General features: G+C 28.9%; 1 protein-coding gene across 1 annotated transcript; it reads left to right on the top strand.

Annotated features, from left to right (window-relative positions):
* Window positions 1–40894: 40894 nt before the first annotated feature.
* Window positions 40895–52378, top strand: LOC129965550 (PWWP domain-containing protein 2A-like). Its single transcript, XM_056079542.1, has 2 exons — window positions 40895–41306; window positions 46810–52378. Exons 1-2 carry the CDS (start codon window positions 41131–41133, stop codon window positions 48626–48628), a joined length of 1995 nt encoding a protein of 664 aa, XP_055935517.1. The 5' UTR covers window positions 40895–41130; the 3' UTR covers window positions 48629–52378.
* Window positions 52379–72089: the final 19711 nt, after the last annotated feature.

Below are 72089 nucleotides of genomic sequence, written 5' to 3'. Positions count from 1 at the left end.
TCGCCAAAGCTGATAAGCTTTCTATAAATTTGTATTCTTAATAAACCAATCGTATTAGATATAGCTAGTATTGGTCATTTTCATAAAGCCATCATCTATATTTGTATCCATTTTTATCCATTTGTATTATAAAAAAATTAGAAGGTGTAATTTATTTTTATATTTATGGCAATTTCTCTTAATATCTCATTCATTGAATCGTTCTTTTTTCTTTCCTCGTAAAATCGGATTCTACTGATGTCCATGATAAAACGGTAATTCGTTTTCTATGCATTTTATTGCCCTCAATATTGATTACCTGGATCCTCTTGTGTAACCTAGAAAATAAACCGTGTCCTTGGTCTTTAATCCGTAATGTTCACTCCAACGAAAAACGTGCACTTACGTCCATTACTGACCTATTCTTTTCAATTCTGCGGAGGGTCCTGTCTGGAAGTCTCCTCCTTCTGCGGAGGACAGTAACGACAATTTATTTCATTGTTCCTGGGTTCACCCTGTCCATTCTAGGTGGTTCTGAGTTTATTTTATTAAGCTAATAGAAAAATGTGGAAAAAGGTTTTTTTTTTTTTTTTTTAAATTTCTGCTTACTTATGAAAAATACCAACAAAAGTACTAATAAATGTTTTCTGAGCGTTCTAAAAGACAGTTAAAATTGACAACCCGGGTATACCACTTGCCTTGTGAAAAATTGTGAAAGTGTAAAATTGACTCCCCAATATAAAAAATATGGATATATAAACCTGAAACAAAAACTATCTGGAGTGGTTTCATCAAAAAATTCTCTCATACTCTCTAATAAAATTGACAGAGAGTGCCTTGCATGATATTTGCGTACAATAGTTAAGAAATATTAACTTTTGGCATGAATTTAGTATTTTTACTGAATTTATGCTGTCATCCTTGACTAGTTTTTTGGCGATTCATTTGGCTGGCTTTCTTTAATAGTACCCAAAAATCTAATTGGTGTTTTAGACGTGTTTTCCTCAATCGATTGACACAAAAATTTGACACAAAACTGCACTTGTAGTTACAAATTCCCATATTAAATTTGATATATTTAAATCACTGCTTGTTTGAACTATCACTTTTACTTTTTTCTGAAATTACAGACCGATATACAATCAACCAATAGTTAAAGATTGGATTTGACAGTTGTCTACACTACACTATAGACGACAATTCTGTGAACCGAATTTTATCTATCTAGCTCTCTTCGTATTGTAATTACTATGTTATCTTATATTCGAGCAGATGGACTTCTTCTGAACAGATTTTACTCAAAATTTGACAGAAATATGCAAATTTTGTATAAAAACCGTATAGCAAATTTCAACAGTCGAGTTCAAGTACTTTTGAGTTATCTTTGTCACTACAGACAGACACTAATTCAACAGTCTAGCTCAAAGCGTTTTTGAGTTATTTTTGTCACAGACAGACAGACGGACATTTCGCAAAAATATATTTTTCGAACTCAGAGAGGTTTAAAATGTGGAGATTCGTCAAAATCTCGAGGTAGATTTTTTTTTTTTTAATGATTACTATACTTTCTCTATATTACATATACGAGAAAGTAATAATAAAATTTAAAGCAGAATATATTCGAATTTCATGTGAGAAAAAAAATCAATAATGCAATATTTTCTTTTTTCTTTTTTTAATTTTCTCTTATTTATTTATTCACTGAATTTTGTCCTGTAGACCTGTCAGGGAATTTCGGAAAATCAGCCCGAATTCAATTGTGCCCCAGATTGAAATTCAGAACATTTGGTCATTTTAGAATTAAGCCATTCATCTATAATATAGTCACCTTAAACTTACTACCAAATTCTGTTATCACATAGAAAATTTATTGAGATTTTGTTTTTCTGCAAAATATCGCTTGATATAAATTTAAATGCAGTGTTATTAAAAGACGATGTAATTTGTTTGAGAAATGACTTTATATTTAAATTATACTCCTAATTGATCTAGCTATGCTAACGATTTAAGATTTTGTATTTTTAAATTGAGATAAAATGTTATTATGGTACATGTTTTCTCACGTTCTCCGTTTTAAATTTATCTTTTGCACGCTTCATCTGTTTTTAAAACTTTTGGCATCTTTTGAAATTATCGTCTGATGTATATTTGAATAGTTAAATTTTGCTTTGAATGCTAATCAGATCATGAATAAATTGTCTGATCTTTCTAGATCTATAAAAGAGTAATTTATCGACTCGAATGCAGAGAGCGAATTTTTCTGAAATTGGATATCGTAACCAAAGAGAAAAATTTACCCTAGCATTTTTATACATGGAAAATATTCTTTACAAGGGAAGCGAATACAAGTAGAATTTTTCAAGAATAAAGCATTTTATTTTCATGTTTGTTAGGAATAAAAAAAAAAATTCAGAAAATAAAATAAAAACTAAATTAGGGTTAAGTGTGCTCAGAAGAACATACTCAGAATAGTTTCGAACAATCAGTGTATAAAATATGCAAGACGAAAAAGAACATTCGTGCTAACTAAATTACTTGTAAGAGGTATTAAGAAAGAATAAAAAATATAAATAATAAGATGGTGGATATGTCTATCCATCTGGTCTATCCAGAACTAATTTTTTTCGTCAGAAAATCATCCTTTAATCATTCTTCGTCTTTCGTCTCAATTATTTTGCTCTGTCTTGATGCTGTGTAATAGGAAAGGAATTCTATTAGCTTTGCATTCTATATATTTCATAAATTGATTTCCGACATCTTTCTGGATACATTTTTCTATGTATGCATCCTATTCTTATTCAAATCACTTCTTCCAACAAGATTTTATTCTTAGAAAGAGTGACTTTTTTTTTTGTGATAAATTTTTCTTGTATTCGTTTGATTTTTTTTTTTTTTTTTGTCATAAACAATATTTTCCATGTTTAAGAATTAATATATTAGAAATATTTCTTCTATTACCATGCCAAGTTTCAGAAAAAAAAAAAAAAACTCACATGATTTGTATTAAAGGCATGAATTCAACTTTTCAATGTTGAAATTAGTCATTTTGAGGCCCTAAGCAGTATGCAATGTAAAACCATTTATTTATTTTTTTTAAATGTACATTTTAGTTTCATGCTTCAACAACAATTTTTAAAAACTAGTATCGGGCTAATGACTTATCTTATAATTATTTTTTTTTATTTTAGTAAATTAAGAGATGCATACGCTTTTATTTATTTATGATGACTTATTTAATGCGCATCGTTCACTTTTATATTGGGGCCGCGGTGGCCTGGTGGTAAGGTCCCGGCTTCGGAACCGGAGGGTTTCAGGTTCGTGATCCGATTTCACCGAAGAACCGTCGTGTAAGGAGGTCCGTTGCACGTTAAATCCGTCATGACCAAACGTCCTCCCGCTGGTGTGGTGTGGTGTGGTGTGGTGTGGAGAGGGGGTGCCAGCTCAGGTGTCGTCTTCGTCATCTGACCGCGGTTCAAAATTACGAGGTCCGTCTCAAAATAGCCCTAGTGTTGCTTTAAAACGAGACGTTAATATAACTAATACAAACCATCACTTTTATACTGTTGTTTAAGCAGATATTTTATACTATTGTTTAACACTATAATCCGTAATTATAATAAAGATAAATGAGTGTGTATGTGTTTTGGTGCTCTACAGGCTAGACTGTTCGATATGCAGCAACCAAACTTAACTCATATCTACAAATTTGGAGGGTAGAATGTGCACCTAGATTCGATTTCTTTGGGATTTTAATTAGAATTTTAATTAATCTAATTGTTACATGCAATTAATATCGTTAACGTGATGTTATCAAATATTTAATAACGTGATTTTCTCCCATTGTTGAAATCTAAGGAAGATTTTTTTAAAACTTTATATGAGGAATATATATAAAAAGTTACAGTAATCCACATATTAGAAGATAATGAATCAATATTATATTTTATAGCACTATGATGTCAGTTAACTCTATTCCGTTCGAAGAAATTACCTACACAATTACCTACAGTCATAAAACAGTATAAGACTATTAAAGTAACATGATTTTAATATCAAAATCAATTTACTAAAAAAAATGTTAACAGAATCATGAACTGGAAATTATATACAAGAGATTTATTTGAAAGTAAATCCAATCAATATTCCTGGGGAACCAGTTGCTTGCCAAAGGCAACTAGCACTAAATGAACGCGATGAAACAGGATAATATCAACACTTAGTTAAACATAATAGACCAACACCTAATATTTGATAATTCATAGAGTCTGTAGTATCCACAAAATTTCTTACTCCACAACAAGGCTAATAGCATCTTTCCAATTCATCTGCTTTAGACCTCCTTCTGAAAAGCGATCCTAGGCCTATCTGCCTAATCGAAAATATGCAAAAAGATACTTTTCCAAAAGTTAAGATGTGTTTATACAGATTCAATAAGCAAAATAAAATTTATTTGCCCAAGTTAATAATCCAAAATTTAATTATTTAAGTATCCAAGTAATTATCCATCAGATGATAATTCGACACGATGCAAAAGTTTTAAAAGTTGTAGATGCATGCGGAGGATAAATTAAAAGTGGAGAAAGAGAGAAAACATATGATATTTACCTAAGCTAAAAACAGAATAAGACTGTTACAAATTTATTTTGTTTTTAGACTCAGATAAACATAACTAAAATCATTAACACAAATGCTAAATCATTAACGCAGGTGCTACATCATTAACACAAATGCAAAATCATTAACGCAGGTGCTACATCATTAACACAAATAAAATCAGGTGCGTAATTCGAATATAAAAATAATTCTTAAACAAATCCTTTTTTAAAAAAATAATACTGTCTTTCTTAAATTTAGTAAACAATAGTTTCTTTTTTTATATTTTTTTATAAAAACAGAAGAGTGACATTTTCTGTTTGTTTATTATGCACTATTATGTAGTGATTCTCAATTTGAAGTAATGTGGATTTGCAATTAAATTCTGAAAATATGTAAAACTAGCGATAAAAAATATGAACTATTCCAGAGAAATAAATATTGAGAATATAATAGCGAATGAGTTTTAAAAAAACGGCTTTGATATACTGTCATTTTCGCCAAAAAATAATAATAATAATAGTTTATCGCCAAATTTTAGAGAAATGGCCGAATGTGGCTCGAACAGCAGCAATAGCGTAACAGCAGCAAAAGCACCACAGAAAAATTGCCAACCTCGCATGGTGCCAAATGACTGTATTGTTACGAGCGCCTTTGGCTAAAAACTAATTTTAACTTTAATCATACTAGAGCTATAACTTGCTTTTACAACTCTAAAATCAGAATTAACTGCGCGCGAAACCAATGTATGTTTTTGTATATGGCAACTAAATATAAATATAGCATGTAAATAGAATTGTAATTTAGATAGATAATAAAATGGAGTCAGATTAATAACGAGTGGATTATTTCACATTACGATCCCACATCTTTGAATCTTATTAGCGGAGAAACGACTGAATGAAATGAAATTCAGGTAGAGTCTCAACATTGTGGTGAACCCGGACGTGATTGCTAAAAATACGGTACGTCTGTTTTTATTTGCAATAAGAATTAAGTAGTGAAATAAAAATGGAGATGTCCGTTAAGAAGCGAATACCTATTAGATCTAACTTTACGAAAACGTATAATGTTTTAATTGAAAGATTAAAGGTCGATGAACCTCAGGAAAAAGAGATTAAATCACTTTTCGGCAATTTGGAACGAATTTATTCGGATTTGGCCAAATTAGATAATGAAATATGTAGTTTTCTTCTGGAAAATTCTGATACCGAAAAGTATGAAGATGAGTATATGAAAATCGAAGAATACAGCACAAAAATGATTGAAGCGAAAGTAAATGTGGACATATATTTGACTAAACTTTCTTACGCTGAAAAGGAAAGCGTTGGTTCTGTTTCTCCTAGAATTAAACGAAAACTTAAGTTACCTAAAATAGAACTCGTTAAATTTAACGGTGAAATTAAGAATTGGCTGGCTTTCTGGAGTCAATTTAAGCGTATTCATGATGATGATAAATTAGAAAATGAAGACAAATTTCAATATTTGATCCAATGTGTAAGTGAAGGAACTAGAGCTCGGGAAATTATAGACAGTTATCCTCCAACAAATGCGAATTATTGCAAGGCAATAGAAAGTTTAAAATCGCGTTTCGGAAAGGATGAGTTGCTTATTGAATACTACGTTCGTGAGCTACTAAAATTAGTTATAATAAATGCTTCAGAAGCTAAAAGGAAATTAAGCACGTCGCAAATTTATGATAAATTAGAAACTTACTTAAGAGCTCTAGAATCAATTGGTTTAACATCAGACAAGTATTCAGCAATGCTTTTCCCCCTGGTGGAATCCTGCATACCTGAAGATATATTCAGGGTATGGCTGCGTAATCCAATTATAATAGCAAATCATGACCCGGAAAGCAATGCTTATTCAGAAAAACTGAAAAACTTATTACTCTTTCTGAAAACAGAAATAGAAGGTGAGGAAAGAATTCGCTTAGCGAGATCAGGATTTGCGCCTAAGGTGTGTAAGGAGAGGAATTCTGATTCTGTGGCTACTGCTACAGATTTGTTTTCAGGAGGTACAGAAAAAAGAAAACATAATACCATCTGCGTTTTTTGTGAAAACCCTCACGAAAGCAAAGAATGTTACAATGCCAAAAAATTTGATTTTGAAAAGAAACAAAAGATTTTGAAAAATAAAAAATGCTGCTTCACTTGTTTAAAGCCTGGCCATAGGTCAAGAATTTGCAAGTCAAATGTACAGTGCCTGCTTTGTAATAAGAGGCATTGGACTTTGATGTGTCCAGATCTGCCAACAAACAAACCAAAAGTCAAAACACCTGAGGTGGAAGAGAATCTAAATGTCAATTTATCCAATCAGTGTGCTGCTGAAGAAGTTCTCCTTCAAACATTGCAAGTTAATATTAAAGCAGAAGGAAAAACACGCAGAGTACGAGCTCTTATTGACAGTGGTTCGCAGCGATCATACTTATTAGAGAAAACAATTAAAGAAATGAATCTGAGGCCCATTGAAATTAAAAATATCATACATTCGGTATTTGGTGGATCTACGTTAGAAAAACAAGATCATGGACTATATGAAATAACCCTTCAGAATTTGAATACGGGATTCACTTACGATATGCAAGTCCTCGATCAACCAATTATATGCGGAAAAATACCTCGGATCCACAAAGGAAATTGGCAAAAGGAGTTGAAGAAAAAGAATATAATACTCTCTGATCAAGGCAAAGATTGTCCGGACATTGAATTGCTGATAGGAGCTGACTTTTGCGGACAGTTATTCTCAGGAAATATATATGCTCTGAAATGTGGATTAGTAGCATATGAAACAAAATTAGGCTGGCTGATCATGGGTAAAGTTTTTGGAGGAAAAGAGGAAAATACTTCCGCTCAACTGGTGACTTCAATGCTAATACAAAATAGCTCTATCTCTGATCTTTGGAAATTAGAAACTTTAGGTATTATGGATCCAGTTGAAACTAAATCTAAAGAAGAAATGAAAAGAAACGCAATGGATCATTTTATGAAAGCAGTGGATAGAGATGAAAATGGCAGATACATAGTTAAGCTACCTTGGATAGAAGCAAAAGAAATTCTACAAGACAATAGATCCACAGCTGAACAACGTTGTATCCGTACTTCACAAAAGTTAAAAGATGAAAAGAAATATGCAGAATATGAGGCTGTTTTTGAAGAATGGCTTGAGGAAAATATAATAGAGAAAGTGCCCAAAATGGAGGAGGGAAATCCAAGTTATTATTTGCCGCACCGAGGTGTTTTTAAGGAAAACTCATCAACCAAAGTACGTCCAGTGTTTGACGCTTCTTGTCGAGTTAAGAAAGTTCCGTCCTTAAATGACTGTCTGGAAAAGGGACCAAATTTAATAGAGCAAATTCCACCCATTTTAAGAAAATTCAGACAAAATAACATTGGGGTAATTTCTGATATTAAAAAAGCCTTTCTTCAAATCTCAATTGCAAAAGAGGATCAAGATGTTTTGCGATTTCTTTGGTGGAAAGATTACGAAACAAGAAAATTTGAGATACTTCGTCACCGCCGTCTTGTTTTTGGCCTCACTTGTAGTCCTTTCCTCTTGGCAGCGGTTTTGATGAATCATCTAGAGGAAAGTAAAGAGTGCTTTCCTGAAACCTCCGAAATATTGAAGAATTCCTTTTATGTAGATAACTGTGTGACATCCGTGCGCAATGAAGATGATCTTACCCGATTCATTCAAGAAGCAAAGCTGTTGCTTTCCAAGGCTTGTTTTGATCTTCGAGGTTGGGAATATACAAGGGACCTAAGTCGGGACGAGCCAACTGTTCCAACCTCAGTACTTGGACTGTTATGGAATACAAATGAAGATTTCCTTTTCTGTGATTTACAAAATACAGAATTTAATTTTGATGTTTGCAGTAAAAGAAATATTCTGTCAACGTCTCAAAAGATATTTGATCCACTTGGATTTTTATGTCCTGTGACAATATGTTTAAAACTCTTAGTGCAAAATATTTGGAAAAGAAACTTAGGGTGGGATGAAATTCTACCAGATGACATTCAGAAAAAATTCAAAACTTTGATTGTTGATTTGAAATTGCTGTCTGAAGTTAAGATCCCTAGGTGTGTAAAGATCAATGGCTGCACAGAAGGACTAAGTCTTCATACCTTTTGTGATGCCAGCAAAGTTGCATACAGTACTGTCGTATTTTTGAGAAATACCTTGGGAGAGGAAGTCAAAATATATTTTATAGAGGCAAAAAGTAGAGTAGCACCTTTAAAGGTTATTACAATACCTCGTCTAGAATTACTAGCATGCTGCATTGGAGCTAGGTTAACTTCAGATATTAAAAATTCTATGTCTTTGAGAGACGTACCTACTTTTTATTGGACAGATTCTTCTGTTGCTCTTCATTGGATTCAAAAAGAAGATCATTGGGGTACGTTCGTGAATAACAGAGTAGAAGAAATAAGAAGTCTTTCTTCAAAGGATGCTTGGAAGCATCTCCCAGGCACTTGCAATCCTGCTGATCTCCCTTCCCGTGGTTGTTCAATCCAAGGATTTTTGAAATCGAGATGGTGGGAGGGCCCACAGTGGTTGAAACTTCCAGAAGAAGAATGGCCAGCGACAGACTCTGAATACAATTTTGAAGAGGTTTTCCGGGAAAGGAAAAAGAGGGTCGTAACTTTAGTCAACTCTACAGATCTGAATAAATCCTGGTATTTGTACAAGTTCTCAAGATATTCCAAAATTGTGCGAATGATAGCATGGATGCTACGATTTGTACAAAATTGCCGAAATCCAATTAACAAGATGAAAGATCTTTTAACTGTTGCAGAACTAGATGCCGCCGAAAGAAAGGTGATACAAATCGTGCAACAAGAAACCTTTAATAACGAAGATGCAAGATCAAAACTTAAATCACTCTGTGTGTTTAATGATTCTGATGGACTAATTAGATTGAAAACTAAAATTACTAGACGAGATGATGAAGAAAATTTTAGATACCCTCTAGTATTGCCTTGTAAGCACCCATTAGTGGAGAGATTGATTTTCGAACATCATTTGATCTCTTCCCATGCTGGAGTTCAAGTTGTCCTAACAGATATCCGTCAAAAATTTTGGATTCTGCAGGGCCGAAAAACTGTCCAGAAAGTGCTCTCAAGGTGTATAAGATGCAAAAGATATACGAGCAAGAAAATTGAATCAATTCCTGCGCCACTACCGGAAGATCGTGTACGGGAAGCCTTGATATTCGAAGTCACTGGAGTGGATTTAGCAGGGCCGCTTCATTTAAAGGATGGGAAAAAGGCCTGGATCTTGCTTTTTACTTGCGCTGTATATAGGGCCATTCATTTGGAATTAATACAGAGTCTTTCAACTAATGGATTCCTTCTAGGTTTTAGAAGATTCGTCGCAAGACGAGGGCGACCTAGGACTATATACAGCGATAACGGAACAAATTTTACTGGAACAAATAATTTGATGGGTTCTCTTGATTGGGACAAGATTGTCAATGAAGCCTCCGTCTTAAGAATTCAGTGGAAATTTAACCCCCCAACAGCTGCTTGGTGGGGCGGATTTTTTGAGAGCATGATTAAGATGGTGAAGAAGCTTTTAAGAAGAGTTTTAGGAAAGGCATCGCTTCATTACGAAGAAATGTTCACTATTCTTTGTGACGTAGAAGCCAACATCAATTCTAGACCTTTGAATTATCTATCGGAAGATCCGAATGATTTAATTCCACTGACTCCCTCAATGTTCATTCAAGAGACTACAAAGGTAGGAGTTCCCGATTTGGATACTTTGGATAAAGTAAATATCTCCAAACGATATCAGTATCAACAAAAATTACGAGAGGACTTGAGGAAAAGATTTCGAAAAGAATATCTAAGCTTGTTAATCCAGAAGAAGCCAAAAGGAAAGGAATCTAGACAAGTGCAAGTGGGAGATATTGTTATAATTGAAAGTGATATCAAAAAGCGACTAGACTGGCCTTTGGGATTGGTAATCGAAGTGTTTCCTGGGAAAGATGGCTGCATCCGAGTAGTGAAGCTAAAAACAGCGAGTGGGGAACTTGTGCGTCCAGTGCAACGTTTATACCCCTTGGAATTAGACCATGACGATCCTGTGGGTGCGAGAAAAAACGAACCGGTTGCTTCGTATGAAGAAATCGAAATCCCGAGCTCGGAAAATAACGACTATGAAACAAAAACTAGAAGTGGAAGAAGAGTGGTTAAACCTTCACGTTTTAACTAACTTTTAAACTTTATTATGTACTTTTCAAATATGTGCATTTCATGTTTTGATTTCTAAATATTTTGAATGCAATATTTTGTTAATTTTGATTTTGTAACCTCCTAATTTAAAAATCAAAAGGTGGGAGGATGTTACGAGCGCCTTTGGCTAAAAACTAATTTTAACTTTAATCATACTAGAGCTATAACTTGCTTTTACAACTCTAAAATCAGAATTAACTGCGCGCGAAACCAATGTATGTTTTTGTATATGGCAACTAAATATAAATATAGCATGTAAATAGAATTGTAATTTAGATAGATAATAAAATGGAGTCAGATTAATAACGAGTGGATTATTTCACATTACGATCCCACATCTTTGAATCTTATTAGCGGAGAAACGACTGAATGAAATGAAATTCAGGTAGAGTCTCAACATGTATGTTTAGTTAGAGGAAATAATATATCATATTATTTCCTCTAACTAAATTAACAATTGGGAAAGTATATTCATAAAAATTAGAAAGTGAACTGTGAATAGCATTTTATTAGGCATTGGAAAAAAAAGTTGTGATACTGATAAATTAATAATAGTTATTGATAGCCAAAGATCGTACTACGAGGATTTTTAATTAACAAGTTGATAATTTAAATCTTTTTGCAATGTGAAATAAAGTTGACCAATTATGAGAGACTTCAGAATATGCATTGCTTGATGTAGCAAAATGCCTAAATTTCCCTCTAAAGAAAGACATATTTTATTCCAAAAATATTTTTTTAAGTTACGAGAGTTAAAATTTGAAGATTTATCAATATCTCGAAGTCGATTTTTTTTAAAAATTTAGCAATGAATTTCTATGCTTTATATACGCGGAAACAAAAAGTATACATTTATAAAAATTATTATCATACACATGCTTTAAAGAAAAAATAAGCAAATATAATTCTAATTAGAGTTTTATACAACTAAAGAATGTAGTTTTTTGACAGATATTACAATGGCGAATTTTCTAGAAGAGGTTATCTAAACTCTGAATGCGCAAACAATATATCAAACCAACATTTGTTCAACAACTCGTTTCAATTTGACAACTCGTATTATTTTTCAGGCATCGATTGACAAATAATATCAAAGAAATATTTCCCCTTCAGCATATAAAACGGCATTCAGTTCTATCGAAAATTATTAAGAAAACAACTGATGCAATTTAATTGGATCATAAAATTCTTTTTAAGCAAATAATTTTTAACGGTATGTTTCATCACCAAACAAATATCATAAATACAGAAACATCTGCTCAAAAGATCGAGCAAGAAAGTCTGAAACATAAATGGAAAATATTGAATTTCGATAAACTAAAGCAAACGATAACAACAACATTGATTTATTCTGTGTAGCAATTTGGGTTACTTTTCCTTTATTTGCCTTTAATTTAAATGTGAATTCAAAATGCAGTCACAAAGTGAAAAGGATCGATAATTTTTATCAAAAATTTTTCTTAAAAAATTTGGTTGCATTGTGCATTTTATTTTATTTATTTATTTACTGGATTCGGGTTCGGTTTTTTTTCTTACTTTTTTATTTTGATATCAAAGAGTCTAGATTGTGATGTCTCGCCATAACTATTGCACAGCCTAAGCCAATGAGGAAAAACTAGACCCGTTGCTACAGATACTATTCGATCTGTCACAAATTTTAAAATAGTAACATAATCAGTAAATCTAAATTCGAACTTTTGGGCATACAGACACAACTCCATTCATTGCTTTAGTATTAAGGAAGTTTTAAAATAATATTTATTTGGTGATTTTATTGAATTTTGTAGTTAATGTTTATTACTATATGCATTTTACAATAAATTATATTGGACCACCAACTTTTTGATTTACACCTAAAAAAAGATTTGCACATCACAGATCTAAACAAGACTATTCTTTACGGCATTTACAATTATACTTTATCCATTAATGAATATGATGGCAAGTTTAAATATATTCTTCAAAAGATTTGACACTGAAACACTCTATTAAAAAGATTTTGGAAAGTATAGAAATATGAAAATAATTTATAATTTATAATGAATTTAAAATTTATATTGAATTAAAAATAATTTAAAATGTATACTATTACAGATGCAGCTATAGATTCTCCATTGAGAATGAATACTATAACTTAAAACTTCTAATAAACTTCTAATTGAGAATAAATACTTTAAAATTAAAACTTCTGGAAAACTAGAGGCTGAATGGATTAACTATTTAACATGCGAATTTATCTACTTTCTTCCCTCTATATTAGACGGCACATATTCTAGTTGGGGCATTTACAGTTATTTTAATTTTTTTAAGGACGCTTGTAAAACTTAAACATGTCCTAATATTTTTTGTCCTTTCATTAACCTGTTAACCGAGTATGACGAAATATTTGAAAATGAAACGAGTTGCATATAACTTAATTATCCGTTCACAGGTTAATTACAGATTAAAAGTGAAGATTTACTGTGAAAGTTTTGTTCTTTAATATATTAGTCAGAGAACATCACTGTATGCGAATGAAAAATAATGTGTTTGACTCGGACATAAACATTTAAACCTCCGTATTTAATGCTATAAAAATGCAGAAAGTATAAAATTTACCGAAGAATGTAATATATTTTATATTAATAAAAGTTCAAAGAAAAGTTTTGCAAAACTACTAGATTCTGAGTTGATTACCTGCAATAAAAATAGCGAAAATAAAAACCTTTTTTTTTATTTGTTTGGTTTGAAAAAGAATTTCTATATATGGTTGTTACTGTCTGCCTTTTACAAATAGTTTCCAAGTAGGAGTAAAAACACTCGAAAATTTCCATCTTAGAAAATACTTACCGGTGCGAGCAAATATTTGCTCCTACAAAAGAAAACAAATATATAGCTTTCGAAATTGTTGGCGTTCTCTTGATATAAATTTTTAAAGAATTCTATTGCAAATAAGATTTCCCCTAAAATAGATGTCAAGGAGCTGCTATTAATCTTGCCGGTATATTTGTTTTTTTTTTCGTTTTGCATTTTTCGAAATATATTGATATTTTTTTAAAGTATTTTTCATACCACTTGCACAGTTTTAAACATTGTTTATACTGACATCTTAACTTGCTTACTCCATACGATATATTTTTTAAAAACCATTGTTTTTTGTTTTTTTCTTTTGACATTTTAACATGCTTACGCCATATGATATTTATTTATTTATTTATTTTGTACATGGTTTAAAAATGAAAATTTTGATTTTTGATTTTTTCGTCTCCAATTTCATTCTTCTTACCTGTAATGTTTTTAATATCCTAGAGCACCACATATTGGAATTTGTGGAATGTGGAGAACATGAAAGATTTTTCCTCCTTTTTCCTCTTCTAGAGGGGGAATCGATCCCTCAGCAGCATGAGACAATGCCATAGCAACAGCGGAAGTGCGTAACAACCAATGTACGCCAGTGTCAAGGGAAAAAAGAGAGAAATTTTCTTCAGCATTTTGGGTTTTTTTTTCTTTTAAAAAAAAAAGAAGAAGAAGAAGAAACACATATAATAGGAGAGAACTTAAATGGAAGATGCTGTATGTAACATTAAGTCCTTAAAAGACTTTTCCACTTTCTAAACCGCCAACCAAATAAAAAGAGAACTGAATTGTCTGCGTAAAATACTCTTCTGATTGAGTTAGGAGTAACATCTGTTTTGGGGGCATTTTATCAATTTTTTTTCCTTTTCTTTTAGGTTTGCACTATAATAATATTCCGGATACTCGATATGGATTAATACAATGAGCAGTTAAAATAACAACTAGTTGAGTTGAAAATTGATAATCCAACAATGATAAAAATTTTACGTGTTTAAAAATTTTTTTACACAAAAAAGTATTTAAACAAGGGGGGGGGAGCATCACAAAATTTTTTCGCATACTCTCTAATAAACTTGTCATGATAGAGAACACTTACATAGCATTAGCGTATGATTATTACAAAATGTTAACTTTTGACGTGAATTTAGCATTTTTAATAAATAAATGGTGTCATCCTTGGCGAGTTATTTGGCGATTTATCTCTAGCGCGCGTTAATAGTATCAAAAAATTGATATTTTGTTTTAAATAAGTTTTTCTCAACTGATTGAAATAAAAATTTGATACAAAACTATACTCGTAGAGAAAATATTCCATACAAAATTTGATAAATTTGAGTCTTTGTGTTTCTGAATTATCGCATTTATTTGTTTCTGAAATTACAGATCGACAGACAGTCAACCACTCGTTAGATTTATCTCAAAATTTGAAAAGTGTCTACACTATAAATGTCAAATAAATGTCAATAAAAATGTCAAACTATAACTGTCATATAAATGTCAATGTGCACCGAATTTTATCCATCTAGCTCTTTTCGTTTTGTAATTATCGGTTGTTATATTCGAACAGCCGGACAGGCGGATTGCCTTTGAACAGATTTTACACAAAATTTAATAGAAATTTCTAAATTTGGCATAAAGACCGTATATTAAATTTCAACCGTATAGTGTAAAGCGTTTTTGAGTTATCTTTGTCATAGACAAATAGATGGAGATTTTTCAAAAATGTGCCTTTCGAACTCAGGGAGAGGAAACGTGGAGATTCGTCAAAATGTCGAATACGAATTTTTTTGACGATTACTATACTTTGTACTGCATATGCGAGAAATATAAAAGAATGTCAAAGAATGAAGAAGTAAAAAAGAATGAAGAATGTAAAAATGAAAAATAAAATTAAAAATTTCAATTATCCATCAAAATTTTGCTTTTATATGTCTTTTAATGATAACTGTAAAGATTAATGAAAATATGATACACATGTTTAAATTACATAATACTGAGCCATAAAAATAAAAAAAATCAACTTTTCTATTCGGTTAAATGCAGAACACAATTAGCTATTTCCCAGAAAAATATCCATTTTGTAAATTTTTAAATTTACTAAAATTATTGTGGGCCTGCATAGTCTAGTTTTATATGAGTTATAGCAAAAAAGGAATGATTTTGCAAGTAAATGAATGAATTTATTTTGAAAAGAACATTTCATTGATCAAATTTTCTCACTAAAATTCTCAATTCACCTATAAAAAAACGCTTTAATTTTAATCTACTAACTAAATTTTTACAATTCCTATTTATTAATTCTTTTATACCAATTTAGTCTTATTGGCAAATATTCTGATGAAAGCACTACTTACGCCTATAAAATTAAAACTGACGGTGAAGAAAAGTATTTAAAAAATTCAGACTTGGATCTGAAATAATATAAGCAACATTCGGAATTTTGAAGCTTATGGAAAACAGCATGTTTTGGTGAAAGGTATTTAAAATAAAGAATTCGAAGATTCTTCATTCCTTCTCCTATTAATATAATTACAGATTTTCCAAATTTTTTTATTCCTTTTCAATAATCGAATGCAAAACTGTGAAAGGCAAAAACGGATAATAAAATATTCCACGCTTAAAAATGTCGTGTACTCGTTTCAGCTCGAGTAAAGCTAATGTAGAAATAATCCGGATTTTACAACCCAATCAAAGGTAGCAGCACATTCAGAATCATAAATTTCTTATCTTTCAATTAGTATAAAATATATTCTCCTCTAAAAATTAATACGCAACACATTTTCTTGGTCTAACTTGGAAACAAATTTATATACTAACAATTAAAATTTGGATAAATATTTATCTTTTAATTCAAAAACTAATGAAGGAAATACGTAATAATAGGAAGTAAATATAATTGCCACTGATAAAGAAAGAAATGAAATGAAAAACTTTATTGCGCAAAAGGCTGAATAAATGCTTTTAGTAAAGAATATGACAACCTTTAATTGAAACGCACCTTTTGCATTGTGTTTTTTAAATTAGATTTGTATGTCTCTTGAATAAGAAAAATCCGTACCTCAGGCTCATGTACAATTCCAATTTGAGAATTATAAACTTCCAACAACTTTCTTAGGTACTGAGGAATGCCCCCGATTATCTGCTTTCTTATAGTGCTTGACGTGGCTGGATCTAAGCACTGAACAAACTATCCGAATTTATCAAGACGCTTTTCCTCTAGACCAGTGTTTCCCAAACTTTTGACATATGTGTACCTCATTTATAATTTTCGTAACGCTGAGTACCGCTCGTCAAAAAAAAAAAAAAAAAAAAAATGGATGTATTTTAATAACAATCAAAAATATATTTATTTTTTCTTATTTTGTGACACACAAAATAATAAGAAAAAAGAAATAAAACTATTCATCTATACTTATAATAAAGCTCAATGTGTGTGTGTGTGTTGGCGCTCTACAGGCCAGACCGTTTGACATACAGCTACCAAATTTGGTACATGTATACCCTGGAGGTTGGGAATGTGCACCTGGGGTTTCTTTTTTCGAATTTTTAATTAGAATTTTAATTATTAATTAAAAACTAACTTTCCCGCCAAAAAATCTTCCATTTTCCCCACCGCCAACTTTTCCGCCAAAAAAATCTTCCATTATCCCCAGCGCCAAACGAGAAAGGCTTCAGTTTTTTTTTCTCCCAACAGTAATGAGGCTAGGGTTAAAATTTTTCGGCGGATTATTTCAATCGGTTCTGTTTATTTTCTTAATGTTTGATGCATTTAAAATTAAACATTGTTAATGAATCAATCTTTCAGATTCATTCTGAAGTACTTTTGAATTAAAATAAAACAGAATAAAGGAAATTAAAAATTTCTAATCCGCATAGCGTTACCCCAACTGGCGTAGAAAAAATCACGTATTTGCGTTACGTAACCGGAGAAGAAAATTCACGCATGCGCATTCTGTTCTGATTGTTGCCATGACAACGTTATCAATGGATGATTTAAATTATTTTTGGGTTAGTTGCATGCTTTTGTAAGTAAATTGTATTTATGTTAGTTATATATTTTTTGTATATGCTTATAGTTTTAAGTACATCGTTTTTTAAGTAGTTTTTTTAAAACCTGTTTTCAACCGTTTATTTTAAACGATTCGTTTTATTTTCTTAGTGTTTGATGCATTTAAATTTATTGTTAATTAATCTATCTGCTCATAATGAATCTAAGAAAATTTTGTTGACCAACTCTTGAGATATTACATAAATTAAAAAAGATATTCTTTAGTGCCCATAAAGTTTAAACGCTGAGTGACTCTATTTTCAGTAATCAGATTATAAAAAAATGCTTTGTTTCAGTAAAAAATATTATTATATTAATTGAAGATAAATTCTTTCCACTTTAATTTAAAGCATAAATTCTACGGGTGCTAACAGAAAATGAGAGAGATACATATTACGTTATGACTGAAGGCCTTTATAATATTATGAATGAATTATATGATAATCAAAATTTGAAGTTTTAAAATATTTTGATGAAGAAGCTATTAAAGTAGAAATTGCATAAAATATTTAATTATTAAAATTTTAACGAACATTAAGATTGGCGAACCGGCTGGTCGCCAAAGGCGGCTAGTAATAAAATATAAACAAAAGTTATATTGTAAGTAACATTTATTTGGATCAATGAGAAGGATGAAATTGTTTGTGCTGAGATGACAGATCGTCATACTTTGGTTCTTTGTTTGTTAATTTTAATCTCAGATGCGATTCCACATCCAATAGTCTGTTCCTTTTTCTCAACTTAATCTCTACAAATGCTGAAAAAGCAACTTCACATAAATATGAAGTTGTGAAAAGGTAAGATGTATTTCATAACTTTTTCTGTTAAGACCGGATACACATGTTGTATTTGTAACCAGAATAATGTTAAGGTACTCTCCCTGTGTTTAATTTTCAAAAATCCGTCTGAAGCCAATTCCAACAATTTCTCTTCTTCTGCATGCGTTAAATCTTCTGGCATGGATGTTGTGTCAATGTTAAACGGATCTCTTATCCATTCAATATTTTTGTTTAAATCAGGGAAATAGTCTTCCAAACCCACTTGCAAACTCTCCAAATGCTGTGTTATGCATTTCAGAGTATCAGCATCAATTTTAGCAGTCGAACTTCCATTCAAGCACTGCTGTAAGTACGTAAGCTAAAGCGACGAGGGGTTCTTAACCCCGTCCGCGGTAAAAATCAAAGGTTTCTCCTATTTCGATCACGTGGGGAGGGACAGTGGACCACAGATGATTGGGCTTTCTTTCATTTTGGACAGAGTCACGTGATTTTCCGGGGGTTGACTTTCGCCTCAGTTGTACCCTCATCAAACTCTTATTGTACCCCTGGAGGTACGCGTACCACACTTTGGGAAACACTGCTCTAGACAATAGTTGATAAATAGAGTAATATAATGAGGAGCATTATTATGCATAAACATGAAAGCATTACCAGTCAAAAGTACAGCGACAGAAGAAAGGTGCAAAGCAGGGTTGGCCATATCGGCGGGGGGGGGGGAGGTGCGGTTAGTACGATGCACCTAACCCACAACTACGGGAATTTCCATGGCCATCAAGAACAAAATGCTCAATTTTGATTTCTTCCTTTTTCTTTTTTTGACATTTTCAATTAACGAAATATTATATAATACGAGTTTATTTACCGACGTTCTCGAAAGTTTACTGACTTGTAATTCAATTTCAAGTTCGGAAAAAGGATGTAAGATAATGCTATTCCAAATGGATCCAATAAGAGCATAATTGTAATCTGATGATCTTCACATATTGACAATATTATTGGTAACTCGTAGCGGCGATAATTGATAACCTTTTATGTCGCTTCCTTCAAACACCTGGGAATGACCATGCTGAATTGTTATTCCATATCGTGGATGTGAGAAAATTTTTGAGAACCCTACAGTAGAAAAAAATTAGAGGCATGTCTGAAGACAGACTACCCCCTTCAATGTTTTTCAAAAGCCTTAAAAGCACTTAATTATTAAACTTTATAATTATCAGGATGTCCAACAATAATAATCCAATATGAACTAATCGTATAAAAATAAATATGTTTTTCGTCAAATTTATTTAATTTTTTTCTTCCTCCCACCCCCTAAAACTTTTTTTACACCTAGATGATTTTATCGTGATGCCTGGTCCTGGACAGATAACAGGTCATCAGTCTTAAGGGATACCATGGTGACAAAATAATAGTAGACTAGTTTATAATACTTTTTAATGTTAAATACAATGGAGTGAAGGAAAAAAACTACGTCTTGAGAAATGACGTCTGTGACAAAATAATCATATTATTCCTTGGACATCAATTATCTTTGCTATGCTACTGTTAGCAGTAGCATTTGTATATATGTGATCAAGAATCTCATTTTGAAATCCAGATCCAATTAAAGTTCCTTCCTGGAGCTCATAGAAATCAATGTCGCCAACTAAGAAATTTCCAACAAGATTAAATGGTATTTCGAAAGGTATTTTCCACAGGTTAAATGGTATTCGAAATTAGAGGATTGAAAATCCTTCTTCAGCCTACAGCTTCTGAACAACTACATCTATCGAAAAAGCTTCAATACACTTTTTTTTCTTTTCTGATAAGCGATAATTCTTCTAGTTTGAATTATCTTCCTACAATCATGTGTAAGAGAGTTATAGAGAAATGACAATTATAACCTCCAACCATTCTTATTTACACACTCTTTGAAATGGATGAATCTATGAATCTCTACAAGATAACTTGGTGTTTCTTACAATTATTAGTCAATTAATGATATAATCTATCCACGTTTTTGATATTTTTTATGAGAATGGAAAAACAAGTTATTCCTTAATTTCTGAAATGAATAGCTTGTATTGGGAACAACATTAAGGACAAATTAGTCATTAGATATGGATCAGTAATTAGCACAATACATTTAAAAAGCAATTCATTTAAGTTATATTTTGATTTTCCCATAGAAGTATTTTTATTTGAGGATGAATTTAATATAGTAATAAAAAACAGCTCTATAATATATATCGAAAGTTCTCTCACACAATACATATCGAAAATAAAACTGATATTAAAGTTACAGCTTTAATCTGAATATTCAATTGAACACGATATTCCTTAACACATTGACTGCCGCCCTGAATTTCTCACAATGTAATTCATATGGCCCCGCCGGTCAACAGTGACCCCCACGGCAGTCAACTGTTATACATTTTATGGAAATTCCGTAAATTAAATGCCTTTTGCCTTTGAATTATTTAATAGGGAATAACGAAGCATTCATTAATTCTCTTCCAGCTCCCTCTTTTACATAGTTAATTGTGTTTAATCTCTATTTAATGTAGCATATAAAGTTATATAAGTTGAATCAACTCAAATATTAACATTCGTCACTAATAGTTGCGTATTAAAGGTCAATTTATTCAAATGCTTTCTTGTATTTTAAACGCTTCTATTCCTTGCATAAAACCAGTACCAAACTTAAAAATTTTATATAGAATCCAATGGATGAAAAATTTATTGAATAGTTCAATAATTTCCTTCTTAATTAAAATAATGTTTCATAATACATTTATCTTCTTTTTTATGTCTTTTATCCTAAATAACAGTGAAGATTAATGCTAAGAATTAAGTTGGTTGATGTATTGCTGGTATTCATAAATTTAAGTTACGGTTTTGAAAATCTAAGCTTATCTTTTTTAAATTTCTTTTAATATTAATTATTTTATATTTCCCAATATTGATACAAAATTCAAATAATGTGTAGCATCAAAATTGAAGGAATACAGAACTGAATTAAAATAAAAAAACGTTGTTAATTAAAACATCTTTTTACATATCATTACGGCAAAGAACAAAACAACTCAAAATTATTATTTAATTATCGTCTGTATAATTCAATTTTTTGTCAGTAGAATATGATTCAATAACATCTTGTATATTTTCTTGTTTCTTGTTCTGAATTTTCTTGTTCTAACATTGCTTCTTCTATGATGTAATAACATATGATTTCTCAGGTTGATTGAAATAGAGAGAAAATACTCAAAGACGCTAGAAACTGGATTTAATTTTACACTGAGATGAAATTAAATTCAAATTGAACTTAATTCTAATGAGAAGAAATTCATGAAATAAATTTCTTTACTCTTAAGCTATTATTGGATACAATGATGCATATATAAATTTTATTTGCAACTCTTTCTTTTATCTTTATCATCTTTTGACATATTTATTATAAAAATATTAGTTAATATAGGAAATTAAATCATTTCATAATGCATATTATTAATAGTTGTGATGTATTGTAGAAATTTATAGAAATATCCACCATTTATAGAAGATAGATAAATTTTTATCTACCTGAAATAGGATAATAAGATAAATTTTTATTATTTGTACTTTACTAATTTGATATAAATTATTGATTCGATTGTCTTTTTAACGAAATAGAATTTAAAAAATAATTTCTAACAAGTTTTATGTTGTTTTTTTACATTAGATATTCGACTGAATTTGAAGGTTACAAACTATTATTTCAAACTAATTGCTTTAAGTTATGAAATGAATTTATGTTTTATCTGATAATGTATAACAGATAAGAAAATCATCTATTATTGATAAATATTTTGATATATCACTTCCATGAGGCATTGAACTGATTAGAATAATTTTTATAGAAATGCAGTGGAATTTCATGACACATTTTTATTTTTATAGCTGGTTATAACAGAAAGAAGAACTTTGAGCCTGACATTGATATCTATTCTTCTTTAAGTTAGTAATTTTTAGTTCAAGATTTATCATCATTATAAAATTTAGATGAACATTTGTCATAAATTCATTTTATTACTACTTTGTGGCCGAAAAATAAACAAACAAACAATACAACATGAAATTATTGAAAGGAATATTTTGTAAAATCATCTCATAATCTTTCTATTCATTCATTTCTATAAATTATTTATAAAAAAAAACATATTTGAGAGCTGTTGAAGATATCAGTTTAACCTATAGCTTGAGCAAATTCTACTCTCGACGATTATATGTATTGAATATTATTTTGTATCAGAATAAAATAGAAATCATATTTTTTTAACAAAATTTTTTGTTTATATCCAGTTTGTTACATTTTCTCTCTAACCACATTTTTAATGATCGGCTGTTTCGTCGGGAATATCGATTGCTTTTAAATCAATAAAATCTGTCACACGCATAGCTTGATATACAAATCAAGTTTAATATTTTCAAGCCTCAATTGTTGGAAAACATCAAAACCTTATTTTCTGCCTTATAGGAAAACATCTGTTCAGTTTATTGTGTTCTAATAGAGCCAAATCCCAAAACATTATTGAGTTCTTGAAAACTTAAATACTTAGATAATCCATTTCAACTTGTACGATGTCATTTGTGATAATGTAATTTCACTTTCTGACTCCTCATCTGGCGCTGCGTGGATAATACAAAAATTTTTTTTTAAAAATTTTTTCAACAATTGAAGAAAATTTTGCTATTAAATATTTGATAAAGCAATGCAAACAGTTTAATTTCTTAGCAATAATGAAATCCATTGTTGAAAATTATTCAAAAAAAAAATAATAATAACTTAAAAGAATTACCAAAATTTATGAAAATCCGTACGCCATTCAAATTGATATAATTAAAAGATAATTTTTAACTTTTAAATTAATGTAAAAATCGGTTTGGCGCAATAATATTTTTTTTCTGTTATAGCGAAAAACGACAAAATTTCACTTAATTTTTAGTTAGTAAAAATTCTAATAAAAGGTTTGAAAAAAAAAATTGCCCCGAAGTTCACCACTCCGGCATCTAAAAAAAAAAATATCTGTGTCCAATTTAGCAGCTCTATATCAAACAATTTTGTCTAAAATTCGCAATAGACACATAAGGCACACCCTCCTTTATTTTACATTATTACCCATTAATGTTAATTAAAAATTAAAAACCAGCAGGTATGGTCTTTCCAAATCTTTTTTCACATTCTCTGTAACAAGGGTATTGGATTCTTTCCTCTTCGCAAAACTGTAGACCTATATCAAGATCGTGAATGGAAAATTTTTATTTTCAGATTTCCACAAATGAGAGCTGTATATCATAGTATAGCTAAGAAAATCGATACTTGTGTATTTACAGCATGACATTGACAAACAATAGTTGCGAAATATCGATGCGACGCGTGAATCTAGTGTACGATCTTCGATGACATTATTTTTTTGTCGATGAATCATTGTTTATAAAATCATCAATTCTTCACAAAAACTTAACAATCATCCTCACTGGAGTTGTTTTGTAAGGATCCTAATAAAATTCCCCTATGTCTTCGCTAAAAAAGTTTCAAATTCAGAAATTAATTTAATTCTAGCTTGGCATTATTATATTTAAATTCCTTATAATATATAACCAGAAGTGATCTGTTCTAGATCTTTTTGTTAAATAACATATCGTGTTTTGTGAGGTTTTATTATTATTATTATTAGGAAGGAAATGGGGCATAGTTTTGGAGTGATTTCTTTCTATCATTTAGATCCAAAATTTGATTCAGATTTATAATTTATAAATTTAGATTTTTATAACATACCTACCAAATTTTATTTATCGAAATTATTGATTTCAAATTATCGGTTTTTGCATACATGCTAAAAGCATATATTAAATTTCATCCAAGTACTTGCGAGTGATTAGAATTATCTTATTCTCTTGCGCACAGACAGACAGAAAGACTTCCTTTAATTGCATTTCCATCAAAATTTTAAAAAAATGTGCCATTTTTTAGCTATATCTATACACCAAATTTCATCAATCTATCTTTATTCTTTTTTATTTATCATTTTTACAAACCAATATGTATAATTTCGACAATGGTGTTCTATTGGATATACGGATTCTTGATTTTTCGAGGTCGAATTTTTAACAATTGCAGTTACTCTTTATAAATTTCATGTATGAGAAACTAAAAATTTTGATTCGTACAAGGAAGAAAAAAAAATGAATGTTTCTTAACGTTATCTGTTTTGAAATGAAGGCATAAAAGTGAAGACAAAAGGACACGAAATTTCGCCATTAACTCCAAAAGTTTGTTTGGGGGATTTTATTGAGCTAGAAAAATCCTCAGCTGCTGTATCTAATTTTTCCTCGTGTAGCTCAGAGTTCCCAAGTCACCGGGAAGATTAGACGACGAGGGGCGAGTAATCAATAAAGACGGTCTTAGAATTTCTGCGAAAGCTTCACTAATCCGAGTTTGAATTCTCCAAGGGACAATACTCATTTTATCAAAAGCCAATAGAAACAAAAATAACTGCTGTAGAAAGATAAAATGGTTTATGGAAGGAAATAAAGATTTAACATCTAAAATATAGATTTAACATCTAAAATATAAATAAGTCTAGATTCGAATTTAACATCTAAAATATAGATTTAACATCTAAAATATAAATAAGTCTAGATTCGAATTTAACATCTAAAATATAGATTAGTTTCGGATTTGGGATGAAATCTGTCTAGGAGCTGACCATATATCGTTCTGTACTTTTGCATAAAGGAACTAATTCATAAGCGGCAACTATTTAGGTAAATGAAATTCGGTTTACAGTTTTATCATCTAAAGTGAGATCTTTATCAAATTTTCAACCAAATTTTTCGAAGGTTTGATCGTCTACCGGTTGTACGAATGAGGTACTATTTTAAAATGCAATAAATTAATAAACGAAATTTGATATATAATCTTGTGATCATATTGTATTTCTATGTCAAATTTTGGTTTCCATTACGTTGTAAAAGGAGCTACTAAAATGCATATTCGGTTGTCTGGTACTTGTGTATAAACAGCATCCCATCGATTGTCGTCAAAAAGATCGCCAAAGATCGCACGCTTATAGATTCTATCATAATATTGTTTGCCAATGGTATGCAGATGATAATAAACGAGAGCATTTATTGCAGAACATGCCAGAAAGTTTTATGAAGACCACTCTTGCTGATTTAGAATACATTAGAGAAAAATTGATGATATGAAGAACATATAATCTCAGTGACTACGAAACTACGAAATCGAATGACGCAAGAAAAATGATAAAGATTGGTAAATGATATCTATTAAAAACATAACTAATTCTATCATTATTGTGTAATAATCCAATCATAGTCATTATGTGAATAAATTACGATTTGTAAGTGATATTAGAGTGTAATAAATACTGACATTTGTCATTAACATCCAACTGTCAATTTAGTTGTTGCACATGGCAACGAATACTAAGGTAAAAGAATGACCATTATAACCAGACCTTAGTTTGTTTTTTGCGCCGCTTTTTTTTTTCTTAAGTTGTAGAATCTATATGATCGAAAATTGATACTCGCATAATCATTGCTTGTTGTTTTCCACTCATAGTAAAATGCTAAACATAAACAGTGTTTTTTTTATTTTAATTCTAACTTGAAGACTCAGCCCTCTTCTTGCGAATGCTCGCTAAAATGAAGTGCTTCGTCCTTGCACAGTTATAATAAAAGACAATTATGGCGAAGGCAATTCCTATCTTAATTCAAAAATTAGCACTGAATAAAATATTTAGACGAAGAAAGAGGTACTATTCTTGATTTTCGTAGATACTTAGAAGGCGAACGAAATTAACTGAGAAAAGTATGAAAATGCTAAATAAAGGAGATTTAAGATTAAGATTTAAAGATTGTTATTATTATTCAAGATTATTTAAAGAGAACCGTGAAAACAAATTATGTAGATTTAACGATAAAAAACTTGGTGACAACTTAAAGCAATTAAAAAATTACCAGTTTTGTGAATTAATTAAAATCCTAAATTGATTTCCTTTTTGGTCCTGAAAAGAACAGTTTTTATTTAAATATTATAAATTAAGTATTAAATATTTTATTTAAGTATTAAGTATTTATACAGAATGATCAAATCTGGTTTTTGCGCCATAAAAATCAACTAAGTATTTATTAAGTATTTAAATATTTTATATAAGTACTAACAGTACCCGCACAGCGTAGCCCGTGTCATAACATCTAAGAGGAAAAATTAGCATTAGACTTAAGTTTAACCTCCACCCGATATGACATGGGAATGCCGAGAGGGATCAAAAAGATATTTAGAAATCATCAAAAATAACTACAAAACAATTTTTTATACCACATATTCAGAAATATTTAGGACTAAGCTTTGACATACAGTCATTTGGCGCCTTGTGAGGTATGCAATTTTTCGGTGGCGCTTTTGTTTGGGGTTACATGATCGCCATTTTGTTTTTATGTTACTGTATGCTACTGTATTTCGATATTTCCTGTTCATTTCCCTTGATTTTTTACTGTTGCACTTATTTTCATTATTTTCGATTAAATTTTTTTTGCATGCATTTCATTTTACTGCATTTATTGACTTTTTTTTTCTATATCTACGTTAATTTGCTGCAGCGTTCCTCGGAACCTTAGATTGGAAAAGTGATTGCTGTCGTTCGCGCCACATTCAGCCATTTCGCTAAAATTTGGCGGAAAACTATTTTTTGGGTGAAAATGACTGTATATCAATGCTGTTCCATATTTAAACTGTTAAAATGGTTTCAATTTTCTCTTGTAAACAACACGTGCCTTTTGATTCATCTTTCCATTTTAAAGCTGGGCTAAGCTTTGATATACAATCATTTTGCGCCTTGCGAAGTTCGCGATTTTTCGGTGTCACTTTTGCTACTGTTACCCTATTGCTGCCGTTCTCGCCACATTCTGCAATTTCGCTAAAATTTATCGATAAATTATTTTTTGGCGAAAATGACTGTATATAAAAGCTATTCCTAAAGCTTAACAATATGGACAGACTATAGACATTCCTATATGTTCCTATTGAAACGAGGCATCATTTCTGTAATCCACACATGGATCGAAATTCAGAGCAGTGTACTCCTTTTCGGACCAAATATCAGGAACGTTTGTTCTTTCACTTCTCCTGTGTCTCAAATTTAAACGTCTTTGTCAGCAAACAGGCGATATTCATTCTGTCTCTGTAATTCAATGGCAGTACGATATAAAGAGAGACGGTTACTTTGCTCAGCAGAACTCTCCTTTGAAGAAAATGTGGACAATTTTTTCTCTGATATTCGCTAATCTAACGTTTCTTTACTCTACATTTTCATTATCGCACAACAAACGAAGCGTTTTGGCATTTAATGTGCTCCGGTCAAGGTTGAATTTCCTTCTTTTGGAAATAATGAGATTTGAATCGCTGTTTAAAATCAGGCGTAAATAAAGAACTGTATCGCATATGAATACTACAGCTCTTGCTATTTGCACATGCGAAGTTTGAGATTTCCGCTCATGCGCGGATAAGTGCAAAGCACAGATACTGCTACTTTGCGCCTGCGCGAATCGTAGTAGGAAAATAATTAAAATCGCAATTATAAAACTCCTTCTTTTTATTTTGATATGACTTCAATATACTAAAACCTTCCCAATAAATGCCCGACAAAATGGTACAAATATCTCCAAAATTAGTTAAGAATTTCTCGAGTTTTTAGGATTTCAACATACAAACGTGTTGCTATTGGCGATAAGCGAGGATCGAACTCGCATCCTTATGGTTCGTAGCCGAGTAACATGACCACAAGACAAAAGAAATTTCTCATGTCTCATAGCTGTTATCTGGCTTATAAAGCGTCACCACAGACGTTTTCAGGAGAATTCATTTTATACTATGTATAGATTAAGTATTTAAGTATTTTATATAAGTATTAGTTACTGTATTATGACAATAATTCAGCATGCAAATGAAACTATTTAAGAAAATTACTAAAGTGTAAGACTAAAATATAGAGCAGAGTTCTTTGCATATATAAATAATCAATACATTGGTATTTCTTAGAATTCTCAAAAAAACTGATAGGCATTTAAAAAATTAATAAATCGAAATATAAACTACATACTGAGCTATATAATTAGGGTTATATGTTCACACAAATCTCTATCATTGTTTCAAGAAATTTCTCTTCAGTATTAAGGCCCTAATCGTTCACATACATAGTCCGCCAGAAAAATGAATACATTGTTTAAGGGGGAAATAAATTATATATCATATTTCTTAATTACATTTAATTATTGCTCAAACATGTGTTACAAACATTCAAGCAAGCATATGTTTACATTAAATGTTCAAAATGTTGGGCGTTTGTAGCCAAGTACCTAACAAAATGTCGAGTGGTCACTGCAGCAACAGCGGCCTATGTCTGTTCAGTGAAAAGCCGTACTACAACATTATTTAAACTGAAAACAATTGACAATGCCGACATCTGTAACCTTAATACAACATGCTTAAATTTCAGACCAATTATCAATGCCAGTATCCTGGTATAAAATGACAAAGAGTGTACACATTTTTCTGGCAGACGTTGTAGATATTGAGCGGTTAGGAACAATCTAGTCCTTCTTTCTAAACGTCTTTCAAGCCATTATTCAGATGATTCGTTTTACATTTTCTTTGAAGTTTTGATAATCTTTTATAGCACATCTGAGATTCATATTTAAATAATAAAGATGAATAGCCGCAATAACGCCTAAAACCAAAGCCCGCGAGCGCTTCAGAAAGAGAAATCACGTGGTCAAGAATGGAGGTATTGCTAAATTTAATAGCTAAATAAAGCGATTTTTGGGAGTCGCATTAGAGAATTATTTGTATAGATAATTTTGGTTAGAAAATAATAAAATGTATTCAATTATTAAATGTAAAAAATTATTCAGTTTTCATTTGTATTGATGAAATTTTTTCCTCACATCGCATTACTTTACATGTCAATATTCCATCAGTTAGAAAATAATAGACAAACTTTAATAAGATTTTAGTTTTAAAAAAAATGATAGCAAGAAATGAAGCTTATACTTGAAAAGGTAATAAAGACCAAAGGCAAGGGTTTTCCCAAAACTTTATAGCATACTCAATATTATCCCCTCCCCCCTCCCGCTTAAAATTATGGATCATGGATATACAGTAGCGAATGCTTTGCATGGGATTGGCGAGCAATAATCACGAAATATAGATCTTTGGCGTGAATTTAATATTTTTATTCATTCTTGGCGATGGTTTTTCAGATTAAAATTCAATAAAATGTATAGCTGGCATTTAGCAATATGTACTCGAAAATCGAATTTTTGTTTTAGGTGTTTTATTTCCAGCCTATATGACATAGAGGTACAGTTATGGTCATAAAATCACATACAAAATTTTATATATTTAAATCATTGCATTTTTGAGTTATCGCGTCTGTATGCTTGTGAAAATACAGACCGACAGAAAGTCAACTTCTTGGTAGATTTGGTTTCGAATTTGATAGGTTTTATTTCATTTAATATTACCAAATTTTATCCATCTAGCTTTCTACGTATTGTAGTAGTTTTGTTTTTTATATTCGGACTGTGGGAATTTGAAATAAATAGATTTTGTTAAAAAAATTATAGAAATTTACAATTTCGGTGTAAAGATCTTATATCAAATTCAATCAGTCCAGCTCAAATTGTTGTTTTTTTTTCAGACATAGTTAAAAAATGTGTTTTTAGAACGCTGAAATGCTTAGAACGTGGAAATTCGTCAAAATTTAGAGTCCTAATTTTTTTTCTTTGACGATTACAAAACTTTCCCTATATTTCATATATGAAAAAGTGAAAACAGGAATACTTTGAATAAATTATTCTAGCGGTAAATAATACATTTGCTTTTGTTAGAGATAGAAAACAATATGTGCAAGTGCAATGCAAGAAATAAAAGAGCATGTTATGCCGGTAATTTCAAATGAACAATTTGAAGATAAAATTATTAATTTTAAGAAATTTAATTTAATTTTAAGAAATTAAATTTAATTTTAAGAAAAGAAAATTAATGAAGGATTTGAAAAAATTAAGAACGAAGCAAATTTAAATCGAATTATTGGAATTTTTAATTTTTTGGCTACTAAAGTTGTGCATTTTGTACACAAAATAATATCTTTTGAAATTACGTTTTCAAACGATTTTCTTTTGTATGTTTCAGCATTAAAATTCATCTCATTCATTATATATTTTGGAAATATTGAAATAGATTTTGATTTTAATTTTAAATGATATGACATAATAATGTATAAGAGCAAGATAAGAGATCAATTGAAATTGCAAGACAAAAAACAATCAATTAAAAAAAAAGTAATGAATTAAAAGCTGAGTCATCTGAGATTTGATATTTTTCTTTTTTATCTTTGTAATTTGCAGAATAAATTGTAATAAATTGATCGCAATGTATGGAATGTCAGCGAAATCAAAACCATAAAAACATAAAATAAAGCTACGGAAACAATATAAAAATAAAGATCGATTTTGCACGTTTAATTTTTCTCCTGGCAATTATATGGTCTGGTGAACTATAGACGATAAAAATCAAAAGAAATAATTGAAAATAAAGACGCGCGAAAGAGAGAGAGCGAGAGAGAAACAGAATGGAATTATAGACATTTTGTTGTAAACGATGCTATTAAAATTAAATTATATAAAAGTAATTTTCATGGTTCTTGCACATAATTGATGAATATCGAGAAAATATCATAATTCATAAAAACCTAAAATAAAGTTATGAAAACGAAGTAAAAAAAGAAAAGAAAGTGAACTTTGCGCGTTTCTTTTTCCTCATTTGTGTCTGGAAAACAACAGACGATAAAAATCAAAACAAATAACTAAAAATGAAAATACGCTATAAAAAAAATATAAATTTTTTTTAAATGATTTTTACGTTTTTAATTTGGCATGTTTCCAAAATTAGCAAAGAAGTAAAATTTCTTCCAGAGAATCAGAGAAAAAAATTCTTTGAACTCATCTAAAAAAATTAATTAAAAAGCAATAAAGAAATATATTTTGATCTTTCTTTTAAATTACATTCGAATAATGACCTTAAAAAATTTGGAAAAGATAATAAAAAGTCAAATGGAGGAGTTTTGATTTCATTTTTTAAATTTTTTCGATAACATTGATCAATATTTAAAAAATTTTCAAGATTCAGTGAATTGTGGTTTCTACAGATAGATGATTGTTTATTTTCCTTGACGATGCACATATTTTTTTCCTTCTATTATTACAAATTATGTGCAAGCATTTACAAAAAATAATCCAGAATAACAAAAAAAAAAAAAAAAAATCTTCTTCAAATTTTAAAACTCTGTTTCGAGATGAGTTACCATTACAACTATCTGCTTTCAAAGTGCATAGTTGTAAGCGCGATATATTTATCTGGATACCTTAGACATGCTATAGCACTTACTTTTACAGATTTGAGAGTGATATGTGTAATTCTCTATATTTTCTTGTTTGACTTAAACTTTTAAGTTATGCGGCATTCTAATTTATATAATACAAATTTTATTGCGATTTTAACAAATAGATGAATTAATCCATATATAGTAGTAATTCACATTCGTTTAGTAAGTAATAGATTCTTTATTACCAACACCGTTGAAAGTACTTAAAACAAATATCATATTTAATGGCAGTTGTATTAAATGCTTTGAATGCAGAACCAATGATAATATTTTTAAGAGAACAGTGAGAGAAAAAAAAAGAAGGAAATCTTAAAAGATTTAGAAAAATTTATTTTTAAATTTCCAAAATTATTTCAATGTGATATTTTCTATTCTTATAGTATTCTAGTGAAAGGTAACGGATTTATAATTACATTTAATATCGTAAATGCTGAAAAATTAATTATATAGAACAGATTCCAATCACACAACAAATAAACTCGTAAAATTTGGAGCATTTGCAGAGAAATACTCCCGAATATCAAAAAAATAATTAATAATGTTTCAACATATAGAAAAAAAAATTAAAATATCCTTTAGAAACAAAGAAGAAAAAAAAAAGATTTCAAGTTTTTTTTTTTTAATGATAAAAATGTGAAAAAGAACATGTGTTCTAACTGTAATAAGAATTCGTAAAAACCAAATTAATAATTAGTTTCGGAATTCATTTTAGTAGAATACAATCTCTAAGAAATACTTTTGATTAAAGAATTCTGGTTAAGATAAACAATTCTGCTTCAGAATAGAATTAACGTGAAGTAAAACTTATTTTTCTGTATTTAAAGTATTTTCAAATTAATGTTTTAAAGAATGAACAACTTCTTGTTTAGATTAAATTTGTTCTTATTTATGTTATTTATGAAGCTTTAAAAGCAAGAATTTTCAATTTCTAAGACGAAGCAGAAATTAAACATTTTAAAATAGGGAAAGAAGTTATCGTGCTAAGAACACCTGCTCTTCCAAATGTTTGTTTCTTTAGCGAATTTTTGTTATTGCGGTTATATTATATGTTTGTTTTCAAAACAGTTTTTTTAGTCATATGAGCTGATAGAAAAATATGCTTTGCCATCGATCTGCTAGAGATTTGAATACATTTATTTATGTAAAAATGAATGTATTTAATCCTTTTTTACTATGTTTATATTTTGTTTCCCTTAGCATTATCTGGCATTCACTCAAATAACTACAAGTTTTCCCCTTGATTTTTAATTTTTCTGGTTTTAATGCGATACAAAATATTATTATAGAAGCTCAAACATAATTATATACAACAAAATAAAAGCTACATTTAATCTCTTGAATAAACAGACTATTTTACAGATAATAAGAAAAACACGAATCGGGAAATGATTAAGGAACAATTATTTTAAAACTTCGTTTCAATAAATATTATCCAATTGTAACATGATTCGTACTAAAATTCCAAGACTAATTAAATTTAAATCCTGAAATTAAATAATTTTACGGAAAGGCAACAAATCCTAAAATCACTCAATTCCAAAGAGAATGTTAATTAGTAAATGCCAAACAAATTCAATCAGCCATATTCTTATTCCAAGAATAACACATATCCTTGCTCCAGTTATCTCCATTAGTTTGTTTTTTCATAATTTTGAAGAATTGGAAGATCTTAATTCAATTAATCTCTATAGTGCCTTTTTCGGATAAGTAGACGAATGACTATCTTAATGGCAATCTAACTTACTGCTGGAATTTTTCAGCAAAGATTGAAAAAAAAAAAAAAAAAATGTAGCGCAATCCATCTTTCAAAGGTCGGCATATTCATACTGAAAAAAAAATTGCTTTCTAATTTGAATAGTTGTTTCGAATGCTTACTTATATGTTTGTATTTCCTTTTCTTTTTCTTCCTTTAAAAGTGTTTTTTTATAGACTGAGAACATTTTGTTGATATCTCATTTTTATTTTCTGGAATACAAAGGACAGATGTATTATTGCAATCATTAAAAATTTCTATCTCAAGATTTTGATGAATCTTTATGCTCGAAAACTTCATTGGTGAAATTATGTCTTTGTTTCTGTTTGATTGGCTTTCTAGATAATTTTTATTCAGTGAGTTCATATTAGGGGTCTGAGAAAGAATATCTTTGTCCTGCACATAAGGAGCATAAAACTATTTCTTGGCTTAGCATCTATAAAAGATAATTTTTTTCTGAACGAGTAAATGTCTCTCTCAGACTTCAAATTTCTGCTGACAAAGAAATTATCTTTTTGACATTCCAGAGTTTTTGTCCTACGATGCCTTCCACGTAGCTAATCATTACATTTTCTTCTGATATGGGAGCTAGTTTTCCCTTGATTTCTGTACTATCCAATCTAGAAAGTACGCTGCAACCAAATATTCTTATATTATTTATTCTTATTATTAATATTTGGTGTCTTATCAGCCCAAATATTATAGATATGTTATCCTTCAATACTGTAGCTGGACATCTGTTTTGAATATAGCAAATGGTATTTATTGCGTCAGTCTAAAGATAGTTAGAAATTTCTGATTGAATCAGCAAGCAATGCTTTCATCAAAGAGGGTTTGATTAATTCTCTGAGCGATGTCATTTTGTTGTGGAGTTCTTAGCACAGTCGTTTGGCGAAAAATCTCATGTTTTTTTTTTTTTTTTTCATTTTTTTTTCTTTTAAATAATCTTCAAGCATTTTATTATGTATTCCTCACCTCTGCTACTGGGGAGAATCTTCAATTTAATTCCATGAATATTCTCTACTTTTCTTCTGTATTCATCGACCTTCCTAAAACTTGACTTTTGCATTTGATTGGCTTCACAACTGTGTAATGAAAGTAACCTTCCACAAAAGTCACTAAGTATTAGTTTAATTCTTCTTTAGAAACAGGTGTAATAGGTCCGACAACAACTGAATGAATAATGTCTAGTAGTTTTAATATTCACTCTGCTTCTTTTAATATTCATTCTTTAAATTTAATTTTCTTTGTCTTTCTCAGGACGCAAACTCTGAAAAGTTTACCGTTCATTTTTCGTATATTTTTTTTATCTTTATTGGTATTCGTGAATATATCGCAGTTCATGTTGAACTTCTTTCTCTTTTATATGAAGATAATCTTGTTTTTTATGTCATAATTTTTCATTTGCTGATTTCGCCAGGTAGATGATATGAGATCTTTCTTCCAATAGATAAAATCATTAACTCTGGTAGTCATTTAGGATATGATCTTCATTTTCAATTTTTACAATGACCCTTCTTCTTTCTTTAAAGCTTACTGTATAGTCTTTTTGCTCATGGTCATCATAATGCACCTTTCTCTGGACGACAGCACATAATGCACCTTTCTTCTAAGTTAGATACATTTTCTAATGTCAGCTTTTCAGTGCCATATTTTTCATTAGGGGAAAATAGTATTTCCACTCACTTCAATTTTTTTCGATGTTATCACAAAAGTTATTTCAATGTTACGACATATGTTCAGTTGCTCCACAATCTAAAATTCATGAACTTGAATCATCACTTTTGGAATAATCTATTGTTAATGCATTTTAAGAATCCTCTACAGTAACTATTCTTACTATGTTTTGACTTCTCTTCTTGACCTTTTCAAAAAATGTAAAAATGTGATCCTATTCTCCACATGTGTGTTCTTTACCAAGATTTGATGTTTAATCCTTTAAATTTCTATTTGAAGGCTGTAACATCAATTATGAATTGATGTTACATCAATGAATTATTTGTAGGATTGAATGAAGGTATTGGATGAATTATGTATAGTTCTATTTTGACCACCATTTATAAAAATAATTTGGTGTTTTGGAATTGTTTTTCGTTACTAGTATACTTTCACCTGGAATTTCTTTTCAGTTTTCGGCTGTACGGGATAATCTTTGAGTGTTATTCTGGTTTTCACAATAATCGTTGTTAAGCTTTCATCATCTCTTTCAAGATTTAGAATAAGAAGCTCGAATGCTTTTGATAGCCCAACTAGCATCAAAAGATTCGCGAGTTGCAGATGAATTTCCATCAGCCTTCCTAAATATTCTTTAATCGATTTTACCGATTTCATAATAATGTTGAATAAGTCCAGCATCTATTGTAAAATATGTAGAAATCATATTGAGCATGCAACTTCTTCAAAATATTCCATGCTTCAGATGTAAGGATGAAAACTCCGATGTGACACTCCATTTCACAGACTGAGTTTGAAAATATTGGTTGCCAAGAGACAATAGGGGCTCGTTAACACCTACAATGCCTTTGTTTTGTTGTTGATGATGTTACCTGATGAAATGTTTTGCAGCTGAGGTATCTGAAATATTCACATTAACAAGTCTCTCTTATTTACATGTTCTATGAATTATATATGTGTCTTGCTAATATGCTAATATTTAATCGTCACTCAGTATTAAACAAGTCTGATAATATTCGTACTGAAAAATAGCAAAAAATTCCGTTTCAGATACTGTATTTGTATTATAATACGCTGTATTGTACGACTGAATGATGTCACTTTATTTATCTTCATTAATTTTTAAACGTAATAATATTTATAACTGGACACTATTTGTAAATTGGGTGATGTTATGGTGTACATGATGCTAATATTGTTGAAAATCTTAATAGAGTAGAAAACAGGGCTCGACTTAGCCTAATTGGGGCCCGGGCCAAAACTTCTTTGGGGGCCCCTTCTGCTTCACTACTTCAGTAATGAAGAACGTTCATTAAAAAAGGAAACGTAAAATAAACTTTCTATTCGATTTGGGGCCCCCCTCCGATGTGGGGGCCAGGGGCAACTGCCCCTGCCTTTGTCAGGCCCTGGTAGAAAATTAATGAAAGCTAATAAATCTGTTAGCCAGTTACTTTTGGGAATAATAGATGCTCACTAAGAAAAAACAATTTTAAATACTATTTATATATTTTTTTTAATTAAAAAGTTAACCGAAATATTAACGTTTTCTCCCAATAAGTTTGGAGGGTATAACTTCCCAAAAGCCATTATAAGATTCAAAGAAATTAACTTTTCATCTTCGCCAATTTTGTTTCCACATATTTTTTTCTTCTGAAATTTTAATAAACTTTAAAAAAAACATTTTTTATGTACATTTTATAGCAGTGTTTTTTTATTATTATTTAAGTTACTAAATTGATACATATTCGAGTTGGGAGGATAATGAATACATTTTTTTGGTTACCGTTGCTGCACAAATAAGAATACATTTTTTTAAAAAAATGTAAAGATCGTCGAATTAAACTTACAGCATTAAAATGCTAGAATATTTTAAGATAGGAAATTCGAATCGCCATTAAATATTTTTATAAATTGTTATAAGAAAATAGTTCTTATAATTCTGTATAAAAATATGTCAAATTCCGACTGAACCTTTCAGGGGGAAAAAAATTCATGAGAAAAAAAAAACTATTTGATTCTTGTTAATCTTAATATTAAATCTTAATACTTATAATGTATACTTATGTTGTAAGAAATCTTTAAATAATTCTCAGAATAAATAAATCAAAGTAGAGTTTTTTTTATTGGAATGTTTTAAAGACATCACTTTTTTTTTTTTTTGTAGAAGATGGTGAATATTTTAAATTTTGCAAATAATAATTATTTGATCTTTTTAGATAGAATACCTTGTCATAAATTATTATTCATTTTCATTTCTTTTTTTTTTATAATGTTTAAATAGAGCTAAAACACTAAAAGTTTCTTAGGTTCCATTAAAGTGAAATCTGAATTATATGAAATGGAAAGGATTATTGAAAAAAAAAGTTAATTTAGAAAATCATTTTTTTTATACCTTCCCAGTAAGAAAAATAAAAATAATCGAAATAATTTTTGTTAGATATACAGAACAAATAATATTTTTAATATATATATCCACCGTCTTCTAGGCCTAAAAGCAGTCTACGAATACAAATTCCATGTGAATAATTTATGATAAGGTCTTGATTGATAAGATAGCAATACTGATTTATTAACGCCCAAGTACTTTATGTGTTTTAGTTTTTTTTTAACAGTCATTTCCATTTTATATTTTTGTATATTATCACAATTTCAATATTATTCTCAAATCTAAAAAACATATTTATCAAATTCTTCTGCAATAAATATATCAATTATTTTAAAATTTAATAAAATTACCAGATTTTAATTTTTATTCATCATGAATACATGTATTGAAATAATGTATATTTTCTCTGTCATCAGGTTACCAGTGAATATCATAAGCGTTTCTTTCAAAATAAAATTAATATTGAAATAAAATCCTACAAATACGATTTTTAGAAGCACATAAAGGTCTGTCTATTAGGCTAAACTTATAAAAAGTAAAATTAAAAAAAAAGACTAAATTCTTCTGAAAATTCAGTTTCGTTTTTTAAAGTTCAGAAGCAAAAGAGAACAAAAATTAACAGAAGCGCTTTCGGAATTTTTACCGCTAAAAAAGTGTCATTCTTATTTTCACGGCTTAACTGAAAACGACATAAAGAAATGCAGTCTTCCAGTCCCAGACATTTCGCTTCGCCTCTCTCTCTCTTCTACATCGCATTCACGAGGTTTCTCTCCCTCTCCATATGCTTTTCCACACAGCTGTGTAGCTTACCTCCTGCAGATTTTTCCAATATCTAGGGGCCGTTCACATATGTACATTGTGATCATCACTTTTTAAAAAGAAGTCCGCTGAGTTATAATAATACATAAATATTATTATAGAGCTCCGTTTTTATTGATAAAATAATCACAGCGAAGTTTTTGATCCATGAAATATATTTTTACATCTTCAATAATTGAAATCAGTGTCTTTCTTCTTTTTATTTGAACTGCGATTCCCAGTAATAGTTGTTTCTGATTATAACAATTTATTCGCATAAAAACCGACGGTAATAAAACTTACTTTTTAGTAATATAATAAAAAAGAAATCTATTAATTCATTGAATATACATTTACTTATTCAGTGAAATAAAAGAAATCTATTCGTTATATTTGTTCTTTCGTTAAAAAAGTGTCACCATAAAAATCTGATTATTCGAATTTTACTCAGACTTATAGAATGCAGATACTATTAGGAATTTTTTTTAAAAGGAAGTTGTCAATAATTCCATACCAGACTGAATAAACTGAGAGGCTTCTTATTTGATCTTATATTTTTCGACTGTAATTTCTTATTTCCTAAAAAAAAAAAAAAAAAAAAACTTATAATTTTTTTTTAGTTTTTTTTTTCTCTAAAAACTTAAAAGACGAAGCAACTAACAAAAACGAAGCAATGAAATATTTATAATTTGCTTCATTTTTTTCACTGAAATGATGACGCAGTAATGAAGATTCGCAGAGGAGTAGATTTACTATGCAGTAAATAATTCCTTTTTTGCCAGTATAATCAGTGACAGTGCTGTTCATAATTCATATTCACAACAATTTTATTAAATTTAAAATATGTTTTACCCTTTTACTCTCTTCTTTTCTTACTATATTTCGCTTAAATGTGTGCTATAATCCTTTATCGCGATCAAAATAACTCTTATATTATATTTACAATAATTTATTTGTAAGTGATGCATAATTACATACATTTCAGATCAAAAGTTTGTATAGTTTAATGTTAAGCGTTCGTTGATGAACTGTCATAAAATATTTTTTCAAGCTAACGACTTCTTCTGACTGTCTCGAATATATGAATCTTAAAAACCGATTTTCAATGCATACAAATGCTAGATATTGGTTAAACAATTAAAGAGGAAAAATTATCAAAAAAAAAAGTAACAAAAAAATTATAAACAAAAAAAAATAATAGTGCCATTTCAAAGGAAATGACAAAAAAAATAGTATTAACAGTATTGGTTTTTAGTAATTACTTTGAATAAAATATTAGTTCTAGGATTCCAAGCAATCTGCTCCAAAAAGCACTTGAATATGTATATAAGAAGAAAAAGAAAAAAAAAAGCGTCGAATGATAATCCAATTTATTATTATTTCCTCTATATAATTTTAAAATTGGTTTGTTTACAAAATTCATCCAAAAGATAGGAATGAAATGTTCCTGAAATGAATGTTTATGTTATTTAAAAGTAGATGAATTAAAATGAATATAATTAGAGTGAACAAACTAAGAATTTCTGAAAATACTTTTCAGAATTTTTGTATAAATAGTGAAGTGATGTGATAAAAAATAATTTTTGTCATTTGTAATGAGTATAAAATTAAAAAAAAAATTAGTCTAGTATTATTTTGAGTATTATACAATTTTTCTTATTTGTAATATTTTTTGTGAAAATGTATTTTGAGGTAAATTGGAAAAAGGAGAGATATGGAAATTGCATCGGTTTCTAAGAACTAATGCTCCTTCATAATATTTAATATCTTTACATAGAATTAATTTTCAGTATAGCTTTCTTATAGCAATTTAGAATTAAAAAAATAATATTAAAATTTTGGCAAAATAATTTGTTTCCTTGAAATCTAATCAACATTGTATTAGAAAAAATGTTCACGGTTAAAAATCAGATGAAATATAAAATAATAAAGTTTAAACAACACATCAGGATAGGTCGTAAAATTCTCATTTGAAAAAATATGTTCTTTTGGATCATGCAGTTATTTACAGCTAAGGGAATCACTCAAAATGGCGTCAAGCAAACAGAATTCTCAACTATATTGTTTCCACAGCAGTAGAGGCCATGGAAATGAGTTAATAAGTTTTTCATTTTTCTCATGTTACCTTAATTTAATTTAAAAGTACATTAAAATAAATCTTAAAGATATATAAACTAACAATAGTTAGTTTTAAATTTATAAAAGTATAGTAAAAAATATATATTTCTTTAAAATAAAAGGCGAAATCTTTATTAACCCTAGCCCCATTGGCGTGGAAAAAGAAAATCTCGCTTTCCTCTATAACGAATCGGCGTTTGCGAACGTGGCTCTTAAGGGAGACCTTTTATATTTTCAATTTACCAATTTAATCAAAGTTTGTTCGTGATAGTTAATGACTTAGAAAGACACTAAAGTGTTTAAAATTTGAAAATCTGAAAGAAATAAGGAATAACATTTATATTTTCATATGTTTCTAAGCGCTAGAAAAAGTGTTGTTAAGATCGGTTTCTGCGCAAGCGCAGTTCGCTTCTTCGTCTTCGCCAGCCTTGCAAACCCATGGAGGGTAAGCCTAGCATATCAGAAATGGCGACCGATACGGACTCTGATGTCACAAAATTGAAGGGGACAAAAATTTATGTTTTGGTCGAGGATGCTTTATTTGATGTATTAGTTGTGTCATTTCAATTTGGGACCAAAATATTTCAAGGAGCACTGTTGGATATCACAAAAAAGTGAGTAAATCATTATTATTATCGAAAATTTTATTACCTAGTAAATGAGTAAATCTTACTTAATGTGCTGAGCTGTTGCACTCATTTATTTGTAAACTATTTGATAAATCTGAAAAATTTCACTTCCATTAAAAAGTTCACATTTTTACGAACCCATTGATATATGATAATCGACTTTTTATCTGAAATTTAATATTTTTGGTGTTTTAAATTTGTTCATCAAAACTGCTGGCTAGCAAACTAAAAAAATTAGTTTTCATAGCTAATACATTGATGCAACTTCTGAATTTATTTTTTAATTTGTGCTATTTGTTACTATAAATATTAAAAAATACAATTTTGGAATTTATTACCTTTATTTCTTTCGAAAATTGTCAAAATATACTTTATGTATAGCTTTCTCTGCTCCATATGTTGTAAATACATTAAATTTTATCATGCATGATTCGTTTAGTTATTATTTCTAGAATTGATATCTGTTTTTAAGGAATCTGAAATCAATTTCATATGTGTGAATTATTTTGTTACTATAATAACCGATATATATATATAATAGAATATATTGAGTAGTCATGTTTTGAAACATGCAAATTTTCTTTCTATTATGATAAAACCCAGAATTTTTTTATTGTTATTGTTTTGATATCATTTGAAATAAGAAGCTATAAATTTTATTTTGTTTTATAATTTATGAGATCTTCTGGTATGTATTTTTCCCAATTTTTTAAATATTTTCTGCAACTTAAGCATGACTATCAGAATTGGCAGTTTTTCTAGGACCATGTTATAGGAAAGTGTTTACTACTAACATTAATTTATATCAGATATTATTACTTACTTTATATTTGATTTAATGGATTCTATATAAGAATGAAGGATTTAAATTTAGAAATAATATGAATTTTTGTCTTTCATTTTTCCTATTGTAATTCTATAATATAGACCATGAAATATTATCCATATAGACCATGAAATATTTGAATCACCATTGAGCTCTTAATGTTCAGTGTATGATTTTGTGTAACATTATACATTATGTAGTTTCACTTCTTTGGTTTATGTTTGCTGTTAAAAATTTTTTTACTTAATTTTTTTAGATATTTTAATTTGGTCTTACCTTTCATTCTTGCAAGTTTCCACATTTATTACAAGATTTATTTCTATCTATAAATATTGGCAATTTATTTGTATAGTTATAAAGATTTTTTCCCCTTACATTCAAGTTTTTTTGCTGTATTGTAATTAAATGCTTTGCAGTTTGATTAATATGGAAAATGTAGATTAAATAGGAAATTTTATATTTGAAATAAGTTGCTTATAAATTTTATATTTTTAGTGCCAAGTAAAATCTTAAATTTATCAGATATATCTGAAGGATGAAAGTTTTAAAACTTACTTAAAATTTTATTTAGATTCTCTAAATAATCAATATTATGAATTTGTATAGAAATTATTAATACAGAATATTGAAAGTTATTCACACAATTTGAGTGTTATAAAAATAGTGAAAGAAATAATAATAATAAAGAGATTGTATTATTACAATCATTTTATTTTTTTCTCACTTTCCATTTTCATTTTGTAACTATGTCTATCTTTTTATTGTTCTGACATTATTTATTTAAAGAAAATAATTTTGTTTTCCTTAATTTTTCAAGAAATTGGTTAATTGTTCTCACAATTATTCCCCATATTAAACCCATTTGAAACATTTCTAAAAATACAAGTTTTATTTATTTGTAATAATTTGATAGTTGTTGAAGTTGCTTCTTCATTAAAAATTAACATAAATATTATTTATTCTTCTATATCAATAAATAATGAAGATGACCCCTCTTTCCCACAGCTTCCTTTTGTCTGAATATTGTTTTTGTACTTTTTACAAAGTCTTTATTTTTTAAATCTATTTGATTCATGATACTTTAAAACTTTCTAATCAAAATCAGATAATTTTATTTCAGTATTGTAATTTGTTACATATTCGTGTTCAAACTTTTGTGGTTATTATTGAGTAAAAATGTGTGAAGTTATATATTTTACTTTTCTTTAGTGTTGTAATTTTTAGATTTACCCCTGTTGCAATGATTTATGTTAGGTCTTCGATTTCCTTAGTTTCACTTCTTTTAATTAAATACTCAAAATTATATGTTGATTTACGAATATCTTTTTACCAGCAGTTTATTATAATGCAATTTTTGCACTCTCCCTCAAAAGCTTCAATTTTTCCTTGCGGCATTCAAAATTTTTTCTTATAATTAAATAATCTATCGAAGTCCGATCAAATGGATTCGAAACGCGATTTTTAACTACGTCATTGGTTGCCCTTGGTTTCGTTTCATTAGTACTGCGTATTTTTGTTAAACAGCATTTGTCTAAAATGCCCAGATTTTATTTGCACAAATGTTAGAAATCAGTGAAATGTAGAATAATTAACATAGAAGCAATTTTCAGAAATTGCCATTTTTTTTTTCTAAGCAGGGAGCATTTTATGATGTTTCAGCAACATATGATCGTATTGTAGTTACTACACAGATCATATTTCGGAAAAAAGTTTAATCTTTATTAATTTATTGTTTTAATTTTACCTCCCTTATTTCCTACCTTTTTAGATTTCTAAAAAGAATTGTACACATATAAAAATGTGTGTGTGTTTTTTTATATGTGTATTGAACAAAACTAAGAGCTTAAACAGAAAACGAAATAAGGTTTCAATCTTTTTAATTACAGCAAACTACGAAAAAATTTGTATATTTTTAGAATTTAAAGATATAGCTTAATCAAAGAAATGTTTGATAAAAGTTCAGGATATTAAAATATATTAATTTATATTATCTTCACCACTTTTAAATCCCATTGAAGCCATTTTCTTGTATATCTTTCCATGTTCTCAACTTTCCTCATTATCTAAACCTTTTTTTTGTTCTTATTTTTTTAAAACTATTTTAGATGTTTATTTAAAATAGTTAAATACTTTAAGAGTTATGTATATTTTATATTTCTGCTTTGTACAACATAGGGCTATAAATTAATTTTGAGTAATGAATATCGAATCTTTTATTTTTTTAGTTAAGAAAATGCCGAATTTGTACATCCGAATTTTTTTATATGTATTAATAATAATCAATACTGTATAATCAGGAAAAAGAAAAAGAAAAAAAAAAAACCCTACATGTTTAAGGATGTATGGAAATAAAATTCCCCATCGAGTAAATCGTTTAAATTTTTAATCTTTGAAGCCGGCATTCAAATCTCATGTGGAATTGAAGTTCGATCGAAAAAAATTTCTTAATACCAGATGTATTTTGCATGCAAATGCTTTTATTTCCCTTCATATTCAGATTTTTTCTACCATTCATACTTTGTTATAAAAGTTATGTGTAATTTGGAGTTTTGTATATTCCCCAACTTTAAAATTTGTATCTTTTAATGAATAAAACTGAAGATCGGAAATGGCATTCATTTCTTATATCTTATTGCCAAGTTCAAAGAATTCTTTTATTTATATAATATGAGTAGAGATTCAATGGTAAAATAATAAAATCTTAGTTTGATCGTGGTTTAAAAACTCATCCTTCTTTCTTTCGCTCTATATCTGCTGTGTTGCGTAATTCGATGATGTGATATTCCTCATTTCAAAATTAATAAATACTCTAATAAATTTGATAGAAATATTCTTGAAATAAACATCGTTGCATGTCAAATCTTTTAGCAGGTCTTATTGATATAGTGTAATTTTTTTTAAATTCACCCTTGCACGCGTATATGTCTTTATGAAAAAAACCGTTGGCTGTATTTTATTTCTCACTCACCCCTTAAACTTAGTTTTCAAGATAACCTCAACAGTATCTAAAGAAAGAAAAAGGGGCTTTCTCGAAATTTGCTCCCTCAAAAAAAAAAAAAAAAAAAAGAGGAGAGGAATGTGCAAATTGTTTCTTGAGGTTGCATTTTAAAAGTGTTTAATCTAATTAAACCTCCTTTATATTTTTAATCGATTTTTTTAGATATTTTATTAACATTAAATTTTATGTCAAACATTCTTTGAAAACTAACATTAATGTGTTGCGATTTTTTTATTTGTTTTTTTATGAGTTGCTCTGAATAAGGTATTGTACAAGTATTGTTATTGTAATTAGTTTGGACTTAGAAGAATTTTTATAATAAAGTGACCTACATACAGCTAAATGTAAGAATTAGAAAGATTTTTATTAAGACCATTATTAAATTCATGATTTATCATTTTTTATTTATATAAACAATGAAACTGAATATTTCTTTTTATATTAGCAAATATTATAATGATATATATTCTGTTTAGTTTTTATTTCATCTTTTTATCTTATCCATTTTTACTTTTGGTTTTGTTTATTACCATGCATATTTGTACTATGTAAAAATCTTGATTTTATGAAATTTCTTCTTTTTTGTTAATTTATGTTTTCAAAAGATAAATATATTTTTATTATTATTATAGACAAGCAATAGTATTTTTATTTTGAATTTACAGTGAAGAATGAGGACATTCATATAGCCAGAAGAATTATTTAGGAGCAAAATGTTAAAACTTTAACTGAATTAACAAAAAATCTGAAATGCAAAGTGTTTCTTTTTTAGACACAATCTGAATATGGAAGCTTAGTGATTAAATAGTTTCATATTTTTCTGTTTAAAATAATAATCTTGCCTCTTATTGAGTTTATAAAAAGTTAAATATTTTTAGAACAGAAATCTAATTATGTTATTAGCCAATTTAGGAAAGATGTGTTGTCTTCACTTATAAGAAATTTAAAACTTTATATTATCTGTACTCTCTTCACATTTAATATTTAGACTTATCCTGATACTTCATTTTTTTTTAATGTTTTTGCATTTACTTACAGTTAGCTGCATGTCACAATTTAATGTTAACAAACAATTTACTACTTTAGTAGATGTTGAATTCTAATGAACACTGTAGCTAAAAAAATTATGTAACCCAAATGTTCATATTACATGAAGGGATTTGTGCAAAGAAGAGCTTAAAGTAATTTAATGCAGTTAGTTATTTGGTACATTTGAATGAAGTTCTTTGAACAAAATGCTTGTAAATGAAAATTTACTTAAGAATTTTTATTGAAGAATTTGATCAAAGTATTTCATCAAATTTTCACTGCCCATAAAATATTTTAATGCAGTTTATGAGCTTGAAATTCTTGATGCACTTAAATGAAGGAAAAATTTGTACTTGATTAAAGTTTAAAACTTTATGAAAAAAAAAAAAAGTTCTTTTACCTATATTTTCCTTTTCTTAAAATCTCATAGTTAAAGTTAAACAATTATATGACAGTCTTATGTGATATGTATTCTTGTTTTACTTTTAACAGTACTGATGAATATTGGCATTGTTAATGCTTTACATATCAGTCTATTTGATTGAAATGAAATAACTGTAGGGAAAAAAAAATCTCAAATTCTTCAATTTTGTTTTTTATATTCAATAGGGTAAAAAAATTATTTTACATTTCAGAAATGCTCCATATGGAATTGTGCCTCCTGCACCAGAGGTACCGAAAGATGAGGAAAATGTTTCTTCAACTAATGGTAATGGAGGAACTGAAGAAAAAATTGACAAACTGTATGCTTTGAAGCAAAGGCATACATATTATCAGGTACCTCCTGGTACTCACTTTTACTTTGGTCCTTATCGGCGCAATGCAAAAGATAAAAATGTTCGCATGCGTAGGTTGCGTCCTCGAAAAGTTTTGTGCTCTCATTGCCAGGAAGTTGTTCATGATGATTCGAATCAAAAAAGAGTTCCAGGAGTTGTGACTCGGAACACTGCTAACAAAGGGAATTTACAACAACAAAGTAATGGTACAAATGAATCTGAAAATGGTGCTAATACGGGTAGTGTAGCAAATCAAAGGATAGCCACAAGAAGTACAAAATTAGACTCATCAGACAAAAGTGATAGTGCCTCTACAAATACTTCAACTGAAAATGATGTTAAAAATGAATTAACTCAAGAAAGTACTGAATCAAAAACTATTGACTCCACAAGATCAAATTTAAGAGGTGAAAAAATGGTTTTGAGGAAGAGAAAATCTACAGATGTTGATAGTTCAGACTCTTCAGGGGCTTCCTCAGAAAAGTTAAAAAGAGTTGAGGCTTTGAAAACTGAAACAAGTGAGACTGCGACAGGATCTAATGTTGCATCTTCTAAGCAGGGGTTAGCTAAAACAAGCCCAGTGATCAAAATATCATTTGCAAATCCTCAAGGTAAAGATACAGTCTTGAAAATACCTGCAAGGATTAAAAATGCTAGTGACACAGAGGAAGACAGTAATTGGTCTTTGCAGGAGAATTCAGACTATAGTACAAAAAACTTTTCAAGTGCTAAAGCTGCTAAAAAAGCTCTAAAAAAAGCAAAAAAAGAAGCCCAGAAAAGGGCAGCAACCACAGCTACTTCACCTACCAGTACTACTGTTTTAAGTCCTAGTAATGAAAATGGGGATGCATCTGCTACAGAGAAAGAAAAACATCATCACCACAAACATAAAGTGAAAAGAAAGCGCAAACATAAAAATGGGGACACAGAAGCTGAGAAATGTGACTTAGAGAATACCGATACCAGAAATGTGTTTAATACTACAAATGGTAATGATGGATGGTGTTTGAGGACAAGTTTTCCTGGAGACATTAGTTCTTCTGGAGATCTGAATAAGTCGGCAAATATGTTTGAAGATGTTAAAAATAAATGTCTTCATCAGAAACTATCAATTAGTTTGAAACGCTTAAATGCCAAAGCATATATGAGATGTAGTCCTAAATATTCTATAGAAGAAGATTCGGTTGCCAGTGATGTAAGTTCTACTAGTAATGTTAGTGTGTGTTCTGGTTCTGGTAGTGATTATGGTGATGTGCCAGATTTTCCTAAGCATTCATCACCTCTCAGGGACATGGACAAGGTAAAACCTTTGATGATGAGAATTAGTACCCACAATGTAAAGAAATGTGTTCTGGATTTAGGTCGTGAAATGTCAGTGGGTGATATTGTGTGGGGAAAAATCCATGGTTTCCCATGGTGGCCTGGCAAAGTTCTTGCTTTATCTGTGTCTCAGAGGGACAATGGTGGAACAGCAAACCAGCAAGCTCATGTATCGTGGTTTGGGTCCTCGACATCTTCTTACATGCCTTGCAATCAACTGACACCCTTTCTGGACGATTTTAAAATTAGGTTTAATAAGAAGAAAAGAGGACCTTACAAGGAAGCTATTAAACAAGCCATGCATGAGGCACAGTTACCCCATAATGATCTTAGTGAATTGGGGTTTACCCCATCATAGCATAGGCTTTCAACTAGATCTTTTTTTTATAATTTACATCAAATAATGATGCCATTTATAGCATTAGTGCAATTTTTGTTTAATATTTGTCTTTTGCTTAGTAATGCTTTTGTTAAGAAATAGCTTCATCTGTCTTTGGGATGATTTCATTTTACATAATGTTGATTGTTAGGTGAAATTTTCATTGTTAGCCAAACTTCTGTTTGTGAGAAATTCGTATTATTAGGATTCTGTTAAACTGTTTTTTCACTTCGTAATTCCTACTGTTAATTTTTGAGTGTTTATTTATTCATTGCAGCATATATGTTTGTGTATTTTTCAAAACTTTTCTGATTACAGTGCAAGTCATCTGTAAAATCTGGAATTCTAAATTAAACTTTCATATTGAATGCTTTAAAATACTTCCATGTTGTAAATTTAAATTTTGAATGCTCTTAATTTTATTAACTGTAATAACTATTCTTTATAGTAAGAAATAATGAAAAATTAAAGGTGCTAAATTTATTGCTAATATAAAAACTTCATATGCATTTTCATCTTTTATCATTCACTAATAAAGTATTTTGAAATGTATTCTTCTATTATTGATATGTCTTTTAATTGTGTTATTACTATGTTAAAACTAATTTTTAAGTTCCAGTTTGTTATCATGACGCAGAGAAAAGTAATGAAAAGAGCAGAAAAGTAATGTTTTTGTCCTCTCTCTGTTGTTATCACCTTCTTTATTCCTCCAAAATACTACAACTTGTTTAGGTTATAAAAATTTGCAGCAATTTGTCAGATTTGATATAAAGGAAAGAAAATTGCATTAGCTTGTTTTTATCTCGATATATACATTTTTTTTTTTTGTTATAACAATTAATGTTTTTTAAAATTGTCTTATTTATACAATCTATTTATAAGTTTTTTAATGCACAGAATTGGATTTGTTTTTGAAACAGTATCTGTAAAAAAATCATAATCATCCCCCCATTAGGGAATGTATGTGGAATTTGTGGATTAAAAGATTTATTCTAATCCCCAATGCTATTCTAGTCTGATAGTCTCTTGTTTCGTTGAATTATTGTCTTTGTTGGTTAGAACCAATGTTGATAATTTATTTATTTGATTCAAATGAAAGTTATCATTCTTAGGTATAAAATGGAGCTTCTTAAATCATGGTGGTATGAAACTTTCTTAGCACTTTCTTTCAAATTCTTTACATAAAAGTAGTTTTTTAAAAATCAGATCACTTTAAGTTTAAAAGAGATAATATTAATATTTTAATGGATTTATTTGATGTCTTTCTATTTTTAAAAAAAAATTAGAATAACAATGAAGGTGAAAGCTCAATTTTTTTCCCCTTTTTGAAAAGGATTAGTTAATGGGAAAGTTCAAGAAGATATGGTTTAAAAATTAATTTCATCTTCAATATAAAGCATGTAAAATTCTGTACATATAATATTATTTTTCAAAATAATATTTCATGTTTTTTTTTCCAGTAAAGAAATTCTTTGAGGCTCTTTGAATATGTCCTAGTTGTAAATTAAATTTAAAAGGGATTTTTTTATTTAAAGTTTTTAATTTTTTTTAAGCACTGCTTCATTAATTATAATATTAATATTCTTGTATGGAATAAAATATTTAAAGGAGCTTAGATATTTTTAATTAAATATATTTATCTAAATATATATTTTCTTGAAAATATAATATGTAATTATTTGTGAAAATTGGAATTTTTAGCCTCGTGTGACTTCTGCCTTTTACTTCACTTCTAATTAAATATATTTTGCTTTTGAAAATCATTATTTGCATTGGCTCTATAATTGGGTTCTTGCCAGATAAGTTTAAATCAGGTGTCCTAGTAAGCTGATAATTTAAAATATAATGTAGCAATTTAGTGGCATCAATGTTGTTTAGTTTTTCTGTATAAATATTTCTTTGAATTGGCTTATTGTATTAAATGTAATCTAATTTACTTTGAGACCCTGATTTAAATTGATATAATATTATTACATGTGATAAATTAATAATTTTTGCATATTTAAAAGTATAGAAATAAGAGCTCTGAAATATGTATGAATTTTGCAAAGTGTTGTAAATCTTGTCTGTGATGTCATATATATATGTATATATATAGTTTGAAAATATAAAGAATTCTTGCAATTTGAATTGGATTATTGATATTCTATAAATTTTCTTCTTTGAAATAATATTGAAACTTTAATTTTGACTTAAGCATATAAGTATTTTGCTGATTTCTAACCCATATATTTAGTAGTTTTTTTTTCTTTTAAATTTAAAGAATTTTACTGAGATTATGGCATAATTTATCTGTTTTAAACTTCATTTGATTTTAATGAAGTGATTTGTTCTGAAAAATATGTATTGATTAATCATAAAATGAATGCATAAGTATGACTTGAATTTAATCTTGTATTTCAAATGTAATTTCTGTTCCCACATGATGCCCGGAAGACGTGATTATTCATTCAGCAGTTTTTATTTCCATTTTCTTTGAGTTCATGGAGAAGATTAGGACTTCTGCGATTTTTGATTTTTAAATTAAGTGTGGTGTGATTAGTTGGATTAATATTTTATTTTGTGGTGACGTTCATAATTTTGAATCATAATTAGATACCAAAGCAGGCACCTGTTTCATAAACTGCCACACCTTACCAGCTTTAAGACATTTGATCTTGGTGCATTTAACAGCTTCTACGTATGATCCCATGGCATATCATTGGTAGAATCCAGCCTTAAAATTCTAACCCTCTGATCCTAAACAATACCAATTTATTGTTTGTTGTGAAAAATTAAATAAATCACTAAATTCAAATAATTAAATTTTTTATGCTATCTTTCAGAATAATAAAATTCAGTCTTGTCATTAATGAAGTTTTACCTGATAAAATGCCATAAGTCATGGTCAATTATGATATCAAAGAATATTCACCCAAAAGGAAATTCTTCATCTCAAGTTATAGAGAACAGCCTTTATTTTTGTGACTTTATCAATAATTAACATGTATGAATCAGTGAATCGGGAAATATGATTAATAGATATGGTTTCAACCCTTGCTAGCTAAACAGCAAGTTATATATGTAATGGTTTTTTTTATTTGTACATAACATTTCATGTAATCAGTGCTGGTAGATTAAAAACAACAACAACAAAAAAAAAACCCTTCTAAACTAATGACATTTATTTTCCTTTACAGCCTTCTCTCTTAATATATAAATCTATTTTGCAAGTGATTATTTAATAAACTCATAAGAGCTGTAAATATCTATAATTCAAAATCATATGCCAAAAATGGAGACAGTAATCTGCTTTGAATTAAATTTCCTATAAATTTTGATGATACAAAATATAGCATTTTCTGCATTGTTTTTTTAGAGCCAGGAAAGTAATTTTGTTAAAAATCAGTTCCTACTTTATTTTCATCCTCCTGTGTTACGTAGATTTAATCACTACTTGTCTACCTCCCACCCTTTTCCATTTGGTAATGTTCATTAATTTTTTCCAGGGTTAAACATTAATCTTAATGTATTAAATTCTATGATCCGATTCTTAATATTGCCACAAATTCTCATATTTATTGTTCAGTATAACCATGTGAATTTGTTAAGTTTAAAGTTAAAACAAATTTTTGATATTAATTTTTAAAAGAACTAATAAATGAAGTCTGAAAAATTGAAAAGGAAAAAATTATACTTCCATCTGATATAATTTTGAGTATGCAGCATAATTTTTCATGTCCCTAATATCCGCTCACATAATATTTTATTTCAAAAAAATAAAATTAATGAATACTGTTGTTCTTGCAATAAAAGATTTTTCTATCCTCTTTTTTGCGGAGTGTAATGTTGCACAGTGTAAAATTAAAGAATGTCTTATTTTCTGAACTGCAATTTTTTTATGATTAGCCTATGTATATTTCTTTTATGCAGATAAGATGTTTTTAATTATTTCTCATACTGATACATTTTTAAAAAAAATTATTTTTAATAATTCATTCAATACCTTTTGAACTTAATTTGCATTTATTTGATGTTTTAATTTCTCTAGAGCTGCTTACTTCCTTCTCTTAATTATTTTCTTCATTTTATCCTTCACTTTTCATCTATTGTGGAGGTTGGGTGCCATTGCCATTTTCATTCACTAAAAAAAAAAAAAAAAAAAAAAAAAAAAAAATTTCAACTGCAAATTTTTTCATTTTTGAAATTTGTATACATTGATTTTCAATCATATTTAATTACTGGTAAACTTATGTCTGTTGGCATGTTTAGTATTTTAATATTTACAGTTACTTTTTGTGAAAAGTTTTCAAAAGTTTGAGATCATTCTTAACAAAACTGTGGACTATTTAAGTTATGAAAATTTGTATTATCTTATTATTTGGGAATTCTATAATAGTGCATTATCATTTTTCAGAAAAATTGACATTGAATTGAAATAAAATTTATAATTTTTGTGTATATTCTTGAACACCGTTTAAACGGGGGCGGGGGGGGATCCTGAAGTTAAATAATTTATTGTGTTTTAAAAACTAATTTATTAAACTTCATTCCTTCTTTTTAACATTTTGGTGCTATGTGATATAAATATGCTTTATTTGTTGTTGAATTTTAAGATACGTATATGTTGATTTATTTCTATCTTTCAGATTTTCTGTTGAGACATTTCATATTATGTTATCTGATTTTTTTTAATTTTTTTTTTCTGATTCCTTGTTGATATGATGAATTATGAAACATGCTTTGTCATTGTTTGATTGTCATCTCGACTGTGGACAAATTCACTATTATTACTTTGTGCATTCATCATTTATTTAATCTTGTCTTCATTTTTCTGGCTTGAACCCTGTGCTTCATTTTTGTGTAAGTGATAAATTAATTTCAGTGTTTTTTGCTAGATGGCTTCACTTGTTTCATTTTCATTTTACTGTAACATAAAAAAAACCATGTGTATAGAAATGATTTATATTTGTCAAAATAACTATGTGCTGCTGTACATTTTGTAAACTAGATTTTCTAATTCAGTGCTCTGTTTCCATGGGCATTATTTTGTACTTTATTCCCACTGGTTATACAGTGGATGCCTAGTGTATTAAGAATTAGAATAACTTTTATTTCCATCTTGAATGTTGTTTCAACCTCTTTGGATTCTTCATTCTTCTATTTTAATAAAAATATGAATTTTATTAAATGCAAATTAATTGTCATTTTTTTAAAAATTTTCAAATGCATTGAAGTTTTATTTCATTTTGTAGTCATTAAATTCTTAATCTAATAAACAATATATATATATATATATATATATATATATATATATATATATATATATAATATGTGCATCTTTAAAATTTTTCTTAAAAAAAATTGAAAATTGATTAAAATACATATTTAGAAGATTCAATGTCACTGACATTTGTTACATAATAATCCAATCAGCTAATTATGCATTAAAATTTAATTTACTAAATTATTATTTGAGACAAATCATTGTTTTAATTCTGCATACAGATAAATATGGCTATGTTCAAATCCCTTGTTTTTAAATTTTTATTTCCTACTAATTCAGAACAGTCAGAACAATAAAGAAACGAATGAATTAAGTTTTTGCTTTAGTAAATTAATTTTTTCCCCATCCATTTTTAAAAAAATAATTGGCGACTGTGTTTAATAAAAGTAAACAGGAAATAGCTAAATTAATTATCTAACAATTAAGAAAGGCAAAACAGAAATTAAATCAGTTTCTACAAACGTGGAATTTAATTTTTTAAAATTATTATTATAATAAATTAATGCTCTGAGTGAAGTTCTCATCAAGCATGATAATTCTTGCCAACAACCAAAAACTCACCTAAAGTCCACCAACATGAATGGTTACGAAAAAAGGCAACAAATTTCTTATAAGGTTACAATACAAACATTAGGATTATTACATTTAGCGAGAAGTCGCCAAAATTTGATTTTGGCGGCCAGACTTAATTTTCAGTCGAGCCACTAATATTGCTTTCACTCACTTCTAATTCTATTGTTTCTAAAAAAAAAAAAAAGTTTAAATTTTTTTAAAATTTATTTTGCCGTTTTACTAAACTTTCCAAGTGAAGTATTTTTTGAAAACTCCGCTTGTTAAAATACATCTTCTTATCATTTCTTGGTTACATAACACTGACGTCGGAAATCATATTACCCAGTATTAATTCAAGGTTTTGATTCGAATATTAATTTAGATAACCAAATATCTGAAATGTTAATAAGTATTTACAGATTATATTTTCTTTTTTGGATATTAAATATCTAGATCAACATCTCCAACTTCTTAGGTTTTGCGGACCACGTGTTATTAAAAAATATTTTGAGGCCAAATTGTCATGGTTTTATGATTAAAACTGATCTAGTTAAACTGTTTAACTTAAATGGGGATCTATAGAAATTTTAAGGAACAAATTAAGAAAAAAAAATTTGGATAAAATTAAAAATGTCTTGTTTTTTAGTGGTTTATATGTTCAATATAAAATAAATATTCAACTCGTACATGAATAATAATAGAAATATAATGTGCCTTGTTCGATGGAAAAATTATTATTATTATTTTTTTTTTATAAAATAGAGTGATATTTACTTTAATATAGGTATATTCAATAATTCCAAAGACTTAAAAAGTTACTTTACCGTTAAGCTTTAAGTTTCTTAAATTCAAGACGATTTTCTCTTAATTCTTCGCTGGTATACAACCATATTAAGTGTAAAAGACAGTAACAAAAGTGTTAACGTTCAAACGCTTTTTTAAACTTAAAAGCAATCATTCAAATGAAAAATAAGTATTCAATATAAATGCCAGTGATTGAGCGCCAAGGATGTCACGAAAGTTTCAGTAAAAATGTTAAAATTTATGCCAAAAGTTAATATTTCTTAACTATTATACGCCATTCCCAGGTAAGGCATTTTCTAGCATGGCAAGTTTATTAGAGAATATACGAGAAAGTTTTGGGAAAACTACTCCCGCTGATTTTAAATTATGGATACTGGACCCAATTCTCTTGGAGTTAACAGGGGTGTTTGTGCTCCGGGGAAACCCCGGAATTCCGGGGATTTTGAACTTCGATACCCGGAAATTCCGGGGATCGTCATTCAAAAGGAAGTAGGAATAATAATGAATTATTTATTTTGATCTGGGTAATTTTGTTTGCTTTGAAAGCAGAAAACGCAAGGTCAGTGTGTGTGGTGGAAACTTTTCCTTTCTTTCTCCAAAGGCAGTGTTAATGCGTGAAAAGGGGGAAAAAACTTCTTTTTTGTTCTTTCCTTATTGCGAGTTATGACTCATTCCCCCGGTTCTCGGACATTCTCTTCTGGATTCTTTTCGGCAAGTAGGCGCGGCAGAAAAAAAAAGGGAGAGACTTCGTTCGACCAGATGTGCGATCACGTGACCTGGGTTCAAAGGTCTTAATTTTGCAAAAAAAGTAATTCATTGAACTTTTATAATTAGGTCATTCAATACTTCATAATTGTAATTTTTCATTTCTCCCCCCCCCCCTTCTCGAAACTCCAAAATGTCGGTAGTAAGTCCGTAAAAGTTTCAGGGGATTTTTTGGGGTCCCACAAACCCCCCTGAGTTAACCAGAAATTAAGTGTTTTATAATTTCAGTTTAACATGATGCTTATAGTTAAAAAAAAAGTTCTTTTAAAGAATTTATTGATTTGAAAGAATTTGAGGCCTTGAAAGTTGCATTGTCTGAGAACTCTTACAGAACTTCACCTGGTTTTTAGTTTGAAATAATTATGTAGAGAGTGAGATATTTTCGTATTATTTCTTACATTTTTGAAACAGGTAACATTATTATGTATTCTTTTAACATTTATCTAATAAATTTCGAAGGATTTCACCCATCAATTACGTAAAAGTTCAAGCAAGATCTTTGCATGAATGCTGATAAGAGAGAAACAAAAATGCAGGTCTGCATTTAGGTGATATTTCATTTACAGAAATGATCGATGAACTTCAAAGAAAGTAGGTTTATTGAAGTTCGTGTTTTCTATATTCTCCAGGAAAAGAAGCATAATTTCTCATGTCTTGCTAATGAAATCTGTCATGTGTCAGATATACCCCCCCCCCTTTCAGCCTCTATTCTTTTTTTTTTTTTTTACAATCACTTATCACAGATATTAATTCACTTTACTTCACCTGCCAAAACTGATATACTCGTCATTTGAACATTAAAAATGATATGGCAGTGTAATCCGGTATTGATAGACCTGCGTTCAGAGTTGAGCACAGCTATTCGTTCGAATCATACATATTGATTAATCTGTTTTAGAATTTTCCAGTTAGAGGTGCTTATCACTATTATTGGGATTTTGACTCCCTCGCAACTTTTTGTCACTCTTCAGATTTTTGTAAAGCATTTTACCTGAATTTATGTCTATAATTGGCAGTAAATATAATATATCACAAAACATTTTTTTTTTCTTTGAACGCTTTTTCTCAGTTTCTTTTATACTTATGTTAGGTTGTGTTTGCATCCCTATTCTTCCTGAAGGTTTTGTAGCTTTTTAGGGGACTTTCATATTTGCCAACCAAACTAGTCGCTGAAAATGTTATATAGTAAATTTGTTTTAATGTGAAATGGTATTATTGTTTTCTACAATTTTCTTTAATTGTAACGTGGCATCCGCTAAATGTGAGCAAAAAGCAGCAATATTCATCTATAAAGTTCACGAAAATCTGCAAATTTTGTGAAAGTAGACTGCGTGTTTTTGCTGCTGTCAAACCATGGTTGTACATAGAAGGGTCAGAATTTTTTTTGTATTATCTTTAAGCTAATTTAATTTTGTACTTTTATGTGATTTAGAAAAAAGCTATTCATTCTAACTTATTCAAACTAAAATCAAATGTTTAAAACTGAACATTATTCTAATTTTTTGCTTCCGCTAATTAATTTTTTTAATCCGCTTGAAGCTAAATGTACTGTTTTTTTCATTTAGTTCACAGTATTTAAAAATCGTTAGCGAAGGCGCATTTAGCTTTTTAATGTTTAAATTATGTTAAAAAGATTAAAAATGTTTTTATCAGGCGTTCCAGTTTTATTTGTTTGTCTATACAATAAATTGAATTCAGTTCTCTTGAAGATGACTTATTTTTAAATGTTTAATTATTTGATTTTTTCATGACATTTATAGCTTTGAAACTAATTATATAACAACTAATTAATGACAATTAAATAACAATCGATTCAAAATTTTGATTTTGAAGGTGAGAGACCCCGAAGTTTACATTGTCTAAGGCCCTACTAGGCTCAATTTGACCTTCTGAAGGGCAAACGGATTAATTCCAAAATATTCTAAATTTGTTCGGTTAAAAATCTATTTAAATATTTCTCACACAAGAACTGAAATTGAGACTATTATTGGTTTGCAAATGCATAAAAATGTAAAATAACTGGTCCAGAAATATTGTAGTTCATGTTACAGTGGATCATATCTATAAAGTATACAAAATAACCAACCTTTTTTATTTGTGGCTTTCTAAAAAAAAATATTTTGACGGTTCTCAAACTTTAATTCATAATTTTACTTTTAATTTAATAAGAAAATTTTAATAATTAATTATTAATTAATCTTCTTTAATATTCATAATTTGATTATTTACAAGATATTCGCTGTTTGTGTAAAAGTGCATTGTACAATACAAAATATACATAGCATTATGAAATCATATACCTTTAAAAACAAAATTAAGTTAAAGCTCTAAAAAAATAGCAAAGATTAAAAAAACATTATTTGTCAAGAAGTATAACATTTTTATAAACCAGATAATAAATTGGAAATATTGCATTTTTTAAAAAGCAGATTTCAACAAAAGCATTTTACAATTACTTGCATTAATAGTTTTAATTTCTTCAGAGACATTTCAGTATAAAATTTTCATAGCACATTGTAAGTCAACACAAAAATTATTTTATAGAAAAGGATATCTTAAACACATATAAAAATAAAATATAAAAGAAAGTCTCAGTGCAATTTCATATTAATTATATAAATTTCGATTACTTTCAGCTATATTTAAACTATTAATTGATCAAAAAATATTTATTTTTAAATAAAAGGCATTTGGTTAACCTGGGTTATGTTAATATCGGTTAACATGGTCATTTATTAACACTCCCATTTATGGTCTCAGCATTAGTTTTAGCTAATCATAAAAGGTGTTATTATCTTGAAAAGATATCTCAGAAGATACTACAATAGAATTTCAAATTGAATAAATGAATTACGTTTTCTTTTGGAGGAGAAAATCTATATTTGCCTGCCTTTTAGGATGGCTATTCTTAATTTAATCTCGTAAATTCATCTCCCCCCCCCCGAGTAATTATTGAAATGAAATAATCTAATTTACTATTGAATTTAGTGTTTAATAATATCAGATGATTTTCCAAAATACTTATGATTCAAACATAAACTTTCATAATCTTAGCTGCAGTAAAATAAGGTCATTAAATCTGCAGTACTTTCATGTTCTTGTTGATTTAAAATTTAGGATTTTTTTTTTTTTTTGTTTAAATTTGTGCCTCATTTGTTTTTTGGTTATTTAAAATTTTTTTGAATTATTGGTAGCGGTACGGAATTTTTTGATTTTTTGCGACTCTTTTGTAACTTTTTTAATTTACATTTTCGTTATTTAAGATGGAAATAAATATTTATTAAAATAATAATTTTTTTAAAAGAATTCTCGGCTTAATCGGCATACAATCAATTAGAAATGTCTTTATAAAGAAAAAAAAAAGGGCCGAATTACATTATTTGAGTATATAATTTTCAAAGGGGTTGTTTGGTAAAATTTTAAATAAAATTAAAATTTTTATTTTAAATGGAAAGAGAAAAAAAAAATTCAGTTACTTTTTAATATAAAGAGGACAGATAGAACTAAGATCCATATGTTTTTCATTTTTGTATATTATCACACACATCGCGATTTTAGTTTGAAATAAGAGTGAATTTACCTTCACGTGATTTATGTTTTGTTCAAAGTTCCCGATATCATATTTGGCTTAAAAAATATGACATCAGGATCTAATCTAATCTAATCAATATGATTTAGCAAATAGAAAAAAATACGTTGTAACTAATTTATCAATTCTTTCGATAGGTGATTTTTCAAATTAATTATCGTTTTGTGCATTATTTGTTATCTCCTTTACAGAATCTATTAATCTTTGCCGTAATTATGATACATATTATTTTAAAGCGAGTGTATCAGACTATTATAGACTATTTTGATGTTTAAAATCTTGCCTTCAGAATTTCAGTATTAATCGCAAATAAGTTCAATAAAAATTCCTGCCCGAATCGTGCAATTAAATAAATAAAGGAAATAGAATATATAAATAAATTAAGAAACTTAAAAAAAAACACTTATATCTGTATTTCTACCATATACTAAATTGATTGATAAACTTTAAAGAATGTGGGTTTGATGAAGTTCATGCATCCATCTGGAAGCGAATCATGTCTTATCAAATTACTAATTACATGTTTTATTAAATTACTCTAATTATTTTTCTCCTAAAAAATCTGTTTTATTTCAGGTGAGAATTGATTTTTTTTTCACTATGTAGGATTTTATTTTTCAAGACTCTGACGTTCGAAACTTATACGACATTCATTTTATCTTCTCTAACATAATGAAAAACGAAATCGCTTTTTTGAAGAGAGAGAGAGAAAAAAAAAAAATGCTGACCAATCTTTGAAGAATTTAAACATTTTGTGATTATAGACAATGCACAAAATGAGACTCTTGTTTAAATTGGCTGGTCTACCAGCCAATTTAATTTTACATTTCAACAAATTTTTAATTTAATATTAGGTCAATGTGTCATTTTCGTTTACATTTTTTTTTATTTTAGTAACTTTGTAAAAAGCACATGTTACTCATAGAAAAAAATAAGAATGTATTATAATATGTAGCCCCTTACGTTTCATAGTTAATCGTATCCTAGCACTTGAACAGATAGGCAAACAAAAAGTACTATCCAAATTTTTATTCACTTTCGTTTAAATAGGTTGGAGCGAATGACTAAATGAACCTAATGAAGCAGACGAGAAACTGACCATTTACACTTAATAAAGTGTTAATAATGCTATCCTAATATTATATAATTCATAGAAATTGCATTTTTAACAAATTTATTCATTATGCAATTAAACTTTTTTAAAGAATTCTATTGGATTGCAAAGCTGCATTTTCTTGAAAATTTTGAATTTTTTTAAATCTAAAAATAAGGCTCGAATTTTGTTTATTATAAAATAGTCTTTACTTTTAATGTATATAAGATATAACTATAGATACAAGAGTTTTAATAACACACGGATAAAAACACAACCGGAAACAAAAATATTTTCACAGGAAATTGAGTGATTTATTTAATTGTTCTCCATTTAATTTTGCAAAAATAATACTTGAAATGCTTATATTAACTCCCCACCAAAACCATAGTTTGCTTATTTCAACAAATTCTGTTAGAAAGATCCTGAAAACAGCATTTGCTTCTAATACATTTATGTGAGCTAATGTAAGTACATTTTTTAAATGCATTTTTCGAGGAATAAAATTTTAATATGATTAATTAACAGTACAGAAATAGATATCTCAAAAGCAATTCAATAAAATTTCAAAAAATTTGGTTTACTTGTATCAAAAATGTTTGAGGATGTAATAGATCGCGGATTTTAAGATAGCTCTATTTGATCAATCATGTTTTACAGTCACTTGCATTTTAAAACATCGATAAAGTTGGACAAAAAATTATTAACGACATTTTCAAATGTTCATAAAATAGTTAATTATTAAAATTATGTCTAAATGTCGTTTGTTATATTTTATGTAGTTTTAGAAGTATAAAGATGAAATAAAAATTCAATACATTGATTGTTCTTTAACTTACTCTGCTTAATTGCGTTACAATTTAATTAACTAAGCAGTCTTTTTTTTTTCTTTCGAAAACTGATAATAAATATAGTTTTCTCCTAATACTTATTGTTGTTGCTGCTGCTTATCCACCTTGGATTGAACACCAATTCACGCCAAGACAGAGGATCGGGGGAAGATGGGTGCATTAGCTTCTGAAGGTAAGGACCTCTGAGCATCCGATGGCAGAAGTCTGACTTTATCTCATATGAAGATGACGTTCACACGCTCGCTTGCACAACCCCTTTCTACAGTGGAGCTCTTTCGCACACCTCACAGATAGACAACAATGTTAAGAACAACCATGCCCGAACCAGGATTCGAACCCCGTACGCCTAGATCGCAGGAGGACCAGGACGCCAGCTCTCCTAATACAGACCACATAAAGTTATTTTAGCTATCTATCTAACAATTTCTTAAAAATTCGTTTCAGTACCTAGCCTGTTACCTTAAGAGAACTTACTACTTAAATAAGCGTTCATCAACAAAGAAAATTCACAACGTGCCATATCATTCCTGATTTTAATTTCTTGATCACTTTAAGCCAGCCGTTTTAATTAGGATCAGGAAAGAATATTTTAAAATCAGACAGGGAAAGTAGTATTTTTTATTAAATTTTGAACAGAATGGAAACAAACTGACAGGCATTTTCATACCCGAAAGAATTCGCATTGATGGGTTTGCATATATTCCACTTATCCAGCATTATTTCATCTGCCGACATTTCGAAAAACGCTGATTTCAGTTGTGTATTGCAAACAAAGGGCTAAATGTCTTCTGAACTAGAATACTTATATTGCTTATTGTAAATGCAGTAGGATTGTAAGCACAGCACTAGTTCTATATTAAGGTATTTTCCATTTTACATAAAACATGGGCTTATTTTACGTGTAAGACAGTCAGAAACTTTTTAAATAGAACTTTTTTTCTTGATTGACAGCATATTTGTTTTTGCTACCATAACTCGCCAGGGGTAAGAAATACAATAAGATTATTCTAGAGTTTTATGATCCAAATGTGCTTTTTTATGAACCTTTTTCGTTCGGCAGATTTGGGCAAACTCACCCGGTGTGTGTGCTGCAGTGTTTCCGCGTGTGAATGTAATATTTAATGTTTCTTTTTAAGACATTACTTTCATTCAAGCATCGTACATTTTATTCTGAGTAGATAACAAAACATGTACCGATGGAACAGCAGTAATTGATACTCTTCAAGAAAGTATAATTTGGACAAACTCATCTGGTATGTGTGATGCATTTTTTTTTGTATGTGAATGTAATATTTACTGATTCTTTTTAAGAAACTACTTTCATTCAAGCATCGTACATTTTATTCTGAGTGGATAACAAAACATGTAACGATGGAACAGCAGTATTTGATATTCTTAAAAAAAGTGTATTTCTTAATTTTCGAAAAAACTGAGATTTTAGGAAAAAAAAAAAGAAGACTAAGATTGCATTACTAATACGCATGCTCAACTAGAAGAAACTGAGTCAAAGAGAAATTTCAGTAACAAAAAGATCTTAATAAAGGAAAAAAATTACCTCAAATAGTTTGGTGAATTTTTATTTTCCTTTTTTCAGTTGAATAAGGATGGATAAAAAGATTCGATTGTTGATGAATTCATATATTAAATGCAAAATTAAATTTAAAAAACCTATTAATCGGAAAAATCTGGGGCTGCGTCAGTTCATTCCATATACGAGGTATGACAGTAACATTCCGCCCGCCATAAATATTAGTTACTAAATTGATGAAAATTTTTCTTACTGGTAAGGAGCCAATGACTACAATGAGGATTTGCCTCTTTCTCAAGTATTGAATATCAGTTATATTTGTTTAAAATAAATATGTTTTTAAAGCTTTTCAACAATATGTTAAAAATAAGTAAATGAGAAAATATTTAAAATACTGGATACATACAATTTTCAAATATCTTTGAACCTATCCAAAACAAAAGATATAATTTAAACAAGTATTTAAAAATTAATCAACGATTAATAAACGATTAATTTGTAATAAAAAAATTGTCGTAAAAAGAACATATTTACTATTAAGATTGAAAAATTGTGAAAAAAGAAATAGAAGGCTGAATAATTTGACTCTAGATATTTTCTTCTCAAATACTCTCTATTTTCAGAGAATATATTAATTAAGCTAATCGGAAATTAAAAATTCAATACTCTTTTATACTTAGAAGTTGATACGATATCTTTCCATTTACTGAATCTTTAGACTATTTTGGCGCAAGCTTATTTTGCTTTTACCGTTCTTGCTCTATGAAACAATTTCCTCTAGTTCGCAAACAGATTCTACGTTCATTTGTTTTGAATATTGCTAATAGAAACTTGAGATGTGTACAATATACCAAACAAATTAAGATTCAAAATATGAGGCTAGGTAAGACATTTAAGTAATTTTGGATTTCAAAGCTTGCACTAATTGGACAAAAATTGGTTAAAACTAATGCGCGCAAAGTTTTCCTGATAATTGTGTCATTTGCGGACACACTTTCCAAATATTATTTCCATGATAAATACAAAGATAGAGAGTAAAGTTCCCGATAAAAGTAGAATAAAAGCACCTGAACAATCTGTCACAGAGAGAGGCTCAGGCTCTTCTGATTCAATATGTGTGTCGACTATTTTATGCAACACAAATTTTTTTATATAGAAATCAAACAGTCCAGCATCTACTGCGCGAGTGAGCATGATATTAAATCTCTCTTTACAACAGAAATCCTTTCGCATTGCTACTGCAAAATGACTTAAAAAAAGTCTATCATTTGAAATAATAAAGAATCTGGATTCTGGCATTCCATTTTGGATTTGAAAAAACATTTCAGTATTTACTATAGCAGTAGCCTTGGTTGTATTTATTGGACCGTCTTTGAAATAAACTAGATTCCACTTGTTTTTTTCGATTGTTCCTCCAAGATTTCTCAAAGTTTGATCTGGAGAACTTAAAAGGAACACTAGAGAAGTCATTCGATAAGAGGCATAACATTCTAAATTTCCTTTTGAAACTGCATCTGCAAGTTCGTGAAAAGTTTTAACGACTTTAGGTGTAAATGGTTTCGTTAAAAAAGAGAGAAGAACGGAGGAATAAAAACATGGAATCATCAGCGCAAAAATTAACCAAAATGAGAACAGCATTAGAACTTTTCTGGAATTGATATTAATCATCAGCGGCTGCTTTAAAATGCTGCCAAACGTTTGAAGTAGTAACTGCGAATAAGAATGCTTTGCTCCTACGAATAGAAATACAAGAGGCATTAAGATTATGATGGAAAAAATGAAAATCCAATACGGCAGATCAAAAGGGAAAAAAACAGCATATGCAGTAGGTATTGGATAAGGTTTAGTAACTCCGAAAGTCATTGGTTCACTATAATAGATGTTACTGAAATCGACTACATTGTGTCTTTTTAAATTTGGTGTAAGCCATGTCCAAGCAAGATCTGCTCTCTTGTACACTACTTCTCCTATCATTCCAGTCCATAATCCATCATTCCAACCTTTGCCGTTTATAGTCCGTCCCCATTCGCCATCAGCCGGAATCACCAGTTCGTATCTGTATCCAAGAGCAGTCAACACTGCATCCATGAGCATACCTTCCATCCCTGAAACTGATATTTGACCATCTTCCTTTTTGATGATTTCCATGTGACCTGGTAGAGGATTAACAGCCACTCTTATCAACGGTTTGCTCCAAGTCTTGGGAAGCTTGGAAGCCATTGTGAATTTCACAAAAATGTACCTTTGTGTTTTCTTCAAATCAAATATTATTCTTAAAGATCGGAATCTCGTCGTATGTTTTGATCTAATGGCGTAAAAAGTTTCTCCGTTTTTAAAATGTGGCTCAGCCTGAATTATTTTTTATTAATAGAAAATCATTTTTCAGTTTCACACAGACTGGAGACTTAGTTCAACACCTATTCAAGCCTACCTCTTATGTTTGAAAGAGTAAGTGACTTTGACTTAAAAATCCATTGAAACTGGAAAATCTCTTTTAAACTTTCGAAGACATGGTTTTACACTTAAAAATTAAAAATCAATGCTTTGCATCATTAGAAATCTCATTAAGTAGAATAAAACTTAATGATAAAAGCTGAAAGCATGCTTCAAAAGTTTTGGACATTGAAGAGGCAGATAGATATGCATACGAAATTGCAAGTTGCAAAGTACTTTGGTATTTAAAGTTTATATCTGTGATTTGATAATAAAAACGATGTATTTGTAAAATATATAATGGCGAATTGCTTGTAAATTTTGTAATTAATGTATGACAGAAACGCAATTAACTAATCTCTAAAAATCAGAATGGAAGAAAGAAATAGACCAAAGTTTCTTCTACATAATTGTAATAATTGCTGAAAGTTAAAATTTTGAATATAAGCTACACCATTAAATATTGATTAAATGAAAGAAATTAAAGAGACAAACTGCTTAAAGTTTCTGTAATTGTCTATACAAGCTTCATGTTTTTAGAATTACATGTGCAATCTTTTTTTTCCTTACAAACTTTGAATTATATTGTACAGTGCAGTCGGATTAAAGCGGACATTTCACAACGAGTTTTTTTTCTGTATTGTGATAATTATGGTTATTAGAATTCAAAACTGACTTAGAAGCTCATTAGTGCTTTATTTGTTCGAAGTATTTGATTTAAACTTTAGGAATTTAGACAGATTCGATTTTTTTAAATGACGAATATTGCTCATGATAATTTGCAGAAATTTAAATCGAATACAAATGACCTTCTAACCTTTCTAAAATTATAATTTAAGATTAAAAGACAAACCTTAGTCTTAGAAACTAATATTTCTATTAATATTTTTTCTCTCTTACTTCGGAAAATATTACAGCACAAAAATAGTTTTTTATCACATTGAAATTCAAAAGTAGATAACAAATAAACTTTCATTAATATAAACATAATTTATGTACTAATTTTTTCCCGTTTTTAATGAATTAAAAATTATTTTAAGCATATTTTACAGCAATATATTTTATCCATGAACTGAAACTGAAATCGTTTCATTGCTGTTACTAATATTTTATCATGATAATATCTCTGTAATTTCATTATAAGGCATAATATTTAAAAAATGAAATTTTCTTGCATTTAAATTAAGGTTTAAATTCAAAAGCAGAGGCAAAAAAGTCTGCCCATTTTTTATAAACTGTCGCTCTGTGCTGTGATATTATTTGATAAAAAAGACAAAAAAAAATAGCCAAATATATTAAATAATGAACAAAACAGTATAAGGTTTTTATAATAGTATGGATAATAAGTCTATCAAAATGTGAAGTTTAAAAATATTTTTCCAAGGAAGACATTAAGATTAAATTAAACAAAATATTTGATTGAAATTTTTAGCAACCATAAAACCTAGTGAATGAACTTGTAGCTACAGCACACTCCCGATTATCCGCGGAATTGGGTGGCGCGGCCGCCGCGGATAACAAAAATCGCGGATAATCTGAAAAAAGCTAAAAACGGGTATAGCAAAAGAGAAAACAGTCATTCCAACTTTGAAAAATCGCTTTATGTACTATAAAACGTAAAATAAACAGTAGGAAATGTTTAACTAACGCTTAATATTTTAGTATATCACTCAAAACTAACCTAAATTGCATTTTGTTAATGAAAACAGAAAAGTGCTTTGTTCTTACGAGAAGCGTCAAGGATACACAGAAAAATTGATACATATGTACTATTTTAATACTGTAATGTATTATGTAATTACAAAAGCATATCTGTAAAACTGCACCTTTTTGGAAAAATCAGTCAAAAAAAAAAAAAAAAAAAAACTGTGTGGCAGGCGCGGATAACCCGCGCGCGGATAATCGGGAGTCTACTGTATTAATAATAAAGATGAATTTGCGCATGTGTGTTTGTATTTTGGCGGTACAAAACATAGACAGTTGCGCCAAGAATCATCATATTTGGCACAGACATACTTTAAAAGATGGAAAAACCTTTGAGTGATTTTTTTTAGAAAGTGTGAATTAGAATTTTAGCTTTCTCTCTGAATATATTCCGTAAACGTAAATATTTAATTCATTTATATTTGCGATCAGCATTTATATATTTTAAAATGAAAAAGAATTCCATTGTTAACTGTACAAACGTGATACTGTACAAGTGTGATTGAGATTTGGCAATTTTTTTAAATAATTGTTTCTTTCTTTCGACAAATAATTTATTGCTCAACAGAAATTCAAATCGTTTTCATTGTCTCATCAAATATTTAATAGGTGAATTTTTCCATTTCCGAATGCTAAAAACGAAGGATTTTGTTTAATATCTGTGCAATTTTTACAAGTTAAAAAAATGAAGTTCAATATCTTGAATTCAGAAGATAGATGAATCGAATACTTACTTTTTAAATAACTCTGTGTTGTTATGCGTACATGCACCTCCATTAGAAAGGTGTATGTACGCAATAAATAAAATAAATAAGACGATTAAAATAACATGTTGTTTAAAACATGCATTTTGAAAGAATCAAGGACATGGAGTTATATCAAAATGATTTATCTAAAATCAAATATAATTAATATTCCCGGCGAATCAGCTGTTCGACTGAAGCGACTAGTAAAGATTAAGAAAGTCAAGTTATGATATCACGAAATTTAGAAGTCAGATGACCCGGGTATCTCTATTATGAAAAACCATAGCTGCACTTTACGTTTTAAAAATCAGTATGATGTTATTAGGATGAGTTATATACACAATGGATAGAACATAGGCTATCAAAATAGTACAACTGTAATGCATGCCAAAATTTAATGCTAAAATTTTTGCTTAGAGGAATCGTGATATTAAACTATGCACAAGACATTTAATTGAAATTAACACGATCAATGACCCTAGTATAGAAGCTGTTGCCAAAATCGGTTATTACAAGATATAATTGAAAATCTGAGCAGCGACATATTGTTTACATCATCCCGAGATTACGAACGGACATGCAAACCAAGTGACTTGTCTTTTCTTATGTTCTCTATTCGTCCTGCTTAAAGCGTTGGATTATGAAGCATTTCTCGATTTACCCATGGTGACCAGTTCTCGTTGCGGGAATTCAACGACTAGTTATTGCGTCCTGAACCCTGGGGTGATATGTCCTTTGCCATAAAATGACACTAAGTGCTCAAACAGCAAATGCCAGCGAATGGACAGAGACAGTATACGGGACATGAAATTGATGCCAATTCCATGATTCTGACGACCGCAGGTGCCGAAAAATGAACTTGGATAACATCTAAATATAAACACCTCGAAGGTGAAAAGAAATGTGCCTCTGGCGTCAATCACTTACTGGTGGATGATTTAGGAAGTCTTGTACATCACATTTTTTGAACTTTCAGTCTAGTATTCCGTTTCGTGATAGAAAGTGAGTAATTTAAATTGTTCTCATGCCTAATTATTCTTTATTTTGAATGGTATATATCTGTAACCATTGAAATTTTGGTTAATTGAATCAAACAATTATTTTAAATTCATCTTTAACATATTTTTAAAATTTCTTCACTATGGTGTTCACCTGTTCTGTTGCTAGTTGCAAAAGCAATTTTAGAAACGAAGGACTCTGAGTCTTATTTTCCAAAAGATAAGGTGTTGAAACAATAGTGGATGTGATTTATATGCCGAATAGATTTTTTTTATCATTAAAGTATTCTAAATTAAGTACCTTTATTTACTTTAATTTACATTGCTGATTTGAAACGCTTCTTTTTAACTCCTCCCATTTTCAAAATTATTTTATGCCTGGCTAAATATGTAAATTATTCTTAGTTGAGTTAAAACTTTCTCTTTATAGGAATGATAGTTAATATAGAATTCATTTTATAAAATGATTTTTATATTAACTATGATTTATAATTACCTATTTTCATTTACAGGTACCTACTAATTTTCATTTCTATTTTGCTGGGCATTGTATTCAAAGACATGCAGAAGACTTTCATTTAAAAATAGGAAAACAGATAGTTGAATCTCTTCAATGATCAAAATTACATTGAAATGTTTACCAAGTCTCCGACCAAACTGGTCTTCATACTTATCTACAGCATCATGACATCGATGGAGTTGGGAGGAAAATTTGAAAATGCCAGAGAATGAATGACTTGCGAAGTGTATATATAGAAGGAAACATCATTTTCCCAAGAGCTGCTTGATGACAAAAACGATGTTTTTCTCAAACTGAACTTATTGAGCTTTTAAATAATAAAAGAATTAATTTAATACTGGTATTTGGATCTTTAAAATAATCATATTAATTGTTTCACTAATAACATAAGAATTGAAGTCGTGATCAATAGCAATTTGAAATGAAGGGTATCGGTAGTATTAAGAATTATTTTTTTTTATTTAAAAGGAAATAATTATTAAAAAGAGAACCTTTTAAATACAATAATTATTTAAAGAATTATTGTATTTAAAAGGTTCTCCTATCAATCAATTAAGCAAAGTTTTCCTCTGTAGGCAAATAGTATTGTTATGATTCGTGAAATTTTAAGTAATTTAAATCATAAGTTTCAACGAAATAAAAGTTTTTTTTCAGCAATAAATTCTTCAATTTTAATGCTGCAAAATAATTAACATTCAATTTATAGTGGAAAATTAAACTTCATCAAAGAAGCAAATTTTGCATAAGGTATTCTTCTGGAATACTTATATTTTGTACTGTTTTATATTCAATACTTTCTAATGGCAATAAATTTTTATGAGCTCCTAATTTGATAGCCGTGCGTCATCCTAAAACAATGGAAAAGTTTTGTTTCTTTTTGAACACGAATAAAAAATATTAAGTAATCTCCTGAAAGTTATTTTGCATTACATGTTGTAAATCCAACAAACTGTTTTGATAAAATTGTTTTCATACTTTTTAAACAAATTTGTTATCAGAACTATCGAACGAAAAGAAAAGCCTTTGGACTATCTAATTTTCAATAACAAATATTTTAGTAAGGCATCCTAGGATAATAAGTTCATATTAAATTTAACAGGTCATTCTTATTTACATATTATTTCATTACATATTTTAATATTATTTACATATTATTACATATACAGGTCATTCTTATTTACATATTACATCATTTTTATTACATACAGGTCATTCTTATTTACAGAAATCATGAGACACAGGTCATTCTTATTTACAGAAATCATGAGACACAGGTCATTCTTATTTACAGAAATCAAGAGATACAGATCATTCTTATTTGAAACTAAAATCGCGGTGTGTGTGGTAATGTTCAAAAGTGAGAAATGCGAGTTATTAATTTCGCCTGTGCTCTTTAAATTAAAAATCAATTTAAAAAAAAATGTTTTCTCTTTTGAATTTTACTTCTAAATTTTAAATTTCGTAGAACATCTTTTTTTTAAAAAAAAATACGAACTTTGGAAACTTTCTTAATATTTTAAAATCCATTTCGAATTAAATTATTTTATTTTAAGGAATGCAATGGCAAAATTAAACAACCTCAGTATTTTTAGGAAGAATACGTATTTATTTCTATTTGAAATAATTCGAATATCAATAAAAATATCCAAAATGTCAAATTGAAACAATTGCCAAAAACTACTAGGAAGTATGACAGAATAGAATTTAAATAGAAAAAAAAATAATCTAATTTTTATTTTAAAAAGTGGCTGCAGGTCTTACATCACCTTAGTAACCTTACTTCTCTATAGCTTGGATTATGAAAGCTTTTGTATTTGCAAAACTTTTTTTATTTTCAATTATATTTGAGATAATTCATCATTCATTATTGAGCATCATCAAAAATCTATTCAGAAAAATTCTTCGTGGCAAGCTGGAAGCCCAAAGGTAGAATCCTTTATATCTAAGTTATTATCTGGCTACATATGTTGTTGAAGCTCGAAAAAGTTAAAATTAGGGCTTGAAAATCAATTTTCAGCCCCTAACTTTTAAGATATTGCATTTATCGAAAAACTTAAACGCAAAAGTTGTCTTATTGAGGCGCTAATTTGGCTAATTGGAATTATTTTTCTATCTTCGATATTAAGAAACTTTCCTTCTCCCACCATTTCCACCCCCTTTGAACTAGATGGACCATTTATGAACTCATTCCTGAAATTCAAACAATATTACTCTAGTTATTCTGTTCACAAGATAACATGGGAAAAGCATTATAAACATATACATATATATATATAAACTTTTGAACGAAAGGTGATTTTTGATTCTAGGCACCATGATCGATGATAAACTAAAGAAATTTCCCAAAATCTTGCCATAAGAACCATTGCAATATGTAGTCTTCGCATAGGAATCTACCTAAAGTGATCTTCCTATAGGAATCTACCTAAAGTGATCTTCCTATAGGAATCTATCTAAAGTGATCTTCCTATAGGAATCTACCTAAAGTAATAGCTTTTTAGATCACTTCAGTTTAAATATTACAAGAAAAAAGGATATATTCGTAAGATTAAAATAAGAAAAGCATGATTTGAACGACAAGTAAATGCAGA

Source organism: Argiope bruennichi, chromosome 4, assembly GCF_947563725.1.
Source record: "Argiope bruennichi chromosome 4, qqArgBrue1.1, whole genome shotgun sequence".
Classification (NCBI taxonomy): Eukaryota; Metazoa; Arthropoda; class Arachnida; order Araneae; family Araneidae; genus Argiope; species Argiope bruennichi.
This window is presented reverse-complemented; position numbering and strand designations above follow the sequence as displayed.

Excerpts from the sequence above, each read along its gene's own strand:
- LOC129965550 (XM_056079542.1), top strand. The coding sequence starts at position 41,131 with ATGGAGGGTAAGCCTAGCATATCAGAAATGGCGACCGATACGGACTCT. Across the intron at positions 41,307-46,809 it reads CTGTTGGATATCACAAAAAA|AAATGCTCCATATGGAATTG; the intron begins GTGAGTAAATCA and ends TTTACATTTCAG.